The following is a 72089-nucleotide window of genomic DNA, read 5'->3' as shown; positions in this document are numbered from 1 at the left end:
TTGAGAGTTTTCTCAAATTTGAAAAGAGGATCATTTGATTTATTTATTTCATCTTCAATAATTTTCCGTTATCAAAAATATAAGAGAGGGAATAATATGACTTTCCCAAAATTGAGGAAAAATGAAGATTTAATAAATAGATCAAGTTTTGGTTTTTCCGGAGTTTATTTGCGTTTTATTTGGATAGGGAAAATGCGTGTTTTCAAAAATTGCATTTTAGGTCCGGAGTAAAGTTCATTTTGTTCGGCTCATTTTTAGGAGTCGGGGAAAATTTACTTTATTAATTTTGGAGCCCGTTTAGATTTTCTTTTCTATGTTTTTCTGCGCGCGAAACCGTTAAAAAAACTCGCAGGCCAGCCGGGCCAAAGGCCCAGCCAGCCGGCCGCCCCAGCCTTCCGCGCGCCGCGTGTGGCGCAGGAGCCAGCCAGGCCGCCGCCTCGCCTCTTGCTTTAGCTGGATCCTTTTAGGATTCTAGGCTAGTTTTTTTCCTTGTTCCGTTTTCCTTTTTCTTCTAGGACTCTTTTTCCTACTCTAATTCTTGTCCCCTACCCCAAGAAACCCTCTCCCCTCACCAATATAAATACACCAACACCCCCCCTCTAAACCCATCAAATAAAACCCCAAGCCCTCCACCGAACCCCACGCCGCGCCCTACACCGCCGCCGCGCCACCCCACCACCGCGCCGCCACCCTTGTGCCCTAGCGCCGCCGCCGCACCTTGCCCACACCGTCGCCCTACACCGCCACTGCCGGAGCCCCTCGCTGGAGACCTCGTCGAGGTTGCCCCGCGTCTCTTTTCCTCGGATCGTTTTCTTCTAATCGTTCCGATTCTTTTCTTCTCTTCCGATTCGTTTTCTAGATCGGTTTTTCGTTTCGGTTTTCTTCTCCGAAACCCTAGATTGGATTCGTTTTCTTTTCTGATTTAGTTGCCTTTGGACCGTTCGCCGGACCGTTCTTCCTAACGAACGTGATCACCGGATTCTTCTAGGTTAACGAACGTCCGTTTGTTTAACCGTTCTTCTTTTCCTTCTGTCAGATTTATTCCGCGATCGCGATCTCAGATCCGATCTTCGTTCTAGTTTATCTTCTCGCCCGTTTATCGGAATCAGGTGATTCAAGCGCCTAGAGTTTCGTCTCGAAACCGCCGTTCCGTCTAATCAACTTAAACAAGTTTTTGCCCTGGTAAAATTTGACCTAGTTTCAACTTGCTAGAACCGAGTTGTTTTCTTTTGCCGTTTGTTTTTCCGTCGTTTGTTCGGTTCGTTCTTTCTTTGCAAACCGGAGTTCTTAAGTTGAACCTTCTGGTTCGTTCTCTCGTTCGAGTTTTACTTGTGCATTAGATGAGTACTTATTGTGTGGTTACTATTGTTTGCTTATGATAGATTGACCGGAGTGTGACGAGTAGATCTATCAAGAGTTTTGAGTGCGAATCATCTTCATCAACATTGCAGGCAAGTTCACACTTTGATCATACCTCTTCTGCAACCCATGTTTTATTGCATTAGATCAATCCTCTCACATTGCATGATTAGGATCTAATTAAACTGTGGGATGGGAAGTAGATGAGGTAGTACCTATTACCTGTATTATTATGAAACCTTTGGGAGTTACTTCTACGTTTGCTTATGATGCCATGCTATGCTAGTAGACGTGGATTGGGTGAGTGATATCCATGACAGATGTGAGTTGATAATTTTAATGGTTTATCTAAGGTGGCAACTTAAACACACATCTGGGTGGATTGAGGCACCTGATGTCTATCAGGACTTGCCTGTTTTTTTTCGGACCGCCACCCAGGCTCAAAGGGATCATAAGATCTTTCATGCTAGAAACTTCCGTGTGTAGCCACATGCTACTATGGGCTCTGGCATAGTTGACTAAGTTGTGCGAACTCTTATAGGGTGGACTAGCAGATGTAGGGGTTGTAGGTGGTACGGTCTACCACACATGTAAGGTGCTAGTGCTTCTGAAAGACTATGTCTCGGTCATCCATTTCTCAAACACCATGTAGTGCGAGAAAACAAACGGAGGCGATCGAGTCATGTGGGGAAAAGTGCGCAAACCTCTGCAGAGTGTACAAACTAATCATGATTAGCCGTGTCCCCGGTTATGGACAACTTGAGTATCTAGTACTTGAATATCATTGTGAATCTCAACATGTTACTTCTAATTAAAGTTGTTGGGTTTTAATTATTTTTAATTGGGATTGAGAATGCTGTCAACCATTCTCAATGTTTCACAACCACCATGATAGTATTTAATCTTATTCCTTTGCAGTAGGGAAAAATTGGCTTTACGCAAAAACCTTATAACCATAGAGCTTTTCCACCAGCCAAATATGCATGTAGTGATAGCCATTGTTCATCATTCTCTATGGTGTGAATTTGCCAGTACATTCAATGTACTGACCCGTTTTCGGGCTGCAACGTCTCATGTTGCAGGTTTCTTACGACGAGTAAGTGATACGTTAGGGTTACGATTTCTACACTCAACTTTGCCGTTGGTGTTGATGGGAATCCACAACCTTGTTGCTTCCGCTATATGGATTGAGGTAATAGTATTTACGTTACTTTATACATGTGATTTACCTCTGTTATAAATCCTTCGACTACTGTGTGTGTCAGCATACCGATCCAGGGATGACACGTAAGCACAGAGACTTGATCCATTCGGGTCGGGTCGCTACAAATTTGTTCACCCACCGTAATATTTATGCTATCTTGAGAGAAGCCACTAGTGAATCCTATGGCCCCCGGGTCTATTCTCCATCATACAAGTTTCCAATCTATTTTATTTTGCAATCTTTACTTTCAATCTATATCATAAAAATACCAAAAATATTTATCTTATTATCATTATCTCTATCAGATCTCACTCTTGCAAGTGGTCGTGAAGGGATTGACAACCCCTTTATCGCGTTGGTTGCGAGGTTCTTATTTGTTTGTGTAGGTACGAGGTGACTCACGCGTGGTCTCCTACTAGATTGATACCTTGGTTCTCAAAAACTGAGGGAAATACTTACGCTGCTTTGCTGCATCACCATTTCCTCTTCAAGGGAAAACCAACGCATGCTCAAGAGATAGCAAGAAGGATTTCTGGCGCCGTTGCCGGGGAGATCTATGCCAAGTCAAGACATACGAAGTACCCATCACAACTCTTGTCCTTCGCATTACATTATTTGCCATTTGCCTCTCGTTTTCCTCTCCCCACTTCACCCTTGCCGTTTTATTCGCCCTCTTTTCCTTTCGCCCTCTCTTTCCGTTCGCTTTTTCTTCGCTTGTTTGCTTGTGTGTTCGATTGCTTGCTTGTCACTATGGCTCACGATAATACTAAATTGTGTGACTTTGCCAATATCAACAATAATTATTTTATTAGCACTACGATTGCTCCTCTTACCGATGCTGAATCTTGTGAAATTAATACCGCTTTGCTGAATCTTGTCATGGAAGATCCGTTGTCTGGCCTTCCTAGTGAAGATGCTGCTACCCATCTAAACAACTTTTTTGATTTGTGTGATATGCAAAAGAAGAAAAATGTGGATAATGATATTGTTAAACTTAAGCTATTTCCGTTTTCGCTTAGAGATCGTGCTAATGCTTGGTTGTCGTCTTTGCCTAAAAATAGTATTGATTCATGGAATAAGTGCAAAGATGCTTTTATCTCTAAGTATTTTCCTCCCGCTAAGATTATCTCTCTTAGAAACGATATTATGAATTTTAAGCAACTTGATCATGAGCATGTTGCATAATCTTGGGAGAGGATGAAATTAATGATACGTAATTGCCCTACACATGGTTTGAATTTATGGATGATTATACAAAAAATTTATGCCGGATTGAATTTTGCTTCTAGAAATCTTTTAGATTCGGCCGCGGGAGGCACTTTTATGGAAATCACTTTAGGAGAAGCTACTAAGCTCCTAGACAATATTATGGCTAATTATTCTCAATGGCACACTAAAAGATCTACTAGTAAAAAAGTTCATGCAATTGAAGAGATTAATGTTTTGAGTGGAAAGATAGATGAACTTATGAAATTGTTTGCTAAGAAGAGTGCTCCTACTGATCCCAATGATATGCCTTTGTCTACTTTGATTGAGATTAATATTGAATATATGGATGTGAATTTTGTTGGTAGGAACAATTTTGGTAACAACGCGTATAGAGGTAATTTCAATTCTAGGCCGTTTCCTAGTAATTCCTCTAATAATTATGGTAATTCCTACAACAATTCTTATGGAAATTATAATAATATGCCCTCTGATTTTGAATCTAGTATTAAAGAATTTATTAGTTCGCAAAAGAGTTTCAATGCTTTGATTGAACGAAAATTGCTTAAGATTGATGAGTTGGCTAGGAACGTGGATAGAATTTCTCTTGATGTTGATTCTTTGAAACTTAGATCTATTCGACCAAAGCATGATATCAATGAGCCTCTCAAAGCTATGAGAATTTCCATTGATGAGTGCAAAGAAAGAACCACTAGGATGCATGCTAAAAAAGATTGCTTTGTGAAAGTGTGTTCTTCTAGTTTCCATGATAATAAGGATGAAGATCTAAAAGTTATTGATGTGTCCCCTATTAAATCCTTATTTTGAAATATGAATCATGGTAATGATGGGACTGGAGATGAGTCAACTTTAGTTAGAAGGCGTCCCAATGATTCAGAGTTTTTAGATCTTGATGCAAAAATTAATAAAAGTGGGATTGGAGAGGTCAAAACTTTAGATAGCAACGAACCCACTATCTTGGATTTCAAGGAATTTAATTATGATAATTTCTCTTTGATAGATTGTATTTCCTTGTTGCAATCCGTGCTAAATTCTCCTCATGCTTATAGTCAAAATAAGCTTTTACTAAACATATTGTTGATGCTTTGATGCAATTTTACGAAGAAAAACTTGAGTTGAAAGTTTCTATCCCTCGAAAACTTTATGATGAGTGGGAACCTACAATAAAAATAAAAATTAAAGATCATGAATCCTATGCTTTGTGTGATTTGGATGCTAGTGTTTCCACGATCCCAAAAACTTTGTGTGATTTGCTAGGTTTCCGTGAATTTGATGATTGTTCTTCAAACTTGCACCTTGCGGATTCCACCATTAAGAAACCTATGGGAAAGATTAATGATGTTCTTATTGTTGAAAATAGGAATTATGTGCTCGTAGATTTCATTGTTCTTGATATAGATTCAATCCTTCATGTCCTATTATTCTTGGTAGACCTTTCCTTAGAACGATTGGTGCAATTATTGATATGAAGGAAGGGAATATTAGATTCCAATTTCTGTTAAGGAAATGCATGGAACACTTCCCTAGAAAGAAAATGAAATTTCCATATGAATCTACTATGAGATCCACTTATGGATTGCCTACGAAAGATGGCAATACCTAGATCTATCCTTGCTTTTATGCCTAGCTAGGGGCGTTAAATGATAGCGCTTGTTGGGAGGCAACCCAATTTTATTTTTATTCCATGCTTTTTGTTCCTGTTTAGTAATAAATAATTTATATAGCCTCTGTTTTGGTTGTGTTTTTTGTGTTTAATTAGTGTTTGTGCCAAGTAAAACCGTTGGGAAGACTTGGGGAAAGTCTTTTTGATCTTGCTGTAAAAAACAGAAACTTTAGCGCTCACGAGAATTGCCGCCATTTTTTACTGGAGAGTGCTATTTAGTTAATTCTTTTTGCAGATGATTAATAGATAAATTCCTCACATCCAGCAATTTATTTTAGAATTTTTGGGGTTTGATACGTCCATTTTGCATCATGCTTTTGTATTGATATTTATTGCATTATGGGCTGTTATTACACATTATGTCACAATACTTATGCCTATTCTCTCTTATTTTACAAGGTTTACATGAAGAGGGGGAATGCCGGCAACTGGAATTCTGGGCTGGAAAAGGAGCAAATATTAGAGACCTATTCTGCACATCTCCAAAAGTCCTGAAACTCCACGGGAGCACTTTTTAGAATATATAAAAAATATTGGTCGCAAGAAGTACCAGAGGGGGGCCACCCACCAGCCATGAGGGTGGGGGGCACGCCCTACCCCTTGGGTGCGCCCCCTGCCTCGTGGGCCCCCTAGTGGCCCTCCGATGCCCATCTTTGGCTATATGGAGTCTTTCGTCCGAGAAAAATCATAAGCAAGCTCACGGGACGAAACTCCGCCGCCACGAGGCGGAACCTTGGCGGAACCAATCTAGGGCTCCGGCGGAGCTGTTCTGCCGGGGAAACATCCCTCCGGGAGGGGGAAATCATCGCCATCGTCATCACCAACGATCCTCTCATCGGGAGGGGGTCAATCTCCATCAACATCTTCACCAGCACCATCTCATCTCAAACCCTAGTTCATCTCTTGTATCCAATCTTTGTATCCAAACCTCAGATTGGTACCTGTGGGTTGCTAGTAGTGTTGATTACTCCTTGTAGTTGATGCTAGTTGGTTTACTTGGTGGAAGATCATATGTTCAGATCCATTATGCATATTAATACCCCTCTGATTATGAACATAAATATGCTTTGTGAGTAGTTACGTTTGTTCCTGAGGACATGGGAGAAGTCTTGCTATTAGTAGTCATGTGAATTTGGTATTCGTTCGATATTTTGATGAGATGTATGTTGTCATCCCTCTAGTGGTGTCATGTGAACATCGACTACATGACACTTCACTATTGTTTGGGCCCAGAGGGAGGCATTGGGAAGTAATAAGTAGATGATGGGTTGCTAGAGTGACAGAAGCTTAAACCCTAGTTTATGCGTTGCTTCGTAAGGGGCTGATTTGGATCCCTATGTTTCATGCTATAGTTAGGTTTACCTTAATACTTCTATTGTAGTTGCGGATGCTTGCAATGTGGGTTAATCATAAGTGGGATGCTTGTCCAAGTAAGGACAGTACCCAAGCACCAGTCCACCCACATATCAAATTATCAAAGTACCGAACGCGAATCATATGAACGTGATGAAAACTAGCTTGACGATAATTCCCATGTGTCCTCGGGAGCGCTTTCCTTCATATAAGAGTTTGTCCAGGCTTGTCCTTTGCTACAAAAAGGATTGGGCCATCTTACTGCACCTTATTTACTTTTATTACTTGCTACTCATTACAAATTACCTTATCACAAAACTATCTGTTACCGATAATTTCAGTGCTTGCAGAGAATACCTTACTGAAAACTGCTTATCATTTCCTTCTGCTCCTCGTTGGGTTCGACACTCTTACTTGTCGAAAAGCTACGATAGATCCCCTACACTTGTGGGTCATCAGGGTTCCAGAAGTATTCAAAACCTATAGATTACTACAGACTGTTTCGTCCATCGGTAACTTTACTTGGAGCTATATTTTTATTCGCCACGTGATATGTGTTTTGCTTGGAGGATCTTGTATGATTTGAGTCTTTGCTTTTTAGTTTACCACAATCATCCTGGTTGTACACACCTTTTGCGAGAGACACACATGAATTGGAATTTATTAGAATACTCTATGTGCTTCACTTATATCTTTTGAGTTGGATAATTTTTGCTCTAGTGCTTCGCTTATATCTTTTAGAGCACGACGGTGGTTCTATTTTATAGAAATAATTGATCTCTCATGCTTCACTTATATCATTTTGAGAGTCCTTTAGAACAGCATGTAATTCAATTTGGTTATAAATTTTTAAATGCTAAGAGAAGTTGGATGCTTGATAGATGGTTTTGAGATATAAAGGTGGTAATATTAGAGGTGTGCTAGTTGAGTAATTGTGAAATTGATGAATACTTGTGTTGAAGTTGGCAAGTCTCGTAGCATGCACGTATGGTAAACGTTATGTGACAAATTTGAAGCATGGGGTGTTCTTTGATTGCTTTCCTTATGAGTGGCGGTCGGGGACGAGCGATGGTCTTTTCCTACCAATCTATCCCCTTAGGAGCATGCGCGTAGTGCTTGGTTTTGATGACTTGTAGATTTTTTCAATAAGTATGTGAGTTCTTTATGACTAATGTTGAGTCCATGGATTATACGCACTCTCACCCTTCCATCATTGCTAGCCTCTTCGGTACCGTGCATTGCCCTTTCTCACCTTGAGAGTTGGTGCAAACTTCGCCGGTGCATCCAAACCCCGTGATATGATACACTCTATCACACATAAGCCTCCTTATATCTTCCTCAAAACAGCCACCATACCTACCTATTATGGCATTTCCATAGCCATTCCGAGATATATTGCCATGCAACTTTCCACCATTCCGTTATTATGCCACGCTTCATTATTGTCATATTGCTTGCATGATCATGTAGTTGACATTGTATTTGTGGCAAAGCCGCCGTTCATAATTCTTCATACATGTCACTCATGCATCATTGCACATCCTGGTACACCGCCAGAGGCATTCACATAGAGTCATATTTTGTTCTAAGTATTGAGTTGTAAGTAAATTAAAGTGTGATGATCATCATTATTAGAGCATTGTCCCAAGTGAGGAAAGGATGATGGAGACTATGATTCCCCCACAAGTTCCATTTATTATGACATGCATCATCATTGTCATATTGCTTTAAATGATCATGTAGTTGACATCGTATTTGTGGCAAAGCCACCGTTCATAATTTTTTCATACATGTCACTCTTGATTCATCGCAATCCCGGTACACCGCCGGAGGCATTCACATAGAGTCATATTTTGTTCTAAGTATCGAGTTGTAATTCTTGAGTTATAAGAAAAATAAAAGTGTGGTGATCATCATTAGAGCATTTTCCCATGTGAGGAAAGGATGATGGAGACTATGATTCCCCCACAAGTCGGGATGAGACTCCGGATGGAAAAAAAGAGGCCAAAAAAAAGAAGGCCAAAATAAAAAAAAATAGAGAATGAGAGAAAAAGAGAGAAGGGACAATATTACTATCCTTTTTCCACAATTGTGCTTCAAAGTAGCACCATGATCTTCATGATAGAGAGTCTTATTTTGTCACTTTCATATACTAGTGGAAATTTTTCATTATAGAACTTGGCTTGTATATTCCAATGATGGGCTTCCTCAAATGCCCTGGGTCTTCGGGAGCAAGCGAGTTGGATGCACACCCACTTAGTTTCTTTGATGAGCTTTCTGCACCCGTTGCATGGCAATCCCTACTCCTTGCATTGACATCAATCGGTGGGCATCTCCATAGCCCATTGATTAGCCGCGTCAATGTGAGACTTTCTCCCTTTTTGTCTTCTCACACAACCTCAATCATCATATTCTATTCCACCCATAGTGTTATGTCCATGGCTCGGCTCATATATTGCGTAAAAGTTGAAAGAGTTTGAAAAGGCTAAGTACGAAACAATTGATTGGCTTGTCATCGGGGTTGTGCATGATGAGAGCATTTTGTGTGATGAAAATGAAGCATGGCCAAACTATATGACTTTGTAAGGATAAGTTTTCTTTGGCTATGGTATTTTGATAAGACATAATTGCTTGATTAGCTTACTTGGAGTATTACTATTTTTTGTCAACAATAAACTTTTATATTGAATCTTTCGGATCTGAACATTCATGCCACAATAGAGAAAAATACATTGAAGAATATTCTAGAAAGCATTCCACATCAAAAATTCTGTTTTTATCATTTACCTACTCGAGGACGAGTAGGAATTAAGCTTGGGGATGCTGATACGTCTCCAATGTATCTATAATTTTTGATTGTTCCATGTTATTATATTATCTGTTTTGGATGTTAATGGGCTTTATTTTACACTTTTATATTATTTTTGGGACTAACCTATTAACAGGAGGCCCAACCCAAATTGTTGTTTTTTGCCTATTTTAGTGTTTCGCAGAAAAAGAATATCAAACGGAGTCCAAACGGAATGAAACCTTCGGGAGCGTGATTTTTGGAACAAACGTGATCCAGAGGACTTGGAGTGGATGTCAAGAAATCAACGAGGCGGCCACGAGGCAGGGGGCACGCCTACCCCCCCAGGGCGCGCCCTCGCCCTCGTGGGCCCCTCGTGGCTCAACCGACCTACTTCTTCCTCCTATATATATTCACATACCCCGAAAACATCCAGGAGCACCGCGAAACCCTATTTCCATCGCCGCAACCTTCTGTACCCAAGAGATCCCATCTTGGGGCCTTTTCCGGAGCTCCGCCAGAGGGGGCATTGATCACGGAGGGCCTCTACATCAACTCCATGGCCCCTCTGATGATGTGTGAGTAGTTTACCTCAGACCTTCGGGTCCATAGTTATTAGCTAGATGGCTTCTTCTCTCTCTTTGGATCTCAATACAAAGTTCTCCTCGATTCTCTTGGAGATCTATTCGATGTAACTCTTTTTGTGGTGTGTTTGTCGAGATCCAATGAATTGTGGGTTTATGATCAAGTCTATCTATGAAAAATATTTGAATCTTCTCTGGATTCTTTTATGTATGATTGGTTATCTTTGCAAGTCTCTTCGAATTATCCGTTTGGTTTGGCCTACTAGATTGATCTTTCTTGCAATGGGAGAAGTGCTTAGCTTTGGTTTCAATCTTGCGGTGCTCGATCCCAGTGACTGATACGTCTCCGTTGTATCTACTTTTCCAAACACTTTTGCCCTTGTTTTGGAGTCTAACTTGCATGGTTTGAATGGAACTAACCCGGACTGACGCAGTTTTCAGCAGAATTGCCATGGTGTTATTTATGTGCGGAAACAAAAGTTCTCGGAATGACCTGAAACTCCACGGAGATTATTTTTGGAAACAATAAAAAATACTGGCAAAGAATCAAGGCCAGGGGGCCCACACCCTAGCCACGAGGGTGGGGGCGCCCCTGCCCCTGGGCGCGCCCCCATGCCTTGTGGGCCCCTTGGAGCTCCACATACGTCCATCTTGACTCTATATATTCATGTTCGGGGAGAAAAAAATATAGAAGAAGGATTCATCATGTTTTACGATATGGAGCCACCGCCAAGCCCTAAATTCTCTCGGGAGGGCTGATTTGGAGTCCGTTCGGGGCTTCGGAGAGGGGAATCCGTCGCCATCGTCATCATCAACCTTCCTCCATCACCAATTTCATGATGCTCACTGCCGTGGGTGAGTAATTCCATCGTAGGCTTGCTGGACGGTGATGGGTTGGATGAGATTTATCATGTAATTGAGTTAGTTTTGTTAGGGTTTGATCCCTAGTATCCACTTTGTTCTGAGATTGATGTTGCTATGACTTTGCTATGCTTAATGCTTGTCACTAGGGCCCGAGTGCCATGATTTCAGATTTGAACCTATTATGTTTTCATGAATATATGAGAGTTCTTGATCCTATCTTGCAAGTCTATAGTCACCTACTATGTGTTATGATCCGGAAACCCCGAAGTGATAATAATCGGGACCACTCCCGGTGATGACCGTAGTTTGAGGAGTTCATGTATTCACTATGTGTTAATGCTTTGGTCCGGTACTCTATTAAAAGGAGGCCTTAATATCCCTTAGTTTCCACTAGGACCCCGCTGCCACGGGAGGGTAGGACTAAAGATGTCATGCAAGTTCTTTTCCATAAGCACGTATGACTATATTCGGAATACATGCCTACATTACATTGATGAATTGGAGCTAGTTCTGTGTCACCCTAGGTTATGACTGTTACATGATGAACCACATCCGGCATAATTCTCCATCACTGATCCATTGCCTACAAGCTTTCCATATATTGTTCTTCGCTTATTTACTTTTCCGTTGCTATTGTTATCACCACTACAAAATACCAAAAATATTACTTTTGCTATCGTTACCACTACTATCATATTACTTTGCTACTAAACACTTTGCTGCAGATATTAAATTATCCAGGTATTCCTTGGCTCCCCTTGTGTTGAATCAATAAATTTGGGTTGAATACTCTACCCTCGAAAATTGTTGCGATCCCCTATACCTGTGGGTTATCAAGACTATTTTCTGGCGCCGTTGCCGGGGAGCATAGCTCTATTGTTTGAGTCACTTGGGATTTATATCTGCTTATCATTATGAAGAACTTGAGAGATCCAAAAACCAAGGTTTATCCCTCAACTACGAGGGGAGGTAAGGAACTGCCATCTAGCTCTGCACTTGATTCACCTTATGTTTTGAGTAAGCTTGCGACACCTAAACCTGCTTCTGCTATTAATTCTGATATGTCGCATATTATTGATGATGCCACTTCTGCTATGCATGATACTTATGATGAAACTACTTCTATGCTTGATACTACTGTGCCACTTGGTGAATTTCTTGATGAACAACTTGTTAGGTCTAGAGAGAATGAAATTATTGAAACTGGTAATATTGATGAAAGTAATGATGAAGGCTCTCCTAATAAATATGAATTGCGTGTTGTGCCTGAGGGCTATGTTATGGATGAAGAAACTAAAAGAGACTTTCTTGCTTGCAATGATAGAAGTGGTCTTAAGAAATTATAAGCTAAGCTTAAACAAAAAACTCTAAATGCTAGAATGAAATATGATCCTGCTTATGCTACTTCACCTATCTTTGTTACTGATAAGGATTAAGAATTCTCTATTGATCCTGATATAATTACTTTGGTTGAATCTGATCCTTTTTATGGCTATGAATCTGAAACTGTTGTGGCACATCTTACTAAATTAAATGATATAGCCACCCTATTCACTAATGATGAGAGAACTCGCTACTTTTATATCCTTAAAATATTTTCGTTCTCATTAAAGGGTGATGCTAAGATATGGTTTAATTCTCTTGATCCTGGTTGTGTGTGTAGTCCCCACGATATGATTTATTACTTCTCTGCTAAATATTTCCCTGCTCCTAAGAAACAAGCTGCCTTAAGTGATATATATAATTTTGTGCAAATTGAAGAAGAGAGTCTCCCACAAGCTTGGGGGAGGCTTCTCCAATTACTTAATGCTTTGCATGATCATCCTCTTAAGAAAAATGAAATACTTGATATCTTTTATAATGGACTAACCGATGCTTCCAGAGATTACCTGGATAGTTGTGCTGGTTCTGTTTTCAGGGAAAGAATGTCGGATGAGGCTAAAATTCTATTATAATATTTTTTTTAAATGAAAATAATTGGACACTTCCTGAGCCAGCTCCTGAGCCTATTCCTAAACCAACTTCGAAGAAAAGAGGTGTTCTATTTCTCAGTCCTGAAGATATGGAAGAGGCAAAGAAATCTATGAAAGAAAAGGGTGTTAAAGCTGAAGATGTTAAGAATTTACCTCCTATTGAAGAAATACATGGTCTTAATTTACCACCTGTTGAAGAAATATATGGTCTAAATCCATCACCTATTGAAGAAACACATGATCTTGATAACCCGACGCAGGTAGTAAAGGTAAATTCTCTCTATAGATATGATAAAGCTGAAATCCCTCCTACTAAGTTTGCTAGCCAATGTTTGGATGAGTTTGATAACTTTATGGTTAATCAAGAAGACTTCAATGCTTATTTTGGTAGACAATTGAAACAAAATGCTTATGTGATTGAACACTTGGGTGATTATATGTCTAGAGTTAAAGGTGAACTTAAACTCATTAGTAAACATGCTTCTATGGTTACCACTCAAGTAGAACAAGTACTTAAAGCTTAGAATGATTTGCTCAATGAATTAAATAGTAAGAATAATGGCTATGCTATTAGAGTTATGACTAGAGGTGGTAAGATGACTCAGGAACCTTTGTATCCTGACGGCCATCCTAAGAGAATTGAGCAAGATTCTTAGAGAAATAATATACATGCACCTAGTCCTTCTAAAAGGAAGAAAAAGAAAAATGATAGGACTTTGCATTCTTCTAGTGAACCTGTTATTGAAACACCTGAGAATCCAAATGATATCTCTATTTCTGACGTCGAAACACAATCTGGTAATGAACATGAAACTAGTGATAATGTTAATGATGATGTTCATGTTGATGCTCAACCTAGTAATGATAATGATATAGAAATTGAACCTGCTGTTGATCTTGATAACCCACAATCAAAGAATCAACGTTATGATAAAAGAGACTTTGTTGCTAGGAAACACAGTAAGGAAAGAGAACCATGGGTTCAGAAACCTATGCCTTTTCCTCCTAAGCCGTCCAAGAAAAAGGATGATGAGGATTTTGAGCGCTTTGCTGAAATGATTAGACCTATCTTTTTGCGTATGCGTTTGACTGATATGCTTAAAATGAATCCTTATGCTAAGTACATGAAAGATATTGTTACTAATAAAATAAAGATACCGGAAGCTGAAATTTCCACCATGCTTGCTAATTACACTTTTAGGGGTGGAATACCTAAGAACTAGGAGATCCAGGAGTACCAACTATACCATGCTCCATTAAAAGAAACTATGTTAAAACTGCTTTATGTGATCTTGGAGCCGGTGTTAGTGTTATGCCTTTCTCTTTATATCGTAGAGTTGATTTGAATAAGTTGACACCTACTGAAATATCTTTGCAAATGGCTGATAAATCAATTGCTATACATGTCGGTATTTGTGAGCATGTGCCTGTTGTGGTTGCAAACGTTACTATCTTAACGGACTTTGTTATTCTTGATATTCCCGAGGACGATAGTATGTCTATTATTCTTGGAAGACCCTTTTTGAATACTGCAGGGGCTGTTATTGATTGCACCAAAGGCAATGTCACTTTTCATGTTAATGGTAATGAGCATACGGTACACTTTCTAAGGAAACAACCTCAAGTCCACAGTATAAATTCTATTGGAAAAATTTCAATAATCACTATTGGAGGTTTTGAATTTCCTCTTCCTGCTGTCAAGAAGAAATAGGATATTCTTATTGTTGGGGATGTGCATATCCCCGTTGAGGTAACCTAGTGTTATTTGAAAATTCTCCGGTTCCATGTTACTCGGAATGAGTTTGTTAACAAGACTTGATCAAGCTTGTTAGTGGATTCCTTTTGATGAGCATGAGATGGATGAAGTTAGGAAACACAACTCTCTGTACCCTCTTTTTACTTTCTGTTATTTATATTAGATAAAGCAAAAATTGTAATTTCTGTCTGTTTTCTGATTATCCGTGCAATATAAAAATACCCCGAAAATAAAAGTTCTCCAAATGCCCTAAAATTTAAATATAATTTTTTCTGGAATATTTGAGAATATCTGGCACTGAGAACACAACAGGGGGAGCAAGCACCTGGCCACAATGGTCCACGGCATGCCCACCCCCTGGGCGCGCCCCCTGCCTCGTGGGCCCATGGTGGCTCCCCTCCACTTATTCATGCACCCACATGCTTCTTCTTCCTCCCAAAAAAATCACCATCCAGCTCAAGCACGAGTTCTAGCTCATTTTGCTGTGATTTTCGATCTTGCTCAAAGCACCTCTCACAAAACTGCTTTGGGGGATTGTTCCTTTGTATGTGACTCCTCCAATGGTCCAATTAGTTTTTGTTCTAGTGCTTTATTCATTGCATATTTTTGCTGCTTAGGTGACCCTGCTCTTGAGCTTGCATGTCAAATTTATGTGGTCAAAAGTAGTTTGATGCATGATATAGGCTCTAGGCACTTGTAGGTGTAGTTGCGATCAATTTTGTTGAGTTTGGTTCACTTTTATTTTGAAGTTACTAAAAATTTCAGAATTTTTCAGAAAATAATGAAGAGATTTTTGAGGGGCTCATCGAGCCGAAGCTCGAAGGATAAGCAAAGTGAGGAGGATAAGAGACCCAAGTATAATCTCCCCCGCACCGCGGAGGTCCCACCGTGTGAATGGCCTTGTGATGATTTCTTGAGAGCAGCCGGGATTTATGATGATTTCTATGAATTGGCTGAGAATGCAGGCCTCGCCGCCTTCCTCCATGACCAACGTGAACAGTATCTCTTACTCACCAATATCTTTGTGCAAAACTTTCATTTCCATGCTAGGAGCTCACCACCTACGGTGGAGTTTTATTTATATGATGAGCATAAGGAGATGTCACTTCGTGATTTTTGTCGGGTTTGTTTGATCCCTTTCGAGGGCATCATAGAGGAACCACATCGTGACGATGTGGATGGGTTTATTGATACCATCACTGTAGGGGAAACGAGGAAGGTTTCCGACGCACGAACTACTAGCATACACTTTCCTATTCTACGTTACTTTGCTATATTTGCTAGTAGATGCTTAATTGGGCGCAGAAATTGTGGAAACCTGAGTGCCCCTGATATTGTTATTTTGTGCCATGCCTTATTTCGTGATGATACATTTAGCATGGGTGCTATTATTGCAAAGCGGTTAAATCTTAACCGTACTAAGGGCCCCGTCTTTGGAGGCATCTTCGCCTCGCACCTAGCTGCACATTTTAACATACCTATTAGGCATTATGAGAAGGAAGAAAAATTGCTGCCTCCTGTTTATTTAGATTATAAGAGTATGGTAGCACATGATTTTATTGTTAAGAATAGGGAAAAGGCTCTTAAGTACAAATTAATATTTGGTAAAAATCATCCTGAGATTATTACCTTGCCTGCTCCTTCCTTGTTTGATTTATCTACAGGCAAGTACCTTGTTCCGTTGGAGGCCATTCATTCCTACCAGAACCCTACAACAGCCACAGAGCCAGAGCCGGAATCACAATTTGATCCTCCACGACAGTCTGATTATCAGTGGGACCCGGAGGTGATTGCCAACCAGTGGCAATCTGAGGCTTCATTGCAATACAACCCCAACTATTACTTTGGATATCCGCCAGGCCAGCCGTGGCCATAGACCAAGTTAGGCCAAAATCCTAAGCTTGGGGGAGTACGTATTTCCCACCAACATTACATTCATGTTTACACTCTCATTGCTAGCTGTAGGTGCTCATACTTTTTCATTGTATTCTCCATACTAGTTTATTTCCTTTTTATGCTTTCTTCTTGTGTGTTCGATAAACCTTAAGAAAAACCAAAAAAATATTAGTTGTAGCTTTTAGCTAGTTTTAATTTCCATGCTTGCAGTAGTAATTAAAAATAAAACCCAAAAAGATTTCCTGTTCTTCTTTTGCTTGTTGGGAGCTTTCCCGTGTAAATAGTTCTATTTATTTTCTTTTCTTTGGGGGTCGATAGGAGAAGACCATGATTAAATTGTTGAAGTGAATCCTAAATGCATTATTGTTGATTTAACCAAGAGTCCATATTGCCTTGTCTTCTCCTGTTTACTGAATGCTTGCATATTCCAGCTTAGTCCAATGCACGTGCACTGTTATTATTATTCATATCATTCGGTCGTGCAAGTGAAAGGCAATTATGACGATATATGATGGACTGATTGAGATGAGAGAAGCTGGTATGAACTCGACCTCTCTTGTTTTTGTAAATATGATTAGTTCATCGTTCCTGATTCAGCCTATTATGAATGAACATGTCTGCAATGACAATTAGATATTATAGTTGTGTATGCCATGCTTAATTAGCTAGGAGCTTATAATGGTTTACCTTGCGTGCCAACATGCTATTAAAATGGTTGTGATGTGGTATGATAGGGTGGTATCCTCTTTTGAACGATTCGAGTGGCTTGACTTGGCACATGTTCACGCATGTAGTTGAAACAAAATCAACATAGCCTCTACGATATTTATGTTCATGGTGCATTATATCCTACTCATGCTTGCATTCGGTGTTGATTAATTTTAATGCATGTTCATGACTGTTGTCGCTCTCTAGCTGGTCGCTTCCCAGTCTTTTTCTAGCCTTCACCTGTACTAAGTGGGAATACTGCTTGTGCATCCAATCCCATAATCCCCAAAGTTGTTCCATATGAGTCCACCATAGCTACCTATATACGGTATCTACATGCCATTCCAAGTAAATTTGTATGTGCCAAACTCTAAACCTTTAAATAAACATTCTGTTTTGTATGCTCGAATAGCTCATGTATCAACTAGGGATGTCCGTATCTTCCATGTTAGGCGGGTTATTCTCAAGAGGAGTGGACTCCGCTCCTCACTCACGAGAAAATGGCTGGTCACCGGGATGCCCAGTCCCATGCTTTTTGCAAATCAAATCAAAATAATTGCAAACAAAACCCCCACTGGGACTATTGTTAGTTGGAGGCACTCATTGTTTCGAGCAAGCCATGGATTGACGCTTGTTGGTGGAGGGGGAGTATAAACTTTACCATTCTGTTTGGGAACCGCCTATAATGTGTGTAGCATGGAAGATATCGCCATCTCTTGGTTGTTATGTTGACAATCAAAGTATACCGCTCAAAATATTATTCACCTCTATTTCAAAATCGAGCTTTGGCACCTCTACAAATCCCTGCTTCCCTCTGTGAAGGGCCTGTCTATTTACTTTTATGTTGAGTCATCATCCTCTTATTAAAAAGCACCAATTGGAGAGCACCGCTGTCATTTGCATTCATTACTATTAGTTTACATTGAGTATGACTTGACTGGATCTCTTTCACCATGAATTACAATGTCTAGTCAGTCCTTGATCTTTAAAGGTGCTCTGCATTTATGTTTTGTGGTCTCAGAAAGGTCTAGCGAGATACCATCCTGTTATATCATATCATGATTGTTTTGACAAAGTGTTGTCATCTGAGATTTATTATTATTGCTCGCTAGTTGATTATGCCATTGATATGAGTAAACATGAGACCTAAGCGTTATTGTGAATATGGTTAGTTCATAATATTTTTTGAAAGCTTGAATGCTGGCTTTACATATTTACAACAACAAGAGCAAACAGAGTTTGTAAAAGTTTTTCTTTATCACTTTCAGTTTATCAACTGAATTGCTTGAGGACAAGCAAAGGTTTAAGCTTGGGGGAGTTGATACGTCTCTGTCGTATCTACTTTTCCAAACACTTTTGCCCTTGTTTTGGACTCTAACTTGCATGATTTGAATGGAACTAACCTGGACTGGCGCTGTTTTCAGCAGAATTGCCATGGTGTTATTTATGTGCAGAAACAAAAGTTCTCGGAATGACCTGAAACTCCACGGAGATTATTTTTGGAAATAATAAAAAATACTGGCAAAGAATCAAGGCTAGGGGGGCCACACCCTATCCACGAGGGTGGGGGCGCCCCTGCCCCCCTGGGCGCGCCCCCTGCCTCGTGGCCCCCCTGGAGCTCCACCGACGTCCATCTTGACTCCATATATTCGTGTTCGGGGAGAATAAAATATAGAAGAAGGATTCATCACTTTTTATGTTACGGAGCCGCCGCCAATCCCTAAACTCTCTTGGGAGGGCTGATCTGGAGTCCGTTCGGGGCTCCGAATAGGGGAATCCGTCGCCATCGTCATCATCAACCTTCCTCCATCACCAATTTCATGATGCTAACCGTCGTGCGTGAGTAATTCCATCGTAGGCTTGCCGGACAGTGATGGGTTGGATGAGATTTATCATGTAATCGAGTTAGTTTTGTTAGGGTTTGAACCCTATTATCCACTTTGTTCTGAGATTGATGTTGCTATGACTTTGCTATGCTTAATGCTTGTCACTAGGGCCCGAGTGCCATGATTTCAGATCTGAACCTATTATATTTTCATGAATATATGAGAGTTCTTGATCCTATCTTGCAAGTCTATAGTCACCTACTATGTGTTATGATCCGGCAACCCCGAAGTGATAATAATCGGGACCACTCCCGGTGATGACCGTAGTTTGAGGAGTTCATGTATTCACTGGGTGTTAATGCTTTGGTCCGGTATTCTATTAAAAGGAGGCCTTAATATCCCTTAGTTTCCACTAGGACCCCGCTTCCACGGGAGGGTAGGACAAAAGATGTCATGCAAGTTCTTTTCCATAAGCACGTATGACTATATTCGGAATACATGCCTACATTACATTGATGAATTGGAGCTAGTTCTATGTCACCCTAGGTTATGACTGTTACATGATGAACCACATCCGGCATAATTATCCATCACTGATCCATTGCCTGCGAGCTTTCCATATATTGTTCTTCGCTTATTTACTTTTCCGTTGCTATTGTTATCATCACTACAAAATACCAAAAATATTACTTTTGTTGCTGTTACCTTTTGCTACCGTTACCACTACTATCATATTACTTTGCTACTAAACACTTTGCTGCAGATATTAAGTTATCCAAGTGTGGTTGAATTGACAACTCAGCTGCTAATACTTGAGAATATTCTTTGGCTCCCCTTGTGTTGAATCAATAAATTTGGGTTGAATACTCTACCCTCGAAAACTGTTGTGATCCCCTATACTTGTGGGCTATCAGTGACAGAAAGGGAAACGACACGTATTGTATTGTTGCCATCAAGGATAAAAAGATGGGGTTTATATCATATTGCATGAGTTTATCCCTCTACATCATGTCATCTTGCTTAAAGCGTTACTCTGTTCTTATGAACTTAATACTCTAGATGCATGCTGGATAGCGGTCGATGTGTGGAGTAATAGTAGTAGATACAGCCAGGAGTCGGTCTACTTGTCACGGACATGATGCATATATACATGATCATACCTAGATATTCTCATAATTATTCGCTTTTCTATCAATTGCTCGATAGTAATTTGTTCACCCACCGTAATATTTATGCTATCTTGAGAGAAGCCACTAGTGAAACCTATGGCCCCCGGGTCTATTCTCCATCATACAAGTTTCCAATCTATTTTATTTTGCAATCTTTAATTTCAATCTATATCATAAAAATACCAGAAATATTTATCTTATTATCATTATCTCTATCATATCTCACTCTTGCAAGTGGCCGTGAAGGGATTGACAACCCCTTTATCGCGTTGGTTGTGAGGTTCTTATTGGTTTGTGTAGGTACGAGGTGACTCGCGCGTGGTCTCCTACTGGATTGATACCTTGGTTCTCAAAAACTGAGGGAAATACTTACGCAACTTTGCTGCATCACCCTTTCCTCTTCAAGGGAAAACCAACGCATGCTCAAGAGGTAGCAAATACTTTTATGGATTTCAGAACACTTGATATATGTCTTGCAATTGAATACTCGTGGTGACAGGTGGGTATCATATTGATTCACTTGATATATGTTTTGGCACTCAACTCGCGGATTCCCGAGGTGACATTGGGGTAATCTATGCATAAGGGTTGATGCACGCTATTGTCTTTGCTTCTCTGGTAGAAATCTTGGGGCACTGTTTGAAGTTCTTTGTGATTGATTGAATATTATGAATCTGAATTTTCTTTGGTGTTATTTTAGTACGAACTCTTGTTTAGATCAATCATAAAGAATAGCTTCATGTTATTTTAGTACGAACTCTAGGATAGATTGATCGGAAAGAATAGCTTTGAGGTGGTTTCGTACCCTACAAACAATTCCGTCTTATGTTCTCCGCTAGATAGGAACTTTCGAGTGATTCTTCGTTGCACGTTGAGGGACGGTTATATGCTCCAATTATATTAGCACCGTTGAGAGATTGCACTAGTGAAAGTACGGACCCTAGGCCTCATTTTTAAGCATTGCAATACCATTTTTGTGCCCGTTTATTATTTGCTACGTTGCTGTTTTTATTTATTCAGATTACAAAAATACATTTCTACCATCAATATTACACTTTTATCATCATCTCTTCGCTGAACTAGTGCACCTATACAATTTGCCATTGTATTGGGTGTGTTGGGGACACAAGAGATTTCCTGTATTTGGTTGCAGGGTCGTTTGAGAGAGACCATCTTCATCCTACACCTCTCACGGATTGATAAACCTTAGGTCATCCACTTGAGGGAAAATTGCTAATGTCTTACAAAACTCTGTGCTTGGAGGCCCAACATGTGTCTACAAGAATAAAGTTGTGTAGTAGACATTATTCTGCCGAAGCGGTACTACCGCTTGGGGGAGCAGTACTACCACTCTACTACCGCTGAAGCAGATTGGGCAACAAAAGCACCAAAAAAAGCGGAAGTGGTTGCGGTACTGGTCAATGGAGTAACCATGTGAAGGAAATATGCCCTAGAGGCAATAATAAAGTTGTTATTTATATTTCCTTATTTCATGATAAATGTTTATTATTCATGCTAGAATTGTATTAACCGGAAACTTAGTACATGTGTGAATACATAGACAAACAGAGTGTCACTAGTATGCCTCTACATTGACTAGATAATTAATCAAAGATTGTTAAGTTTCCTAACCATAGACATGAGTTGTCATTTCATTAACGGGATCACATCATTAGAGAATGATGTGATTGACATGACCCATCCGTTAGCTTAGCACGATGATCGTTTAGTTTGTTGCTATTGCTTTCTTCATGACTTATACATGTTCCTATGACTATGAGATTATGCAACTCCCGACTACCGGAGGAACACTTAGTGTGCTATCAAACGTCACAACATAACTGGGTGATGATAAAGATGCTCTACAGGTGTCTCCGATGGTGTTTGTTGAGTTGGCATAGATCGAGATTAGGATTTGTCACTCCGATTGTTGGAGAGGTATCTCTAGGCCCTCTCGGTAATGCACATCACTATAAGCCTTGCAAGCAATGTGACTAATGAGTTAGTTGCGGGATGATGCATTATAGAACGAGTAAAGAGACTTGCCGGTAATGAGATTGAACTAGGTATTGAGATACCGATGATCGAATCTCGGGCAAGTAACATATCGATGACAAAGGGAACAACGCATGTTGTTATGCGGTTTGACCGATAAAGATCTTCATAGAATATGTGGGAGCCAATATGAGCATCCAGGTTCCGCTATTGGTTATTGACCGGAGATGAGTCTTGGTCATGTCTACATAGTTCTCGAACCCTTAGGGTCCGCATGCTTAACATTCGATGACGATCGGTATTATGAGTTTATGTGTTTTGATGTATCGAAGGTAGTTCAGAGTCCCGGATGTGATCACGGACATGATGAGGAGTCTCGAAATGGTTGAGACATAAATATTGATATATTGGACGATGTTATTCGGACACCGGGTGAGTTCCTGGGGTCACCGGATAAATATCGGAGTGCCGGGGGGTTATCGAAACCCCCGGGGAACTAATGGGCCAACATGGGCCTTGTGTGAGAGAGAGAGGAGAGGGCCCTAGGGCTGCCCCCCCCCCTTGAGGAGTCTGAATTGGACTAGGAGGGGGCGGTGCCCCCTCGATTTCCCTCTCCCTTTCTCCCTCTCCTTCCTTCCCCCTCTCTTCCCTTGTTGGGAACCTACTAGGAATAGGATTCCTAGTAGGAATCCTACTTGGGGCGCGCCCCATGAGGGCCAGCCGGCCTCCCCCATGCTCCTTTATATACGGGGGCAGGGGCACCCTAGAACACACAAGTTGACAGTTGTCTTCGCTGTGTGCGGTGCCCCCCTCCACAGATTTCCACCTCGGTCATATCGTTGTAGTGCTTAGGCGAAGCCATGCGTCAGTAACTTCATCATCACCGTCAACACGCCGTCGTGCTGATGTAACTCTCCCTCGGCCTCGGATGGATCAAGAGTACGAGGGACGTCACCGAGCTGAACGTGTGCAGATCGCGGAGGTGCGGTGTGTTTGGTACTTGATCGGTTGGATCGCGAAGACGTTCGACTACATCAACCGCGTTACTTAACGCTTCCGCTTTCGGTCTATGAGGGTATGTAGACACACTCTCTCCTCTCGTTGCTATGCATCTCCTAGATAGATCTTGCATGATCGTAGGAATTTTTTTGGAATACTGCGTTCCCCAATAGTGGCATCCGAGCCAGGTCTATGCGTAGATGTTATATGCACGAGTAGAACACAAAGGAGTTGGGGGCGTGGGTATGTACATATTGCTTGCCGTCACTAGTTGATTCTTGATTCGGCGGTATTGTTGGATGAAGCGGCCCAGACCGACATTACATGACCGTGTTCATGAGACTGGTTCTACCGTCGTGCTTCTCACACAGGTGGCTAGTGGGTGTCTGTTTCTCCAACTTTAGTTGAATTGGTTTCAATGAACATGGTTCTTTCTGAAGATCAAGAAACAATCACTATACTATGTTGTGGTTTTGATTAGTAGGTAAGAATGGTTCTTTCTAAGCCCGTAGCAGCCACATAAAACTTGCAACAACAAAGTAGAGGACGTCTAACTTGTTTTTGCAGGGCATGTTGTGATGTGATATGGTCAAGACGTGATTATATAAATTGTTGTATGAGATGATCATGTTTTGTAACATAGTTATCGGCAACTGGCAGGAGCCATATGGTTGTCGCTTTATTGTATGAAATGCAATCGTCATGTAATTGCTTTAATTTATCACTAAGCGGTAGCGATAGTCGTAGAAGCAATAGTTGGCGAGATGATAATGATGCTACAATGGAGATCAAGGTGTCAAGTCGGTGACGATGGTGATCATGACGGTGCTTTGGAGATGGAGATCAAAGGCACAAGATGATGATGGCCATGTCATATCACTTATTTGATTGCATGTGATGTTTATCTGGAACAATGGGTGCAAGCCAGTTTTGCACATGTAGAATACTCAGGTTAAACTTGACAAGCCTAGCATATGCAGATATGGCCTCGGAACACTGAGGCCGAAAGGTCGAGCGTGAATCATATAGTAGATATGATCAACATAGTGATGTTCACCATTGAAAACTACTCCATCTCATGTGATGATCGGACATGGTTTAGTTGATATGGATCACGTGATCACTTAGATGATTAGAGGGATGTCTATCTAAGTGGGAGTTCTTAAGTAATATGATCAATTGAACTTTAATTTATCATGAACTTAGTACCTGATAGTATTTTGCATGTCTATGTTGTGGTAGATAAATGGCCCGTGATGTTGTTCCGTTGAATTTTAATGCATTCCTAGAGAAAGCTAAGTTGAAAGATGATGGTAGCAACTACACGGACTGGGTTCGTAACTTGAGGATTACCCTCGTTGTTGCACAGAAGAATTACGTCCTGGAAGCACCGCTAGGTGCCAAACCCGCTATAGGAGCAACGCCAGATGTTATGAACACCTGGCAGAGCAAAGCTGATGACTACTCGATAGTTCAGTGTGCCATGCTTTGTGGCTTAGAACCGGGACTTCAACGACGTTTTGAACATCATGGAGCGTATGAGATGTTCCAGGAGTTGATGTTAATATTTCAAGCAAATGCCCAGATTGAGAGATATGAAGTCTCCAATAAGTTCTACAGCTGCAATATGGAGGAGAATAGTTCTGTCAGTGAACACATACTTAGAATGTCTGGGTACCACAATCACTTGACTTAGCTGGGAGTTAATCTTCTGGTTGATAGTGTCATTGATAGAGTTCTTCAATCACTACCACCAAGCTACAAAGCTTCGTGATGAACAATAATATGCAAGGGATGGATAAGACAATTCCCGAGCTCTTCGCAATGCTAAAGGCTGCGGAGGTAGAAATCAAGAAGGAGCTTCAAGTGTTGATGGTAAACAAGACCACCAGTTTCAAGAAGAAGGGCAAAGGGAAGAAGGGGGACTTCAAGAAGAACGGCAAGCAAGTTGCTGCTCAAGTGAAGAAGCCCAAGTCTGGACCTAAGCCTGAGACTGAGTGCTTCTACCGCAAAGGGACTGGTCACTGGAAGCGGAACTGCCCCAAGTATTTGGCGGATAAGAAGGATGGCAAAGTGAAAGGTATATTTGGTATACATGTTTTTGATGTGTACCTTACTAATGTTCGCAGTAGCGCCTGAGTATTTGATACTGGTTCTGTTGCTAATATTTGCAACTCGAAACAGGGGCAACGGATTAAGCGAAGACTGGCTAAGGACGAGGTGACGATGTGCGTGGGAAATGGTTCCAAAGTTGATGTGATCTCCATCGGCACGCTACCTCTACATCTACCTTCGGGATTAGTTTTAGACCTGAATAATTGTTATTTGGTGCCAGCGTTAAGCATGAACATTATATCTAGATCTTGTTTGATTCAAGATGGTTATTCATTTAAATCAGAGATAATGGTTGTTATATTTATATGACTAATATCTTTTATGGTCATGCACCCTTGATGAGTGGTCTATTTTTACTAAGTCTTGATAGTAGTGATACACATATTCATAGTATTGAAGCCAAAAGATATAAGTTTAATAATGATAGTGCAACTTATTTGTGGCACTACTGTTTAGGTCATATTGGTGTAAAGCGCATGAAGAAACTCCATGCTGATGGGCTTTTGGAATCACTTTGTTATGAATCACTTGATGCTTGCGAACCATGCCTCATGGGCAAGATGACTAAAACTCTGTTCTCCGGAACAATGGAACGAGCAATAGACTTATTGGAAATAATACATACTGATGTATGCGGTCCGATAAGTGTTGATGCTCGTGGCGGGTATCGTTATTTTCTAACCTTCACAGATGATTTGAGCAGATATGGGTATATCTACTTGATGAAACATAAGTCTGAAACATTTGAAAGGTTCAAGGAATTTCAGAGTGAAGTGGAAAATCATCGTACCAAGAAAATTAAGTTTCTATGATCTGATCGTGGAGGAGAATATTTGAGTTACGAGTTTGGTCTTCATTTGAAACAACACGGAATAGTTTCGCAACTCACGCCACCTGGAACACCACAGCGTAATGGTGTGTCCGAGCGTCGTAATCGCGCTTTATTAGATACGGTGCAATCTATGATGTCTCTGACTAATTTACCGCTATCGTTTTGGGGTTATGCTTTAGAGACGGCTGCATTCACGTTAAATAGGGCACCATCAAAATATTTTGAGATGACACCTTATGAAATGTGGTTTGGCAAGAAACCCAAGTTGTCGTTTCTTAAAGTTTGGGGCTGCGATGCTTATGTGAAAAAGCTTCAACCTGATAAGCTCGAACCCAGATTGGAGAAATGTGTCTTCATAGGATACCCAAAGGAGACTGTTGGGTACACCTTCTATCGCAGATCAGAAGGCAAGACATTCGTTGCTAAGAATGGATCCTTTCTAAAGAAGGAGCTTCTCTCGAAAGAAGTGAGTTAGAGGAAAGTAGAACTTGATGATGTAAATGTTCCTGCTCCCTTATTGGGAATTAGTCCATCACAGAAATCAGTTCCAATGAATCCTACAACAATTAGCGAGGAAGATAATGATGATGATCATGAAACTTATGATCAAGTTACTGCCGAACCTCATAGGTCAACCAGAGTAAGATCCGCACCAGAGTGGTACGGTAATCCTGTTTTGGAAGTCATATTACTTGACCATGACGAACCTACGAACTATGAGGAAGCGATGATGAGCCCAGATTCCGCAAAATGGCTTGAGGCCATGAAATCTGAGATGGGATCCATGTATGAAAACAAAAGTGTGGACTTTGGTTGACTTGCCCGATGATCGGTAAGCCATAGAGAATAAATGGATCTTCAAGAAGAAGATTGACGCTGACGGTAATATTACTGTCTACAAAGCTTGACTTGTTGCGAAAGGTTTTCGACAAGTTTAAGGAGTTGACTACGATGAGACCTTCTCACCCGTAGCAATGCTTAAGTCCGTCTAAATCATGTTAGCAATTGCCACATTTTATGATTATGAAATTAGGCAAATGGATGTCAAAACTGCATTCCTTAATGGGTATCTTAAAGAAGAGTTGTATATGATGCAACCAGAGGATTTTGTCGATTCAAAAGGTGCTAAAAAAGTGTGTAAGCTCCAGCGATCCATTCATGGACTGGTGCAAGCATCTCGGAGTTGGAATATATGCTTTGATAGTGTGATCAAAGCATATGGTTTTATACAGACTTCTGGAGAAGCCTATATTTACAAGAAAGTGAGTGGGAGCTCTGTACCATTTCTGATATTATATGTGGATGACAAATTGTTGATTGGAAATGATACTGGATTTTTGAATAGCATAAAAGGATACTTGAATAAGAATTTTTCAATGAAAGACCTCGGTGAAGCTGCTTATATATTGGGCATCAGGATCTATAGAGATAGATCAAGATGCTTAATTGGACTTTCACAAAACACATACCTTGATAAAGTTTTGAAGAAGTACAAAATGGATCAAGCAAAGAAATGGTTCTTGCCTGTGTTACAAGGTGTGAAGTTGAGTCAGACTCAATGCCCGACCACTACAGAAGATAGAGAGAAAATGAAAGTCATTCCCTATGCTTCAGCCATAGGTTCTATCATGTATGCAATGTTGTGTACCAGACCTGATGTGTGCCTTGCTATTAGTTTAGCAGGGAGGTACCAAAGTAATCTGGGAGTGGATCACTGGACAACGGTCAGGAACATCCTAAAATACCTGAAAAGGACTAAGAATATGTTTCTCGTTTATGGAGGTGACAAAGAGATCGTCGTAAACGGTTACGTCGATGCAAGCTTTGACACTAATTCGGATGACTCTAAGTCACAAACCGATACGTATTTTTATTGAATGGTGGAGTTGTTAGTTGGTGTAGTTCTAAGCAAAGCATCATGGCGGGATCTACGTGTGAAGAGGAATACATAGCTGCTTCGGAAGTAGCAAATGAAGGAGTCTGGATGAAGGAGTTCATATCCGATCTAGGTGTCATACCTAGTGCATCGGATCCAATGAAAATCTTTTGTGACAATACTGGTGCAATTGCCTTGGCAAAGGAATCCAGATTTCACAGGAGAACCAAGCACATCAAGAGACGCTTCAATTCCATCCACGATCAAGTGAAGGAGGGAGGCATAGAGATTTTCAAGATACATATGGATCTGAATGTTGCAGACCCGTTGACTAAGCCTCTCTCACAAGAAAAACATGATCAACACCAAGACTACATGGGTGTTAGAATCATTATTGTGTAATCTAGATTATTGACTCTAGTGCAAGTGGGAGGCTGAAGGAAATATGCCCTAGAGGTAATAATAAAGTTGTTATTTATATTTCCTTATATCATGATAAATGTTTATTATTCATGCTAGAATTGTATTAACCGAAAACTTAGTACATGTGTGAATACATAGACAAACAGAGTGTCACTAGTATGCCTCTACATTGACTAGCTCGTTAATCAAAGATGGTTAAGTTTCCTAACCATAGACATGAGTTGTCATTTTATTAACGGGATCACATCATTAGAGAATGATGTGATTGACATGCCCCATCCGTTAGCTTAGCGCGATGATCGTTTAGTTTGTTGCTATTGCTTTCTTCATGACTTATACATTTTCATATGACTATGAGATTATGAAACTCCAAAATACCGGAGCAACACTTAGTGTGCTATCAAACGTCACAACGTAACTGGGTGATTATAAAGATGCTCTACAGGTGTCTCAAATGGTGTTTGTTGAGTTGGCATAGATCGAAATTTGGATTTGTCACTCCGATTGTCGGAGAGGTATCTCTGGGCCCTCTCGGTAATGCACATCACTATAAGCCTTGCAAGCAATGTGACTAATGAGTTAGTTGCGGGATGATTCATTACGGAACGAGTAAAGAGACTTGTCGGTAACGAGATTGAACTAGGTATTGAGATACCGACGATCGAATCTCGGGCCAGTAACATACCGATGACAAAGGGAACAAAGCATGTTGTTATGCGGTTTGACCGATGAAGATCTTTGTAGAATATGTGGGAGCCAATATGAGCATCCAGGTTCCGCTATTGGTTATTGACCGGAGATGAGTCTCGGTCATTTCTACATAGTTCTCGAACCCGTAGGGTCCGCACGCTTAACGTTCGATGACGATCGGTATTATGAGTTTATGTGTTTTGATGTACCGAAGGTAGTTCGGAGTCCCGGATGTGATCACGGACATAACGAGGAGTCTCGAAATGGTCGAGACATAAAGATTGATATATTGGACGATGTTATTCGGACACCGGATGAGTTCCTGGGGTCACCGGATAAATATCGGAGTGCCGTGGGGGCTTATCGGAACCCCCGGGGAAGTAATGGGCCAACATGGGCCTTGTGAGAGAGAGATGAGAGGGCCCTAGGGCTGGCCGCGCCCCCCCTTGAGGAGTTCAAATTGGACTAGGAGGGGCGGTGCCCCCTCTCTTTCCCTCTCCCTCTCTCCCTCTCATTCCTTCCCCCTCTCTTTCCTTGTTGGAAACCTACTAGGAATAGGATTCCTAGTAGGAATCCTACTTGGGGTGCGCCCCATGAGGGCCGGCCGGCCTCCCTGAGGGAGTCCTGGATTAGGGGGTCCTCGGACAGCCAGTTTATATACTTTGGCCGGACTGTTGGACTATGAAGATACAGGATTGAAGACTTCGTCCCGTGTCCGGGTGGGACTCTCCTTTGCATGGAAGGCAAGCTTGGCAATTCGGATATGTAGATCTCCTCCCTTGTAACCGACTCTGTGTAACCCTAGACCCCTCCGGTGTCTATATAAACCAGAGGGTTTAGTCCATAGGACAACAACAATCATAATCATAGGCTAGCTTCTAGGGTTTAGCCTCTACGATCTCGTGGTAGATCAACTCTTGTAATACTCATATCATCAAGATCAATCAAGTAGGAAGTAGGGTATTACCTCCATCGAGAGGGCCCGAACCTGGGTAAACATTGTGTCCCCCACCTCCTGTTACCATCAGCCTTAGATGCACAGTTCGGGACCCCCTACCCGAGATCCGTCGGTTTTGACACCAACACTCCCCCTTGCTCCTTTATATACGGGGGCAGGGGGCACCCTAGAACACACAGGTTGACAGTTTTCTTAGCCGTGTGCGGTGCCCCCTCCACAGATTGCCACCTCGGTCATATCGTTGTAGTGCTTAGGCGAAGCACTGCATCGGTAACTTCATCATCACCATCATCACGCCGTCATGCTGACTTAAATCTCCCTCGGCCTCAACTGGATCAAGAGTACGAGGGACGTCACCGAGTTGAATGTGTGCAGATCGCGGAGATGCCATGCGTTCGGTACTTGATCAGTTGGATCGCGAAGACGTTCGACTACATCAACCGCGTTACTTAATGCTTCCGCTTTCGATCTACGAGGGTACATAGACATACTCTCCCCTCTCGTTGCTATGCATCTCCTAGATAGATCTTGAGTGATCGTAGGATTTTTTTTGAAATATTGTGTTCCCCAACACCATGTCCCGAAGCGATAGTACTACCGTGGCCCAAAGCAGTACTACCGCCCGGATGTTGTAAAATTTGCCAATGAATGCTAGTAAGACCAAAACTGCAATAACTTTTGCAAATGAACACTAATTTCGATGATCGGGCTTGATAGAAAGCTAACAACAAGAGCTGTCAAATCACGACTAGAAATCTTCAGAAGTAGTAACAGAAATATGCCAACGATATAGAGGTGTGAAACCTCCATTTGTGAAGATCCGGCATAAACTCCAACATTGAAAACATAAAAGATGGTGCATACAAAATCCATTTTCGATGTACTTGAGCTCGTCATGAAGATGACCACAAGCTCTAAAACTCATGTGATAATAAACCAAACAAATAACTAAGAAAGATGATGTCAATGATGCAATGGTTTGAGCTCTCTACGAATGACATGATCAAGCTACTCACTCCAGAGCCCCCCTTGATAGTAAGACAATCAATCCTATAATCCAGTCTCCCAACTAACACCATGAGATCGGTAAAATAGAAAACCTACCAAGGACAAACCTTTGCCTTGCGGATGATCCACTTGAGCTAGATGATGGCGATCTTGACTTCCTCAAGTTGAACCACCTTTCTTGATTGTGTTGGCTCGATGAAGACTAGTAGAATGTTCCCCATACTCCACTATGGGTGGGCCGCTCTTCACCACATCTTCACATGTCCATTGTCACGACAATGGAAGGCAAGCTTCAAGCAAGAGATCACTTCATGATGCTCCACTTGAACTTGCACACCGCAATCTTGATGACGGTCACCACTTGATGTCATCCGCCATGGGTTATATGATATATTCCTTTTCATGCACGTCCATGGAAACATACTTAACCCCATAGAGAAACCTCATATAGATCGTGGGTTAGTACACAAAGTGTAATGTACAATACTTACCATACCATGAGATCGCTTGATCCCACTTGGCATAATTTCTATGTTTTTTGTGTTGATCAACTTGAATCCACTCTTTGTACTTAATCTTGATCAACTTTGTATCTTATCTTCTTTATTTATAAAGATGTTGTCTTGAAGATAAACATGAGTGTTCACACAATCTTCTTCTTCGAGACATGCTTGCAATAGGCTTAACTCTCACATGGCCAAAATTGGATTACTCCATGAATAACTCCTTGGTCAACACATAATCTCCTCCTTATAGCCTTGAAACCAACAAATGGTCTTCAAGCAAAGCCTATGAACAAACCCTTCGAATATAACTCAAGGCAACCATTAGCCCATAGGGATTGTCATCAACTACCAAAACCAAACATGGAGGCACCATGCTCTTTCAATATGCCAGATACTTAGGGCGCTCTATAAATTATGACGAACCTGATAGGTATGTTGACTCTGCTAGAGTGTTTTTTCTCAAAATTGCCATATTGACAATTATTATGACACTTGGACCAATATGGCGATTCTGATAGAGTTACTCTTAGGTCTCCATCACGCGCGGTGTCGCACGAGCTCCTTGTTCCCATTTTGTAGAACATGTTATTTTGTCACTTTTTTAAGAACATCACAATTTTTTCTACTACGTGTTGTTTGTATTAGTACTCGATAGCAGTGGCGCCCTTCAGGTTTGTATGGCGAACCTCATTCCTTTTGGCAAACGCCACACACCTTGTTGTAATCAGAGATCCACGTCCTGAAAGCAAAATTGAGTCTTATGCCGCATGGTACCCGACTAAAGCGGCGCCCTTCAGGGCTGCAAACTAGTCCAGTTCGAGCGAGTTGGATTAGGATAACCTCAACTTGTACTAAAATTTGAGCGAGCTGAAACAGAGCGAAGCTCAAGGTCGGGTTGTAGAAAGTGGTTGCTCAACTTGTAACAATCTCGAGTCGATCTCGAGCTGGTACAAGCTAAATAAGATGTTTTTTTAGTAATCTAGGATAAAATTTAAACAAAGTAGGCCACAACACAACATAATAAACCATTATATAGTTCAGTGTATCCTCTCTCAACTTTATACTAGTCCTTAGTAGCAAGAGAAGAAAACGAAGGCGAACTTGGTCACAATAACATGATATCTAAGACATAGCTGACCACATACCATATTTGGGGCTAATTTTTCTCTGCACTTAATTAAGCTTACATGTTTGGTACTAGGTAAAATGGAGAAAATTCGTACACAACATATATGTTAATATTTTTTTGACTATCTATATGGTAATATATCCCATTTTTGAATATATATCAAAACTATGTAATATAATAATATGATATCACACTATCGAGCTAAAATTGAGTGAGCTAATGTTGGCTCAAGATCAACACATTTCTCTATTGAGCTACATAAAGTGTTCATACTCAACTCATTTCTTTCGAGTCGAGCCCGATCTCGAGCGGCTCACGAGCCTCGAGCTTCTCTTGTAGCCCTAGTTTCCACTTGCCAAGGGTTCCGCCTTGTGGGCATTTCTAACTGATCCCCTATATATAAGGGAGGATTCGGCGGAGTAAACCCTTAGTGGAGTATTTTTACTACACTAAGATTTGGCCGGACCTAGCCAATCCTCTAAATTTAATGGAGTAAACTTACCTTTTTAGTTTAGGCATTTTGTCAAACATCTGCTATGCATGTCTGCAACAATGGTGACCATGCTAGAAAGCAGCAGCGGCAGCGTAGGGCAGTAGCAAAGCGGTGAGCGGTAGTGGGGTAGTAGCGGGGAGGGCGGCTCCAGCTCAGGGGAGGAAGGCGAGGAAGCAACGGTTGGAGGCGAGGCCTGCCAGCGACGAGGACGACGTCAACGGTCAGAGGAAGGGAGACGGATTAGCAGGTGGGAGGCGGGTTCACCAATGAGGTCGCCGCCGTCGACAAGGGAGTTTCACGCCAGTCGCCGGCTGGCCACAAGGAAGCCTTTGCGTGAAAAAACTTTATCCTCAACCGCCTCAAGACGGAGTATATTTAGGGGAGGGACAGGCGCCGGAGGATAACTTTTCCTCCACTAACCGTTTTAGGGGATCAGTTAGGTGCGCGTTAGAGGAGTAAAATTGACTTTTTACTTCTCTAACAACGGATAGAGTTCCCTATGGGATTCTATAGGAAATGCTAACATATTATTAAGGATGATCTTATGCCTATGTTTCATGATTTTTTTCAGTGGCTACCTAGAATTGTTTCATCTTAACTTTGTTATGATTGCGCTTTTGCCCAAGAAAGAAGAGGCGGTTCGCATCGAGCAGTTCAGGCTGATTTGTCTTCTCAATGTGAGCTTCAAAATATTCACGAAAGTGGGTACTAATAGACTAACACGGATCGCCCATTCGGTGGTGCAACCGAGTCAGACGACTTTTATGCTGGGAAGACATATCCTAGAAGGAGTCATTGTCCTCCATGAAACTCTACATGAAATCCATTTGAAGAAACTAGATGGGGTTATATTCAAAGTGGATTTTGAGAAGGCATATGATAAAGTTAAGTGGCCTTTCCTTCAACAGACAATGCGCATGAAGGGTTTTAATGAGACATGGCGGAACCAGGTGGGTTCTCTTGTCCAAAAAGGTAGTGTCGGATTAAAGGTTAACAATGATATCGGACAATATTTTTAGACCCATAAGAGCTTGAGACAAGGGGATTCGATGTCTCCTCTCCTGTTTAATATAGTGGTTGATATGTTGACCGTTCTGATCGATAGGGCCAAGGAGAACCGCCAAGTTGGTGGACTTGTCCCACATCTAGTTGATGGGGGAGTAACCATCATGCAGTATGCCGACAACACTATTCTTTTCATGGAGCATGACATTGTAAAGGCCCGGAATATGAAACTAGTGTTATTTCTTTTCGAACAATTGTCGGGACTAAAAATTAATTTACGCAAGAGCGAATTGTTCTGATTTGGTATGGCTAAAGAGGAACAAGATGCATATAGACAATTGTTCTAATGTGAATTAGGTTCTATGCCATTCAGTTACTTGGGCATACCGATTCATCATCGCAAACTTTTGAATAAAGAATGGAAATGCATTGAAGATCGAATTGAGAAAAAGCTTAGCTGCTGGATGGGCAAGCTAATGATGTATGAAGGTCGGTTAGTGCTTATTAATTCAATATTAACTAGTATGCCGATGTTCTTGTTATCTTTCTTCGAAGTACCCAAAGGGGTACGAAAGAGATTAGACTTTTTTCGATCTCGTCTTTTTGGCAGTTAGATGAGGCTAAAAAGAAGTATCGCATGGCTAGATGGGATATCATCTGCCGACCTAAGGACCAGGGAGGTCTCGGTATTAAGAACCTGGTAATTAAAAACAAATGTCTCATGAGTAAATGGTTGTTTAGGTTATCAATTGAGACGGAGGGTATATGGGCACAGATCTTACGCAACAAATACTTCCAATCTAAAACTCTTGCCCAAGTGACCGTGAGACCTAATGATTCGCCTTTCTGGAAAGGGCTTGTGAGAACGAAAGATTTGTTCTTCCATAGGGTCAAATTATTGGTCGGTAATGGAATGCAACAAAATTTTGGGAGGATACGTGGTTAGGGGAGACACCTCTAGCCATGCAGTATCCCACCTTATATAATATTGTACAACGTTAGAAGGATTACGTGGGCATAGTATTACAATCGATACCCTTCAATATCCAGTTTAGGCGATCTTTAGTTGGGGAGCGCTGGAACTCCTGGATGCACTTGGTATGGAGGTTGATGGAGGTTCAACTATCCGACCAACCTGATTCGTTTCACTGAAAGCTAGCTAGAAACGATGTGTTTATGGTCAAATCAATGTATGTGGATCTAACTAATTCTGGCTCAATCCCGAGATCGATACATATCTGGAAAGTTAAGGTTCACTTGCATATTAAAATTTTTATGTGGTTTGTCCACAAGCAAGTGATCCTCACCAAGGATAATTTACTAAAGCGACATTGGTTAGGCAGTGCACGATGTTGTTTTTTCTGTTCATGATGAAACAATACAGCACCTATTCATAGATTGCCCTCTGGTGAAATTACTTTGGTGAACGATTCATATAGCCTTTAACACTATTCCTCCAGTTAGCATTGAATCGTTATTTGGGACGTGGTTACCTGGAGTAGATCATATTACTGCGTCTCGTATTTGGATTGAAATATGCACACTTATTTGGGCTATAAGGAACTGCATGAACGACATGATTTTTAACAGACAACACGTCTTAAACTTCTTGCAGGTCATTTTCAGAGAAACAGCATGGATTCGTACGCGGTCCTTGCTCACTCCTACGGACTCCAGGAAGCCTTTGATTACTGGGTGCAACCAGTGGGAGATGGTAGCACGTTCTATATTCAACCGGTTTGGATGGCGGTCTCATAATAGAATAGGAGTCTAGGGATCTTGTCCTATTATACATACCGGATGTTGTATTGAGTTTTATTTTTTATTTTTTGCTCCGCTTGCGAGCTATAATGAATCTAAGACCTTGTGCTTTTTTCGAGACTTTTAATAAGATGGCTGAATGCATCGCTTAGATGCAGAGGCTGGGGGCAAGCCTCCTTTTAGAAAAAAACAACGGATAGGGTTCGGTTAGAACTACCCTGATTGAGTCTTAGAGACAACTTTAGCCAAAGAAAACATTAATCATTGATTGTCTCTACTCCTAATGAAGCAGTTGGTAGCCTCGTACGGTTTATTTTCGTCCCACCACTTTCAACCGTTTTATTTCGCTGTTTTTTTCGTCCACTCCCCCATCTCACCGGTTTAGTTTCGCATCACCCTCACACACAATGAAAAAATCCGAACGGATCAGAACTTTCCATACTGAGTACTGACGCAAGTGAAAGAATCAATCACGATCAATTTCTAAAGTTCAAATCTAAATTAATTACTGTAAATCACTCAATCACATTAATTAGTTAGGAAACAAATAGCCGATTTTAAGAAATCTCATTATTAAAGCATTTATATACCTACTTAGTTTGTAAGGGGATATTATCTCATTATTCTCTACTCCTAATAATGTCTCAGTACGTACATCGTTTCGTTCGCTCGTTCCCTCCCCTCTCCATCTCATTTTTTCGTAGATTTTTTTCGTCCCCTCCTCCCCACTTCATCGGTTTATTATCGCGTCACCCTCTCACACAATGAAAGAAATTTGAATAGATCAAAACTTTCCATACTGACGCAAGTTATTTAGTAATGTAGAATCAATCACGAGCAATCTCTAAAGATCAAATCTAAATTAATTAACCTTACCTTAAATCACTCAATCACATTAATTAGAAAACAAATATTTGATTTTCAGAAAAATCGCTCAATCACATTAACCTTACCTTAACTCATGGATGGTAATCAATCTTCAAACAAAGGAAACAATACATCGAGGGAGCAGTAAATAAACTCTCTTTCTTATGACATGTATATGATCTTTACTTCCCTCTCCGTTGTCGAGCGTTCTTGATTCTCGAGGCCGATGCTTGGGCTGCGTCACTGGGTCGCGAGGACGTCGAGGCCGGGTGCCGTGGCACTGTGTTGGCCGCGGCCGGTGAAGGGGCCGAAGAAGGGCGGCTTCCCTGGCTCTGGCCGTGGCCGTGGGAGTTGGTGCGTTGGAAGCGGCACTTGAAGGACCCGGCGTGGGTGGCCGGCGCGTAGACGCACTTGGTAGCCTCGTACGGTTTATTTTCGTCCCACTTCCGATGGTTTTTTGTACTCCTCCCATCTTTGCTGGGTTTTTTTCATAGATTTTTCTCGTCCCGTCCCCCCACTTCATCGGTTTATTTTCGCGTCACCCTCTCACACAACGAAAGAAATCTGAACAGATCAGAACTTTCCATACTGACGCAAGTTATTTAGTAATGTAGAATCAATCACAAACAATCTCTAAAGATCAAATCTAAATTAATTAACCTTACCTTAAATCACTCAATCACATTAATTTGAAAACAAATATTTGATTTTCAGAAAAAAAATCGCTCAATCACATTAACCTTACCTTAACTCACGGATGGTAATCAATCTCCAAACAAAGGAAACAATACATCGAGGGAGCAGTAAATAAACTCCCTTTCTTATGACTATATGATCTTTCCCTTCCCTCTCCATTGTCGAGCATTCTTGATTCTCGAGGCCGATGCTTGGGCTGCATCACTGGGTCGCGAGGACGTCGAGGCCGGGTGCCGCGGCACCGCGTTTGCCGCGGCCGGTGAAGGGGGCGAAGAAGGGCGGCTTCCCTAGCCCTGGCCGTGGCCCTGGGAGTTGGTGCGGTGGAAGCGGCACTTGAAGGACCCGGCGTGGGTGGCTGGCGCGCAGACGCACTTGGAAGTGGGCCCGTGGCCCGTGCCGGACGGCGCCGACGCCGACCCGGGCCACCTCCTCCGCGTATTCTTGGAGCTGTGGCTGGCCGATTTACGTGAAATTAATTCCCTCAATTGTGGTGGCAAATATAATACACATAATTCATATTGTTATGCACTAGCGCGCGTGTGTGTGAAATAGATGGATTATGGTCCCATATCCAATAAGATGGATGTGTGTGTGTGTTAGAGAGAGAGAGGGGGAGAGGAGGGGAGAGAGTGAGGAAGAGGGAGGAAGAGAGAGTGTGTGTGAGAATTTGATGGTGAGAAAAGGTCGCCAATGTCACTTGATATGTATAAGAATATTAATGTTGAACTCTTAAAGTTAATGTGGCCCCGTTGCAACGCACGGGTGTTCTTCTAGTATATCTATATATCCTCTTTTGAGCTTGTGCACTTCTAGATATCCTTGCGAATGTAAGATTCCACAAGGGGATGGATCCCTTCCTTCTAGTTATTGGCCGCAGTGCTGCAGATAGGATGAAGCGTGACAGCCCAACCACATGGACATTGTGTGTTGGTGCTAACAAATGAATCGTGTTAAAGTGTACAAGGAATAAATTAAGTATAGCCAAAGAAGCTCCACTTTCACCAACCCATTTGAACCGATCTTTGCCACAACACTATAGAAGAGTCATTTCCCCCTTAACACCAAACAAAAGCCGATCGCTTTGGGCGCACAAAACAAATACTAATTCAGAGCACTGATTAAAGATTGGCTAACCAGAAACAAGGAGGGGGCAGAAAGGAGAAAGGTAAATATATTCAGAAAAGACAGCTCAACTCGAGAGATATTGATGTTTCTTTTCTGACAAGCATCCGCGAATTGGCATGTCAGGCTCACAAAAAACTTCTCTGCCACCTGCTCAATCAAGAAAATGGAGAAAAACCATGGCAGAGAAGCACATTCAATTCACCATAGTTAAACCGAGGCAAATAGTATCACAACTAATATGAGACGAAGGAAGTACGTACCAAAGGAGTCTACAAATTTATTGGGCACAACCGAAATCAGATGCACCAGAACGCGTAAGCTTAATTACTTTCACCCAAATAGGCACAAATGACACGATAATTAACCACGCCTCCTCCAGTGATCCGTACGGTACGATTGACCACACCACCCCCACCAGTGATGATTGATCAAGCATCGTCAAGAAGTGTTTGATCTTCTTCTTGTAATTACATTACATTACGTTACGTTACAGATAGATAGCAATACTAATTGATGAGGCATGCAGGTGGTAAGAAGGAATGAAGCAGGGTTTAATGAAGGGGATCAGCCCCTGCACTGGGTGATGGCGCTGCATCCGCGGGAGTAGGGGTTGGCCTCGGCTCCGGGCTGGCAGTTGTAGTAGGAGGCGCCGCGCTGCGAGCACGGCACGTTGTCCCGCCGCAGCGCGTCGTAGCCGATGTACCCGGACCCGTCCTGCAGCACCCGCCGCTTGCCGGCCATCGCCGCCACCTCGCCCTCGCCCTCGCCGTCCACGCCGAAGTACTCCATGCACTCGCCCACCGTGCCCCGGCACGTCCGCCCGCCCCGCCGCATAACCACGGCCGCAGCCGCGCCGCCGAGGCCTAGCCCGCCGGCGCCCTTCAAGGCCGAGGCCGGAGACGGGGCCAGCGCCGCCGCCGCGGCGAGGGCCAGGAGGAACGCGACGCCGGCCGCCAGCAGCTTCGCCATTTGGCTGCTGGTGGTGGAGCGGAGCGGAGGGGCTGGCTAGCTGTGGACGGAGGAGCCAAGAAGACCGTGGCGATGTGTGGAGCTGTTGGGCGTGTGTGGGACTCGGGCGGGGTGGCGGGTTATATTGGCAATGGCGGGACGGCCGCAGTAGGTGAGAAGAGAAAGAAAGGGAGACGAGGGAGAGATGGCGCGTCGCGTCGCGTCGGTGTGGCACTGTGGCGTAACAGCGATCGTTGGTTGGTCCGGATCGAGATCAAGATTGCCGCCGTATGATCGGCCCAAGCACGTCACCGAATCCATCGTTTTGGAGCATCCCGGTAACTCGGCATGGATTGGATGGTTCGATTCGTCGCGGTGCGTGCACATTGGATCACGAGACGAGCCGATACATCTTGGCCTGGGTGTTGGACCAGGTGCCCGGGAGAAAGAAACTGAAAAAGAAGAATTGGAGTAATTCTCCCATCTCTATGCTGCTCACATGCCACGACAAGTTGCTACATCTTTGGGAGGCTAACCGCGTGCGACACGGGCGATTTACTTGCACCTGCTTTTCCGTGCTGCAAACCGTCACTAGCTAGCTTACTTTCTCAGTGTCATTTGGAGTGTTCGGCTGTATTTACTCGTGCGCATCAATGGCTAGCAGTACGACGTCGTAGATATGAACAGCGCACCGTCGTACAACTTGGGCACATCAATAATAAACGTGATGGGGGTGTCAGATGGACAAGCTAGAGAGCGCTTTCGATGCCTAGCTTCAGTGCTACTCCTTTCATGGACATGGAGTAGCAACATACTCTGTGGACGTACGCGTACCTGCGTGACAGCTTCGTTTAGTGCTCCTAGCTACTAAATGGTCCTGTCCCCGCAAAACAAAAACGAAATGGTCCTATATCTAAGCCACTAGACTAGCACTAGACAGTATGTGTGTGTTCCAGGTCAACAGCGAGAGGCCGTTAGCTTAACTGATTAACCATGTGGCGAATTCAATGCAGGTCCTTTTTCAACTTTAAGTGCAAACCAAGGTTCTCGCTTGGCCCAAAGTTAGAGCAGGTCTAGCTGCGAGCATCTACACTCGCAAACACCAAGGCCTCTTTTGGTTCATATGATAGGATTATCATAGGAATAGGAATCTTATAGGAAATGAGATGACATGTATCTCAAATTCTATGAGTAGAAATAGGAAACACGATGTCATTTAGTTGACATCAAAGAAATTTTTCCATTGAGTCTAGGCTTTTTTTTTATTTTCCTATGAAATGTGGAGGATAGGAACTAGGAATCCATTCCTATAAACCAAAGGGCTCTAAAGAAAAAAAATCCTATAAAAATCCTATCCTCTAGAATTCATATGAAATTCCTCTAAACCAAAGGAGGTCTTATCTAGACCCTCAAACGTCCGCGGACATGCCTAGACGCGTTTACGGACAGTGATCGGGTAGTCCTCATTACTTCTTCTCTGCATGCGGACACTTCATGTTTGACACCTTAAATTCATAGTACAAAATATGCAAAATAAAATGTATGCCCTACATAGATCACCTAAGCTAGCCTACACTACTCGTTTTCGTTGGATATGTCCATGATCTCTATGCCGGGCTCCGGGTAGATGACCGGTTGACGCAACTCCTCCTCCACCTCAAGATAGGCGAATATTTCGTCAATCTCCATGCAACGGTGGCCGAGGATGTGGCGGTTCACCTCCACCCCCGCCTCTGACTCGATGGAGCCGAGGATGGCCGCCTCCTCCGCCTAGGTCAGCTCGTACTCCGCCAGCGCCTTGGGCATGCCGAAGCCCGGAGCGGGAGGTACCAGGTCCGCCTCACCCGCGTCGTCGTGCTCCTACTTCGATTGCACGTCCTCCATGGCCGTGTCCACCTCCACATCCGCGTCCTCCTCCTCCTTCATGGCCACCTTCTGTTCCACCTCCACCTCCACCTCCGCCTCCTCCTCCTTCTCCAAACATTTTAAAGTCCGAGGGCAGTCTGTCTGCGATCTAGGCTTCACGCTTAGCCCGGCTCTCTGATTCCACATGGGATCCAACCGTCAGCCCGGTAGGTGTCCAGTGCTTCAACCTTTCGAAATGTTATGTTTACGTGTTCAGTACTTCGACCTTTCGAAATGTTATGTATTTTTTTCAAATCATTCATGCATTTTAAAATGTTTGTGTTGTTTTAAAAATTGTTTACTTATTAAAAACATTTTCATATAAGTTCATCCTTTTCTGAAAAAAAAGGTTCATGTAATTGTAAAACGTGTTCACATGCTTAATTGTTTCGTAATTAAAAAAATATTTATGCTCTTTAAAAAAGTCCATGTGATTTAAAAAGTATTTACGTATTTAAAAAACAATATTGATGCATTTTGATATATATATATATATATATAATTTTAAAGTGAGTAGGCTTACTAGGGATGATGTATGGGCTAGGTGAGCTTGGGAAGGGCGGCCATCATGTCCAGCTTGACGACATTAGTTCTAATGCTATTACACATTCATTTGCAATGACGTGGTTTAGTGGCATTTGTCCATGGCTTTAGAGTTTAGGCGGTGGCCGAGATCATCACCATGAAGATTAACCATGTTCAGGCACATTACGACCAAGTGGATATTGTGATTATGGAGGAGAAAAAGCGACAACAGAGATGAGACATTATGTTAAAATAGATAACATGGATCTGTTGAGGGGTCTTAAATCATGCTTATTGTGCTGGGAGCATATGTTTTTTCTCTTCCATTGCAACACACGCACATGTTTATACCTACTGCCTGCAAAGAAGATTACAGTTTTCCATCACTCTGGTTTTGTCTGTACGTATAAATTCAGGACCTGCATTTCCTACGCATGTGCGTACCGTAAATGCAACGCCCCTACACTGCCGTAGCTAACAAAGGCAATGATGTGTGAGGCACGCCATATACGTGGAGGCATCATCGTCCCCGGCCTTGGGAGTAATTCGGGTGGCCGGATCCATGGATGCGCGTGGGCGCGTATGCGCGATGAATGAATTGAAAATAGTGGCGACGGGCGGAATCGGAGCTAGTGGTTACACCGGCCGGCTGGCCGGCACGGATCAAACTAGTTGAATGCAATGCATATGCGAATGGCTGGTACACGCACGTACTACGTCGCGATCGACCGATGCAGGACGTGCCATCGGTCGGCAGGGCGAACAAGAGGCATGGCCGCCGGAGTGCGTCAGAAATTATTCGTTCGTCCGTTTCGTGTCGTGTGACGTACGCGCGCGCGGTAGCTGGGAACACACGCGCTGCAAGTCGTGCTACGCTGCCGTCACCTACGATCGATTGTTCGACGAAAGCTCCTGCTGCTGCTAGCACGTAACATCATCTTCTGTCCAGAACTATTCTGCTTAGTTTGTTCGATCGATCGTCACTGGAGCCGCCCTTCCGTTCACTTTAGTTAGACAATAATAATCGAGCTGCTTAATTTAATCGACTGTTCGAACCTGCGACTGAGAGCTATAGCTGCTATCTATGTGTCGCTGTGGACTAGCTGCTGACCTTATCGAGGGAGCGACTAGAATAGAAGAACAGCTTGTGATGCAAAAATAGAAAAAACGCATCTGGGCCATCGGATTGGAGATTCATGGCCCAGATTCTGAGGAAGCGATCTGCGCGCACAATTTGTAAAAAGCTCCCCCGCTGTAAGTAATTTGTTCCATATGTCCTCGTCGTTGAAACCCAGCCCGTACGCAGTTGCAGCGACCTAACCCCCTTCCCTGACCCCCAAGCGCGGCGGCGGCGGCCAGATCCCTCAACCAAGTTAGCCAAGTACGCGGGGCGGAGGTGATGTTCCACCTTTCCGATGGCTCTTGCCAGTTGTGTCGCCAGCAGCTCTGTTTGAGGCCGAGCAGATCTGATCTCGTGGAGTATTAAGATCCGCGTCGCAGTATGCTCATCGTTGCCTCCCGATCTCAGGCTCTGGCAGCGGCTGGTTAGTCGTTTCCTGTCAATCTCAGTACCTAGGATCATCTCGCATCCTCCTCCACCTCATCGGCTGCAAGCCGGAGGTGGGCTCCTCGTCTCCTTCCCAACCGGCCTGTGTGACGTGGTGCAAACATACAAGGCGTCACCACGGTGATTAATTCTTCTGGTAAATAAACAAATTGAGATGGGAGTATTAGCTAGTACATTTGTCCTTCATGGTTCCATCTCAATTTTATTAGCTAGTTGATTTATGCTGTATCTCTACATTATTTTCTTGTACTTGTTCATGTCATACTTGCTTACATGTGAATGATGCATTTTGGTAACTTTGGCCAATCAGGTCCAGTAACCTGGTGAATGATGTAGCACAGTCCAATTTGGCATTGTATTGGTTACAAAAAAGAATTACATTGTATAGCATCTGGCGGCCTTGGCTTTTGCTGGAGTGTGGATTTTTAGCACCAACCGGAGCTCGTTCAGATGTGTATCTGAGCTCTGGGGAATTTAGTTGACACGTTCGGTCTTATATGCATAGTTTTTTTGTTCGTTTTTGAAATAACCAGTCACCCATTTCGGAGTTACTTATTATGTTCAAGGTGGGTGAAAACCTAAAAGAGTGAAGTGGTTTTATCCACAACAAAACTCTATTCTGCTCAAGATCACATCAGTTGTGAAGTTCACCAGTTAGTATTTGACATCAAGGTTTTTGCAAAGTTATTGTATATATATTTAATGGTATAGATCAAATTTACACTAATAGCTCAGTTCTTGAGCTTGCACTCACACACCGGCATCCAGAAGATAGCTAGTTACAACCAACACAGCAGAAGAGACTTTTATAAAGACAGCTATTTCATTTCGTAGTCGTAGAGCAGAGACACTCGTAGACCACAGGCTGCAGGAATCTCGTCCATCGGCACATTGCTTGGTCTAGGATCCATCGCTCGGCCGCGAATGCATCTAGACGACCTTGTGGCGACTGGCCATGGAGGCGGCAGGTGCACGCACTGCCACCGGCGAGAGATCTTGCAATTTGATTGAAGTCTCTGCTATCACTAAAGCAAGTATGCATGTTCGTGATTTAGGATTAATTCTTCTTCCATGACATGGGCCTCTCTCTCATCTTGTTCACTTATATTTCCCACAGTGTTGTAGTTTCCTTGTTATAACAATTTATAATATAGTGCATGCCATCACTAATTTGCATCCGCATGATAGTCATAAAAATCCCTTTCTTGTTTGCCGTTGCTACTTATGCTTTTAGATAGTCGTTGAAACCTGTAATTTGCTGTTCAAGCATTCATTCTGTGTGGTTACCCGATCAAATTTTTTTCCAAGCCAAGTGTGTTTGCAAATAATGTTGCAAGATATTTCTCATATAACACGACCTAGTGGAGTACCCAAACAAACACTATTGAGCTCTTTTCAGTAAAAAAAAGTACTATAGTGATGATGTTATGGTAAGTGTAGAAATGACTATTTTGCAGCGTATAGACTTGTTTATGCTTCACAATGTCAAGAATAGACATGTTACGTGTTTATTATTATACTTGGTACATGGTTCACTTGTTTGTATTAGGGAGTGGCTCTGCTAATATTGTTTTTGTCGAACTCATGACCAGTTTTTGAGTGATTAAAATGTCCAGCAGCTTTGAGGGTTCAACACATGATCTTATCATAAGATATGCTCTTTTCTTATTTGTACATACGATAAGCTATCTGAAAATGGCAAGTTTTATAAAGGATGGATTTCTATTAGGACAATTATGTAAATAATTGTATTGCTTAATTCCGCCGGTTGTTACGAATCTCTAGAATGCACTAGAGTTATTTTCCTGTACAAGATAAATAATATTTGTATAATTTGTTCATTATTGCTAAGTTAGGATTATCCACAAAATAGTTGGCTTGTCTGTCATTTCCAACATAGAAACATACTTTAGGTTGCCTTTTGCGATTAATGTCATATCTTCTCTATTTATCCTTCCTTGTAGTGTGTGCAGCACACAGTCAGATGGTGGTTGTTTATGTATATTTATTTGAACAGCTCATGATTAATTTTTTAACTATGAATGTATGGCACATACATGGACTTGCGCTAACTAAATCATATTTGCTACGTCTGAACTCTCCCAGGACAACAAGCTCGACGAACAAGAAGCACTGTATCTGGAGGCAACTGTTGTGTGCCGTCAAGATAGCACCGTTCATGCAGTTCTTAATGGCAATGCTTGTTGAGCGATGATTATTATAGTCCTTCAGACTTACCCTTGCCCGTCATGTACCAAAGTTGATGCAGTTTTCGCTAGCAATACTTGATCCTGTGATATGAGTGTCTTCTGTGTTATGCCTGGGATGTTACAGTTTGACATGTACTAAAAACTGCGGCGCTGATAGTCCAGTTTGACATGCACTCAAGTATTTGTTTCTGGAATGGTTCATTTTAACATTTATGCTATTTCTTGTGCCTGGTATGGTCCAGCTTACACGTACTCACATATTAGTGTGTGATGGTCATGTTCAAGTTTCTTGCATAATTAGTTTACATATGAAGGGAGGGAGCAGGAATGAGCGTTGTGAAGATATGGCATAGGTACTACAGTATTTACTAAGAACAAAACGTTTGGACATGAAAAAAGTGAAGGTAGTTACTGCAAAAGTATCTTTTACATCTAACTAGTAGCAGGGGGGTTTTCATAAAATACACATTAAGTGGCCTAGGATCCCCCACTTGAATCTGTACCATCCACAATGGATCCGACGGCCCATATTGGTTTTTGTATTTTTGCATCACAAGCCATTCTTCTATTGTAGTCGCTCCCCCTTATCGAGCAGAGCTGCAGCAGATGCATCGTTTATGTCCAAATGGTCCTCTTTGTTTTTTTAACATAACAATATCTATCCAAATCTTATTCTCCTTTTTCTTCCTATGAATGCCAATGGAAAAAAGGTGTGCAGGGAAAGATCGAATGGTCGCCTTCAACCGTCAACATACGATAGTTGTGACACGGGATATTTAGGTCAAAGGAGATTTCAGACTTGAAGAAGATTATTGATAACTCAAGCTTCCTAATCTTATGCTACGATCAACTTGAGGAATTCAGAACTCTATCTGTTGAGGAAGCTAATGGCAGAGAGATTATTGTGGATAGACAATTTGCAATACAATGTATTGATCGGGGTGCTGGTGCACGCATATATATTACAAGGGAAGACCTCTACCTCAACTATACAAGACTAGGAGGTGGGCCACAAACCCCAAGTCCTTGAGGGCGAACTCATCACGAAGACGAGCAGTCAGCCGCTGAAGGAGGTCGGGGGCGGACGCCGTGAGGATGATGTCGTCGACATAGAGCAGCAGATATGCAGTGTCAACTCCCTGATGATACACGAAGAGTGAAGCATCAGAGCGAGCGGACCGAAATCCGAGAGACTGCGGGAAGGCTGCGATACGCTGGTACCAAGCCCGAGGCGCCTGCTTCAACCCGTAAAGAGAACGGGAGAGCAAGCACACGAAGTCGGGGTGCTCGGCATCGATGAAACCAGTGGGCTGCTCACAGAACACCTGCTCAGCGAGATGGCCGTGCAAGAAGGCGTTGAAGACATCCAACTAGTGCACAGGCCAGGCGCGCGAGACCGCCAGCTGAAGCACGACGCGAATCGTGCCCGGTTTCACAACCGGAGCGAAGGTGTCGGTGAAGTCCACGCCCGCACGCTGCCGAAAACCACGAACCACCCACCGAGCCTTGTAGCGCTCGAGAGAACCGTTCGGGCGAGTCTTGTGGCGAAACACCCACTTGCCAGAGATGATATTGGCACGAGGGGGTTGGGGAATAAGCTGCCACGTGCGGTTGCGCTGTAAGGCGTCGAACTCCTCCTACATCGCAGCTAGCCAGTGGGGATCCCGAAGTGCAGCGCGAGCGGAGGTGGGGACGGGTGATGGCGTCGACATCGAGGCGACACACACATACTCGTCAGCGGAGTAGCGCGTGCTGGGCCGAAGCACTCCTGCTCGGGCACGGGTAGTCACACCAAGTGGCGAGGCAGCAGGGCCGGCGGGTGCCGCGGCGGCGGGGGCACCCGGTGCGGCGGCGGGGGCCGCAGCGGCGGTGGCTGCAGGGGCCGCGGCGGCAGTAGCGGCGGCCGAGCCGTCGGCGGAAGAGGCGAAGGGCGAGGGTGACGTCGATCCCGTCGCAGGGTGGGCGGGCGGGGTGCCGGGCGCAACCTCGTATGAGGGAGACGGGGACCCGGGGGCCCGCTCGGACTCGACCTCGGGGGAGGGAGTCACGAAGCCAGGTGGTGGCGGCAGAGGGCGCCGTGCCGGGGGGGGGGGGCGCCGGGGGCTGCCGCCGCGCATCGCTCTACGAAGGGGGCGCATGGGCCAGCGCCGAAGGGGCCGAAGCTGGAGGAACCTGAGAAAAAGGGAACACCGTCTCGACAAAGTACACATGCCTCGAGGTGTACACACGATGAGTGACAGGATCATAGCACCGGTAACCTTTGGTGTTAGGAGGGTAGCCTAGGAAGATTCATGGGACAGATCGTGGTGCGAGTTTGTGTGGCGTGGTGGACGCGGTGCTAGGATAACAGAGACACCCGAAGATGCGGAGACCAACATAGGACGGTGGTGTGCCGAAGAGAAGGTGGTGAGGGGTGTAGTTCCACCGGGGGCGACACGGGCGAATGTTAACTAAGAGAGTGGCGGTAGCAAGGGCATCGGGCCAAAACCGAGCGGGCACGTTAGAGTGAAAGAGTAACGTGCGAACGCGATCATTACGAGTGCAGAGAATGCGCTCGGCGCGCCCGTTTTGCTGGGAAGTGTAGGGGCAAGTCAGACGGAAGGTGGTGCCGTGAGAGGCGAGAAGTGTGCGAAAAGCGACGTTGTCAAACTCTTTTCCGTTGTCAGTTTGAAGTGCGAGTATGGGGCGACCGAACTGGGTGGTGAAATAGGAATAAAAGGCGGTGAGTGTGGCTAAAGCATCGGATTTACGACGAAGAGGAAAAGTCCACACATAATGAGAATAATCATCTAAAATCACCAAGTAGTATAGATAGACCGTGTTACTCGCAACGGGAGATGTCCAAACATCACTATGAAGTAATTGAAACGGAAAAGTGGAAACCGAAGAAGACGCACTAAAGGGAAGACGAACGTGCTTGCCTAAGCGACAAGCCTCACAAGAGTGCTCGTCGAGCTTATCACATGAGAAAGAGAAACTCCTAAGAATTTGACGTAAGACAGTGTGGTTGGGGTGACCCAAGCGAGCGTGCCAAAGGTCAACACCGGCGGCAAGGGCGACAGATGTGGATGTGGAGGCGCCGGCGTGCACGGGGTAGAGCTCATCGGGACTTTCACATCGGTGAAGGACCATCCGGGTACGGGTGTCTTTCACAGAAAAGCCAACACCGTCAAATTCAACAGTAAGTGGGTTCTCACGAGTAAGACGACGAACGAAAACTAGGTTCGTGACTAGATCAGGTGAAACAAGAACATTAGACATAGTGATGGGTGTGGAAGTGGAGGGAAAGTTAGTGCTACCGATATGAGTAATAGGTAAGGAGGAGCCATTGCCGACGGTGATACGAGTGGGTGTGTGAACAGGAGTGGAGGAGGTTAGGTTACCGGGATGAGCTGCCATGTGCGCAGTAGCACCTGAGTCCATGTGCCAGTTGTCTCCATCGACAGAGCTACTCGGCGACGGCGCGGAGTGCTGGGCGGCGAGGAGGGTGGCGTCCCATGGCACAGGTACCGGCAGCGACGGAAGGCCCCCATAGAGCGGCGTCATGACGGTCGGGCCATAACCACCGAGGGGCGGCGACACAGGGAGGGCGCCGTAGCCGGCGCCAGTCGGTTGAAAGGGCGCGCCGATGAACGCCTGGTGGCTAGCGGGGAGAGCCTGCTAATAGTGCGGTGCCCCCCCAGTGTCCTGGGCCCGCTGCGGCTGCAGACGGCGGCGACCGCCGCCATGCCGGTTGCATCGGCCCCCTCCCCATTGCGGGTGCTGCGGGGGAGGCGCTGGTGGCGACAACGGGTAACACCCGGCGGGTGCGGGAGGACGCAACTGGATCGGCGCGGTCGGCGGAGTGGTTCCACCGCAGATGGTGAAGTAGCTCGGAGAGTCCATAAACGGCGGCGGCGGCGGCGCACGCGGGGAGGCGTGGCGCGACGGCGGCGATGGCGGTTGGGAGCGGCGGCGACAACGCGTGCGGGAAGACGCTGCGCGGCGGCGATGAGGAGCGGCGGCGGCGCGCGCGAGGAAGCACTGCGCGGCGGCGGTGGCTAGGGTTAGAGAAAGGCGCGGCAGCTGAAGAAGCGGCGGCGCGTGTGGAAAAGTAGGGGCGGCAGCTAGCGAAGCGCGGTGCGGGCTGACTAGGCGGTCAACGTGGCGAACGGCAACGCGGGCGTGCAACTGCAGCGCTACGAGAGGCGGGCGGCGTGCGTGTAGCGGCTTGGCGTGGAGCGGCGGGTCGGATCGGATAGCAGGCGACGATTGCAATGGAATACGACAACAAGGACGTACACAAGCAGGCACACAGGCTGATGGATCCTTACGGGAAGCTAGCTTCTACGTACTAGTCAACACCCAGCAGCCACTTCTTTGATCGATCCTTTCGGCCGAAACAACACACGCGGGGCGGTCGATGCTGGCGGGGCAAGGGATGCTAGCGGGGCGGGCGGGGCTAGCAGGCGAGAGGAGCAGCACGACGAGCGACTGGGCGAGAGGAGCGGCTTGGCGGGCGGCTAGGCGATGGGATCGGACGGGGCGGCCGGCGCGGTAGGGCGCGCGGGCGGCGGCGGCGACTCGGAGGAGACGCGCGGCGGCGGCGGAAGCGAGAGATAAAACCTAGAAAACTGATACCATGTGGATAGACAATTTGCAATACAATGTATTGATCGGGGTGCTGGTGCACGCATATATATTACAAGGGAAGACCTCTACCTTAATTATACAAGACTAGGAGGTGGGCCACAAATCCAATACACGCGCAATACACAATACATATTCAACAATTATCAAGAGTCACCTGGCAATCAGACTGAAAAATCAGAGGAAATACTGGAAGCAGTGAGCCACCATAAGAAAGCTTAAGATGAGGGAGGCTAACACTGTCGGAGTATGGGGTCCCGGCAAACCCTTAAGGTTCGAACACTGGGGTGCGCGCAAAGTCTTTCCCTCCAACCGATCTACGCTCTCGCTCGCTAGAATCTTGCGGATGAACTCTACCAACTCACAACACAGAAGGACACAAGATTTATACTGGTTCGGACCACCGTTGTGGTGTAATACCCTACTCTAGTGTGGTGATGGTGGATTGCCTCTTGGGCTGACGATGAACAATACATGGGGAGAACGGCCTCCTGAGGTTGAGGTGTTCTTGTGCTTATGAACTTGTGTGTGTCTGGGCCTGATGAGTCTGTGCCCCTACTATGGTGGCTAGTCCTATTTATAGAGGCCCTGATCCTCTTCCCAAATATCGAGCCGAAAGGGAGCCAACAATGGCGGACTAATTTGAAGGGGGACAACTAGTACAAGCTATCCTGACAAAAGTAGTCTTCGCCTGCACAAAGTTCTGGTGGCGACGCTGCTCTGGGCTCCACGGTGACCTCCGTCTTGCAGTCCATGGTCTTGGTCTTGTTGCACCGAAATGACAACCTTTGCCTGAAGCCTTGGTACTTCGTGGCTGCGCTTGCCCTCTTTGCACCAAAGAGGAAATAAGGACGCTGTGCGCGCTGGCGCCCGCCTGGTGTCGATCGTCACGGCTCACGTCACGAGAGCCTCGTGAGGTTCGCCTCGCCTTGATATCTCTGCTCCTCGTGAGCCTGCCTAGCTAGGACACTCCAGAGGAGGTCTTGCATCGTCCGCCTCGCGAGGCTTGGCCCTCGCGAGGGTCTTGGGTGCTTTGTTGGTGAAGATAGGCCGTATGGCCTGCTGGCTCAGCCACGCCGCAGGCAGCAAGTCTGGGGACCCCCGTTCCCAGAATGCCGACAGTAGCCCCCGGGTCCAAGGTGCGTGCGGGCTTGGCTTCGCGGCGAAGCCAAGGGTCAAGTTCGGAGCACCGCGGGCCCCCAAAGCCTGCGGCCTCGGTTGACGCATGTCAGTTGATTGGACGTGGGCGCCTCTGTTTCCCCATGCCGTTTCGGCAACTGCTTGACCTGACAAAAGGCTGGCGCGGGCGGCACTTGCCTTCCTTGCTTCTTCCTCGCCTCGCTCCAGATCCCCTTTCTTGCTCTTCACCGCCGCTACCCACAGATCTGCCCCAACCTCGCTCTGCATCTGTCGCCCATGGCGCCGCGCAAGGTCAAGACTTCCTCGTCCCCGGCTTGGTATGAGCCCGCTCTTGAGGCGCCTACTGTCACGGAGAAGAGCCTTGCCTCCGTGCGCCTGCTGACGGCGAGCGAGAGCAACGAGTTGGGGAAGACGGAGCTCCGGCTTGCCTCCGACGAGTCAGAGCCTGAGGGGAGAACCTTCTTTCCCTTCTTCTCGAGCAGCGTTGCTGTCGGGTTGGTTCCTCCCTTCTCTGATTTCTTTTACGAAGTCCTCGACCACTATGGGCTGCAAGCGTTGCACCTCCATCCCAACTCTGTCCTCCTCCTGTCCATCTTTGCCTACTACTGTGAGGCATACCTGGGTGCAGTGGTAGAGCTTCAAAGAAAAAGTTGGGCGGACCAAGCTAATGAAGAGCATGATTTTTTTAGGCATCAGTGACTACTTGTTCTCATGGAACTTTCATCTTATGTGTAAACAAGCAAGTGACAACCCGCTGATCCACCAAGAAAAAATGTATCTTTATCTTCTATTTCCACATATAAATTGATAATGAAAATGCATTAATTATGCTCAGTTGAATCAATTGATATCAGAAACCCACTGCTCCGAAGATATTTACTCCCTTCGTCTCATAATACAACACGTTTTTTCACTCTAGTGTAATGAGAAAAAACGTCTAACATTACGAGACGGAAGGAGTAGAAATTATCCAGTGCATGAACATCCAGCTCTACTCAGCGTCGGCTGCGCCCCACGCAGTCCTGATTGGTTCGTAGTGGATTGCAGAGGTCAGCGGAGGCTGGAGTCGAAGGCTTCTGGGCGGCACTGCGGCAGGATCCCGACGGCAGGACTGGCCGGTGCGGAGGCCGGAACCTGGAGGGGAGGGACGATGGTGCCACGGCGAGGTCGCATGGAGGTAGGTGGAACCGTGCAGCAGGCAGCAGGAAGATAGCAGCATGCATTTATCAGTAAGGAGGTTGTCTGAACTCTGAACTACGTGCAGAAGGGCCACAAGATCTGCGCTTGCGTGAGATGCACGTGGCGGAGGCTTTAGTCCCGGCCGGCTGGCGGCCGCTATTCGTGCTGTGTGCGCTCCTGCCGTCGGCCCGTCGTTGGATCGATCCATTGATCGTAATAGCCTTGGTCTCCTGGCTGAGTAGGCTATGTATAGGTATAAAAAATTTGTGAAAACCTAGGCGGGCCACGGCCTGGTTTGGCCCCAATAAAGCTCCGCCCCTGCCTGGGCGTGATGCCGTCCGTGGCGCTCCTGCGCCATTTCTTCTTCCTCCGCGTCAACGAGGGCCACATCTCTGGATGCGCTAACTTCGTGGCGTCCGGCAAGGCGAACTTGATCTCGAGCACCGGAAAGAGGGCCGACAACATTCGATCCAAGTGGGTCATGGTGGACGCCAAGCTCGCCCATCCGTGCCCGGTGTTGCCGACGGAGACGCCTCGGCAAGGCAAGGAGTGGCCCAGGGTGGAGCTTGTCGACGAACGGGCGTCGTCAGTGTTGGAGCAGATGATGGCTGACCTGAAGCCGGGCAATGCAAGGCGGCTAAAATAACGGGAGCGATGCTCCTGAGGGAGTTCTTGACGCTGCGGGTCGCCCCACTCCAACCGCGCGTGCGTCCCTTCTGGCAGCTTGAAGGAGGGGAGAACAAGGCCCGTCTGAGGCCGGGGGACCTGCCTGACGACGAACTGGACGCCGTCCTGCGCCTCATAGTTGGAGACAACCAGGAGCACCCGCCTAGCGCCTTCATTCCCCTGTTCCAACGCAGGGACCGGGAGGAATTCGTCGCCTCCAGGCCGACTTTTGATGCACGCGGGCTGGTGCCGACGGTGCTTTCGGGAGCTCCTTCGGCGCCAAAGCCGGTGGAGGTGTCTTCTGGCGAGTCCCGCAGAGAGGGGGGGGGGGAGGAGGAGGACTCTGAGGAGACCCCAAAAGAGGTGGAAGAGACCTCCCCTCCGAGCAAGGCCGAGATTCTCCGCGCCCTTCCTGATGATGCTGAGGCCGACGCCTACCAAGGAGGGAAAGAGCAACCCCTCGTTTCGACGAAGGGTAGGTGATCGCTGGTGGATCATGGTGCCGCCTCCACTCCAACACCTCCCGGGGCTGGATCCGGTTCCGCCTCCGCACCGCATGGCGCCACCGGAGCCCGAGCGCCTGCTCCTCAGGTCCCGATGCTGTCGGGCCTCAAGCTTCACAAGCAAAGGGTGGAGTACCTTGCGGTGGACCGGTAGGTGTCTCAAACTTCGCTTGGTCCGTGCATGTGCCTGTTCTTTTCTGACGCTCGCCTTTGGTTGATTAGGCCGACATCTTCGGCGAAGAAGAGGAAGGATGGTAAGGTAGCTGCGCCTCCCCCTGCAGAGCAAGGAGGCAACATCGCCCGTGCCTCCCCAGCCCGGTCGTCTTCGCGGGGCCAAGAGGATCCCCGTCGCATGGAGTCAGCCCCCATGGCCCCACTGGCTCCGGGGGTGCCGGTACTTGGCGCGGCTGATGAGGTCCCAGCTGCTTCGGAGCCCGCGGTCTCCCAAGCCCTGGTGACGGCGCCACTTCCTCCTACTGCTGCGCCTCCACTCCTTGGTTCCTCTGCTCCAGCTGCCGTCTTGGAGCGTGCCTTTTCAGAGATGACCCAACCGCAGGAGGATCTCCTGAGCGCTGACCCGTGCCTAGTGGCCGGGCGTCTGGAGTTGGCCTTCGGCTGGCTTCACCCTGACCTGGCGGTACTCGCGGCGCTGGGCCAGGCTATTGCGGCTTCCGAGAGGGAGAAGCAAGTGGCTGTCGGCGCTGCGGCCGATCGTGAGGAGGCGCTGAAAGAGGCCCAGGCCGTCCGTGACCGCTGCCAAGAGCTGGAGGACGAGTTGCGGAGCCCGCGCGATAAGCACGCCGAAGAGGCGCGCCGCCGCGAAGCAGAGGAGAAGGAGATGAAGGCCCGGGAGGAAGCTGTCAAGAACCGTGATGCTGAGCTGGCAGATCTGGGGAAGAGGCAGGTTACCGAGCGCAACCGGTTGGAGGAGCTGGAGCAAAAGATGGGGCGAAGGAGGCCAATCTCAATGCCAAGGCGCGGGTCTTGGCCGAAGACCGTGTGGCCTTCGCCGATCTCGAGAAGAGATCTCGAGAGGCGCTGAAGACGCTCCACGAGCGTGGCCTGGAGAAGCCGCTGGATACCGACGAGGACGGCCCCGCCCAGCTGCTTCCTCTCGTGGTGAAGGCGCTTGAGGAGGTCGTTGAGGGCCTCGGTCCCATGTCGGAGGCGGAAGCTCGCGTTCTGTCTTCAGCCGCTCTTACTCGCGTCCTCAGCCATCTGCACCTCCGCGACCCCAACGCCCAGTTTGACGAGCTACTGGAGCCTGTGGCTGAAGATCTCTACGAGACCGCCGCCGCAACCGTTCAAGGTCAAGTGGAGGCTTTGCTGGGAAGTTCCGCGGCTTTGTCTCCGATCCTCTGTCTGGTGATGCCGCGGATCCTGCGGCTGGTGGCGAAGGTGAAGACATCGTCGCCCACAGTGGAGCTCCTTCCGCAGGCGACGGCGACATCCACGGGTGACCCGCGGCTATTCTCCTTGTTTTGTTCCTGCGACATACATCAGGCCTCGTGGAGGCATTTAGACTTTTTCATTTGGTATTGTGAGAACAGTATGCTTGTAATATTTGCTTTGAGATTCTGTGTTTTCCTTCCTTATTTGCCTTGTTCTGCGTCGGCAGAGCCCGGCCCTGTGCATACCCCAACCGCCGTTGGGCCGACCGGAGACCGGGACGGACCAAGGAGTGAGGGGCTACATGACCAGTTAGGCTCCTGAGTCGCGATGCTCAGGAGTCCCCCTTGACGTGCGAACAACATATAGGGAGAGTTCTTGAGGATAGATTAATATTCTACGTCGGCAGAGCCCGGCCCCGCGGATACCTCAACCGCCATTGGGCCGACCGGAGACCAGGACGGACCAAGGAGTGAGGGGCTACGTGACCAGTTAGGATCCTGAGTCGCGATGCTCAGGAGTCCCCCTTGACGTTCAAACAATTTCCATACCTGCCCTCGCCAAGGCCTCGGGAGGGGCGCGCGACGCCCAGGTCCGGGGGACCTGGTTAGGCGGCGTGCGCTTGGGCGTGACCCAAGCGCATCCCCCATGCCCAGCCCCCTCGCACGACTCTCCTGAGGGGAGACATCGTGGTGAGGCTGGGCGCTGGGCTCCTTGAGGTTGGTACGACCATGGGGTTGCCCTCAGTTGTTTATCACCAGCGCGGAGCGTAGTGCTTCTGCTTGTGCACGAGCATAGCCGCTCCTTGGCAGTGTCGACAGCCAGCGTGGATCATGGAGCTTCCACTTGGGCGTGGGATGGGGGCCCCCCTCCGGGAGGAGCCCCCGGGGCATGTACAGCCCCGCCCTGACACGTGGCTTGCACGGCAGGGCTGCGAGGTGTATCTGGGCACTCGTGAGCCAGCGCGGGACTCACGAGGCCCTACCTCAAGGCGGGTTGCGCCTGGTCTTGTGTCTTGGTGAATGTATGTCCCTGCAAGGCGGTTAGATGCAAGCACTCTATGTCCTCAGGTCCCGGACCTCGAGCGAGCTCACCCGCCGCTGGTATGACAGGTCGCGATGCCGTGGTCAAGGCGAGAGGTGAGGGCTGGAGAGCTAGTAAGAGCTCCTGAGTCGCGATGCTCGGGAGCCCCCCTTTTAACGTGCAAGCAAATTGCATGGGGCGAACAGACCCGTGGCAGGCGGTGATCAAACAGGTGATAGCAGTTGGCAGGTTAAGCATGAAGAGCAGATTGCCCGAGATAAATACAGGAAGGTACATGCCACTGGGTCTGGCCCGAGCGGCGTGGGGGTGATGCAGCCCGAGGGGCGCCCCCTGTGAGGTAAGCTTAGGAACATAAGCAAAAGGAATACATGCCACAGGGACGGACCCACGTGGCCTGGGAATAGTGCAGCCCGAGGGGCGCTCCCAGTTTAAATGAACTTGGAAGATGTCACCTGGGTCTGTAGATGAAGTAGAGCTGGTGCAGCTGAAGCCACGCGTCGAAGGAATGACTCCTCATGAGCCACCGAGACCCTGAGCCTCGGGAGGCTCTAGGGGTTTAGGAGGTTCCCTGAAGGCTGCCGCCATCTCCTCCCGAACGGCGTGGAACCTGGCCTCCTGAGCCGCCTGGACTTGCCGTACATGGCGCTGATGGGCCGACGCCACGTTCGGCAAGTCGAGGGGCATGCGAACGAAGCTATGTGATGGACCCTCACAGCGGCCCGCGCGCGATGGCCAGAAGCGCTCCTGAGATGCGGCCCTGTTGAGCCCTGGGATGTCGATGCAGGTGCGCAGCTCAGCACCCTCGCCTGGGTGGTGAGCCACACTCTGTGAGCGGCGGTCGCCACACATGGCTCTTGCATCTTGTAGCTCTTGGGTGGTCTTGGTGATGAACTCCTGGATGGTGGGCATTCCTTGCCCCATGCTCTCCTGAGGAACACGTGCCGCCAAGCACGCTTCCAAGTGGTGCCCAAGCGCCTCCCTCGTGAGATTGGCAAGGTCTGAGGCTCTCTAGAAAAGAGCCCCCGAGCCTTGCCTGAGGAGGGCGCTGGGCACGCTTTCCTATGCGGTGGAGGGAGGCGCCCCTGGAGCGGGCGCCGATCCTGACGAGGCTCCTGATGCGGCGCCATCTTCTTGGGGTCCTTCACGGTGCGGTAGCTTCTTCTTGGGGATGGTCTCCGAAGGGCCTTCACTTCTGCTGTCAGGGTTGTCGACTGCCATGGCTTGGAAGGCGCGCTCAAGGGAGCACACCGCATCCCTTTCTTCACACGGGACCGTGATGATCCCCTCGCTTCCTAGCATCTCGAGGACGTTGTAGCCGTGGTGAGTGACTGCCATGAACTTGGCCAGGGATGAATACCCAAGGATGGCATTGTACGGCAGGCGGATGTGTGCGACATCGAAGTCGATGAGCTCGGTGCAGCAATTCTTGCGCTCCCCGAAGGTGACAGGCAGGCGGACTTGCCCTATTGGTGTGGTGGAACCGTCAGTCACTCCTAAGAAAGGCTTGATGTAACACCCCGGATGTAACTTTCCCAATTTCTACTCCAACTCTTGCCGTTTCCGGTGTTAAGTTATTATATATTCTCGTGTTCGGGTCTTTGTCTTCGTGTGTTGTTATCGTTGTCATGCATCTCATATCATGTCATCATGTGCATTGCATTTGCATACGTGTTCGTCTCATGCATTTGAGCATTTTCCCCGTTGTCCGTTTTGCTTTCCGGCGCTTCGTTCTCCTCCGGTGGTCATTTCTAGCTTTCTTTCGTGTGTGGGGATTAAAAATTCCGGATTGGACCGAGACTTGCCAAGCGGCCTTGGTTTACTACCGGTAGACCGCCTGTCAAGTTTCGTACCATTTGGATTTCGTTTGATACTCCAACGGTTAACCGAGGGACCGAAAAGGCCTCGTGTGTGTCGCAGCCCAACACCCCTCCAATTTGGCCCAAAACCCACCTAACTCTGCTCCATCATCTAGAGTGCTCGATCACGATCACGTGGCCGAAAACCGCACCTCATTTGGACTCTCCTAGCTTCCTCTATGCCTATATATAGACCCCCCGAATTCCGGATCTTTCTCCCCCCGAAACCCTTAAACCCCCCCCGACGCGCCGGACATTGTCCGCCCGCGCCGGACGCTCCGCGCCGCCGCCCCCGCACCAGTCGCGCGCTGCCATGTGGCCTCGCCGCCGCCTCCCACCGCGCGGCCCGGGAGGCCCAGGGAGGGCCCCCGCGGCCCGGAGCCGCCGCCGCCTTGCCGCGCCCGGCCCCGCCGCCTCGTTCGCTTCGCCGTCGCCGCCTCCTCCCGCCCGGCGACCGGATCCGCCGCGCGCCACCGCGACGCCGACCGGACCCCGCCGACCCCGCCGCCTCTTCCTCGCCACCGAAGCCGCCCCGCTCCGGCAGCCCCTCGCCGGCGCCGTCCCAGGCCGCCGCGACCGCCGACTCCCTCCACGCCGAGCGCCGCCCCCGCGGCCACCCTCGCCGCCCCGGCCGTCTTCTCCCTCTCCGTCGAGCTCCGGTGTGAACAGTAACTCCGGCCATCGTTCCTCGATTTCCGTGCCCCGATCCATATCTGTGAACAGTAAACCCTAATCCGGAGGTTGATTTTTTTCTCTAAGTCCCAGAAATTCCGATCCAAGTGCTCATGTTCGCAGCTCCGTAACTTTGCATCCGTAGCTCAGATTCATGCATATAGCATATCAAAATGTTCATCTTAGAGAGTACATCATTTTATTCCATTGCATCATTTTCATTTGAGCTCATCTTGATGCCCGAAATGCTGTTAGAAGAGGGCTACTTGAGATATTTGTCAGATCTGCTACTCCATTTAGGTTTTTGTCATTTTTGCCATGATTATTGTGTGCATGTTATGCCCTGATGCTCTACATGTGTTTTGTTAAGGGTTTTGTCATCTTTCCAGAGGTGCAACCCGTGTATTTTTGTGATGTGTGTAGTGTCTTGTGCAAGCTTGCAAAGTTGTGCACTTGCTAATTCTGTTTTCAGGGACTTAGCAATTCCACTAAGTCCTTGAGCTGTTTATCTCATGATGCCATATGTTCTTGTTGTTTCCTAGTGATCCATGCCTCTTTTGAGGATGATCAGTAAGGATGTTTTGTTAATATTATAGTGATCTATCCATCCATGTCTTTGTTTGCAATTATGGAGCACCCTAGCTTGAGTCAACCAAGCTCTACTTTTGCTACTTTGTGAATCTGGGCAGATTGTCAACTTGTTTGCAATTTTGCCGATGATGTTGTAGTTGATCCGTGCATGCTATGCTATTGTTCTTGCCATGTCTAGCTCGTATTTTGTGCCTTATTGATGGGTGTATGCTTGTCTTGCCATGACTTGCACCATAGTGAGTGCATCGAGGTCGTAAACATGCCTACTTGAGTTATATTTCAGCAAGTGTCAGTTTTTCACTAAGTCTGAAAACTGATTATGTTTTTGCTATGTTCACGTGCTTGCAATGGTATTTTCTGATCCCTTTTGGCTCAAGGTCACTAAGGGACTTTTGTTAAGCTCTTTGAGTAGCTCCATGCCATGTTTTACTTTGCCATGTTCAGATCCTGTAGCATATAGTTTGTTGCTCCGAAGAGGGCTACCTGATCTGAAATTCCAGACAAGTGTTAATTTCACTAAGTCTGAGATCTGTTTGTCATATGCATTTTTGCCATGCTTAGTTGAACCTGTTAATCGATGAATTGGCCGTAGCTCAGTGCTAGACTTTTGTTAAGCATCTTGTGTGCATCCCTGCCATGTATTTTGTTGTCATGTTTGGGTGCTGTAGCGTGTTCATCTCATTGCATTTAGATGGCTACTTGCTGTAAATCGCAGACCGGTGTCATTTTTGAATCGCTTGCCATTTCCAAACCGTAACTCCGATTCCGGCGTTCTTTATATCGTTTTCAAGCGATTTCATCTCATCTTTCCAGTGGCGCACTTGGATTTCCAAGTTGAGGCCAGGTTCATGCTTTTCCTGTCATATCTTGCATTTTGCATCCCGCATCGCATCCCGCATAGCATATCATCTTTGCATTGTGTTGTTTGAGTTTGCACATGGTTGATTGTGCCCTTGTTGCTTGTTTGTCTTATTTGGGTAGAGCCGGGAGACGAGTTCGCTAACAAGGAGCCCGTTGAGTTTGCTTTCGAGGATCCAGTCAACTCTGACCACTGTGCAGGCAAGATGATCATACCCTCGAAATCACTACTATCTTTGCTATGCTAGTTTGCTCGCTCTTTTGCTATGCCAATGCTACGATGCCTACCACTTGCTTTAAAGCCTCCCAAATTTCCATGTCAAACCTCTAACCCTCCATTGTCCTAGCAAACCGTTGATTGGCTATGTTACCGCTTTGCTCAGCCCCTCTTATAGCGTTGCTAGTTGCAGGTGAAGATTGGAGGCCGTTCCTTGTTGGAACATCTTTTAATTACTTGTTGGGATATCATTATATTATCTTGTTATCTTAACGCATCTATATACTTGGTAAAGGGTGGAAGGCTCGGCCTCTCGCCTAGTGTTTTGTTCCACTCTTGCCACCCTAGTTTCCGTCATATCGGTATTATGTTCCCGGATTTTGCGTTCCTTACGCGGTTGGGTTATAATGGGAACCCCTTGATAGTTCGCCTTGATTAAAGCTTTTCCAGCAATGCCCAACCTTGGTTTTACCATTTTCCACCTAGCCTTTTCTTTACCTTGGGTTCTGCAGACTCAAGGGTCATCATTATTTTAACCCCCCCGGGCTAGTGCTCCTCTGAGTGTTGGTCCAAACTGTCAGCCGCCGGTGGCTACCAGGGGCAACTCTGGGCTGGCCTACCGGAAGTTTAGACAATCTGAGTGTGCCCTGAGAAAGAGATATGTGCAGCTCCTATCGGGATTTGTCGGCACATTCGGGCGGTGTTTCTGGTCTTGTTTTAATCTGTCAAAGTGTCTTGAATTACCAAGATACCGAGTCTGATCGGGACGTCTTGGGAGGAGGTCTATTCCTTCGTTGACCATGAGATCTTGTCATGGGCTAAGTTGGGACTCCCCTGCAGGGTTTTGAACTTTCGAAAGCCGTGCCCGTGGTTATGGGCAGATGGGAATTTGTTAATGTCCGGTTGTAGATAACTTGAACCTTAACTTAATTAAAATGAATCAACTGAGTGTGTTACCGTGATGGCCTCTTCTCGGCGGAGTCCGGGAAGTGGACATGGTGTTGGAGTAATATTTGCGCAGGTTGCTCTCTAGTTTCTCGCTTGCGCTTTGCCTCCTCTTCTCGCTCTCTTTTGCGAATAAGTTAGCCACCATACTTGCTAGTCGCTCACTGCAGCTCCTCATATTTACCTTGTCATACCTATAAGCTTAAATAGTCTTGATCGCGAGGGTGCAAGATTGCTGAGTCCCTGTGGCTCACAGACTACTATTACACCAGATGCAAGGCCTGATGATTCCGCTCCAGGAGACACGTATGAGCTCAAGTGGGAGTTCGACGAAGACTCTCAACGTTACTATGTTTCCTTTCCCGATGATCAGTAGTGGTGCCCAGTTGGGGGTGAACGGGACCGTTGTCGCATGTTGGGTTCTCTTTTATTTTGGCGCCGTAGTCGGGCCATGAGTGTTTGGATGATGTAATGTTATTTATGTACTTGATTGACATGGCGAGTGTAAGCCAACTATGTTATCTCCCCTTTATTATTTATATTACATGGGATGTTGTGAAGATTGCCTAACTTGCGACATATGCCTTCAATGCGATTATGTCTCTAAGTCGTGCCTCGACACGTGGGAGCTATAGTCGCATCGAGGGTGTTACACTTGATTGGCTGGAGCTTCTCATAGGGCACTTGGAGGTTGCCGAATGTGTCGGCGGATAGGACGTTGAGCCCTACGCCACCGTCGATGAGAGTCTTGGTGACTTGCACATTGCTGATGACTGGGGAGCACAACATAGGGAGCGTGCCAGCGGTGGCTGCGCACTTGAGCTGGTCGGCCGAGTTGAAGGTGATGGCGCACTGGGACCACCGGAGCGGGCACGTGGCCTCGAGCTTGGGGAGCGCCGCGTTCACCTTGCGACCGAACTGTTTGAAGATGCGCTGAGAGGCTGGGGTCTGAGCGCCGCCCAAGATGCAAGCGACTGCGCGCGGCTCATGGAAGCCCCCAGCCCCCTCTGTCGGATTTCGGGTTCCGGCAGACCCTTGAGGTTCGAACACTGGGGTGCGCGCGGAGATTTCGCCTCCTACCTACCTGCACCCCTCCGCCATGCTAGGATCTAAAACTAAGGAAAGAACAACACAAGAGACACAAGGTTTATACTGGTTCGGGCCACCATTGTGGTGTAATACCCTACTCCAGTGTGTGGTGTGGTGGATTGCCTCTTGGGCTGATGATAATGAACAATACAAGGAAGAACAGCCTCGCGAGGGTCTGTTCTTGGCTGGGGCGATGAACTTCTCGGAGGAGTTCAGTCACCTTTCTCTCTCCCTCTCTCTCTGCTTCCTCCAACCGACCGAACCCCGATTTCGACCCTAGCTTGTTTCTGGGTTAGCCGATTCTCGATCCCCCCTACCCTGGGGGTGGTTAGTCCTATTTATAGAGGCCCTGGTCCTCTTCCCAAATATCGAGATGGAAGGGAGCCAACATTGGCGGGCTAATTTGAAGGGGGACAGCAAGTATCAGCTATCCTGACAAAAGTAGTCTTCGCCTGTGCAAAGCTCTGGTGATGACGCCGTCTTGGGCTCCACGGTGACCTCTGTCTCGTAGTCCTCCTGGTCTTGGTCTCATTGCACCGAAATGGCAACCTTTGCCTGATGCCTCGGTACTCCGCGGCTGCGCTTGCCCCCTTTGCACCAAAGAGGAAAGGAGGACGCTGCGCGGGCTGGCACCCGCCTGGCGCCCTGAGTCGTCATGGCTTGCGTCACGGGCACCTCGTGAGGTACCCCGCCTTGATCTCTCCGCCTCCTCGTGAGCCGGCCTGACGAGGCCGTGCCTAAGGAAGCTCCGCGTCGTCCGCCCCGCGAGGCTTGGCCCCTCGCGAGGGTCTTGGGTTTGTGTTGGTGAAGACGGGCCGTGTTGGGCCCCCCTTTGAGCCACGCCGCAGGCAGGCAAGTCTGGGGACCCCCGTTCCCAGAACGCCGACAGTAGCCCCCGGGCCCAAGGCGCGCCCGGACTTGGCCGTGCAGGGAGGCGGAAGGGAAAGAACGAAGCGCCGTGGGACCTAATAGCCTGTGGCCTTGGGCGCCGCGTGGCAGTTGATTGGACGTGGGCGTCTCCCCTTCCCCACGACGCCTCGGCAACTGCACGGATTGGACAAGTCCCTGCATGCAAAAACGGGTCATGATTACCTGCGATCGTGGAGGTCGGCGGTTGGCCTTCGCCGGCTATAAGTACGGAACGGCGCGCGCCCTTCCAGTCCATCCCTCCTTGCTTCTCCTTCATCCCGATCCTTGCTCCGTCTTGCCGCGATGGCTCCGATCCGCCGGTTCTCGTCGGCAGAGAAGGGAAAGGCTCCCCGAGAGGGGCCAGATCCACTCCCACCGAAGAAACGGCTCATCCCCCGTGGCCCGGACGAAGGGGCCCTTCAGGTGGTGTCGAGGCCTTGGGCCGAGCGGGCGCCGCCGGGGTTCCCGCTTCCATTGTACGCCCATGTCGAGGGCCCCGGAGGAGCTGATGCTGATCGCCACGGGCGGCGCCGCCGTCGGCACCGACGGGTCACGAAGGTGTGGGTCGTCCCCCCTGGGGTCCACACCGAGGGATCCTCCCTAGAGTTCGTGCTCCACGTCGCCATTCCTCTTCAGTCTTGGATCCGCCTGCCTCCCTTCTTCGCCTCCATCATCCCGCGGGGGGAGCCCCTGGAGCTCTGGCTGCAGCATGCCGGCTGCAGCACCCTCGTGACCGAGGCAGAGGTCGCGGTCGTCGCCCCGGGCGAGGTCTACATGACTCGGGGCTGGAGAGAGATCGCCCGGGTTTACAGGACAAGGGGCGTCTTCGCAATCCACTTGGACTATGACGGTGCTTCGATGATGCTCTTCAAGGTCTTCGATGCGAGCGGGCGCCGGCTGGAGTGCTGCCCCGGGGAAGGTGGCCTGGGCCCTGCTGCGACGAGGACTGGGCTCGCCACCCGCTCCCTTGGAGGCTCCTTAGGCGTGGAGACATCGGGGGTTCCAGCGACTCTGGCAAGCCCTTCGCGACTCCAGAGACGAGCGACGACAGCTACGAGCCCCCGAGCCGGCGCCGCTCCTGGAGCAGGGCGGGCTCGTCAGGCCGTCGCTGACTCTGATCTGGATGGGGTTGGCGTCGGTGCTTGACGGCCCACTGTTGATGATGGTGTCTTTTGCAGGGACGCGCGTAGTTTGCGTCTCTTCAGGATCTGTTCCCTGCGAGGAACCAAAAACACGCCCCGTGGGGGCTTGTAAGGTGCCTGTGATCCTGTTTTGTTAATATAACCCTTGTCGTAAATTTGCGCGAGTTGCTCATTCCGTCTTAGCTCAGTCCTCCCTTTCGAACCTCACGAGGGCTTGGTGCTCTGCACCGACAGGTCCCAGTCCCAAGGCGGCTTCAGCCGTCGCTGGTATGCCAGGTCGCGATGCCGTGGTCAAGGCCAGGAGGTGAGCGACCCGGAGTCCAGTAAGAGCCCCTGAGTCGCGATGCTCAGGAGGTCCCCTTTGGCGCCCAAGCAGCCGTCGTTCGGTGAGAAAGGAGAGCGGTGTCGCTAACATGGGATAGCATTAGGTGCGGGGATGGTGCCACGGTAGCTGGCGCTTCCGGGCGATGACTTATCTTGAGGATCAGGGGCCGCTCTCTGGTGTGTCGCCGGGTCCGTGCATCGGCAGGCGCGAGGTTGCTTGGCGAGGTCCTCATGTGTCTCTCCGCCCTCGCCTTTGCTCCCCTTTCTGCTCTACGTCCTCGGGTCCCTGCCCTCGAGCGAGTCTCAGCCGTCGCTGGTATGCCAGGTCGCGATGCCGTGGTCAAGGCCAGAGGGTGAGGGCTGAAGAGCCAGTAGGAGCCCTGAGTCGCGATGCTCAGGCACCCCCCCTTTAACGTGCAAGCGGTTCGCGCGGACGAGAGCGAAGGAGACACCGCAAGGGCCTCGCCTGACGTAGCTCCTTCGGGAGGTCCTACAGGTCTGTCATAGAAAAAGCAAAGGGTTGCCATGACAATTGACGGTCAGCCGTGGGTTGCTTCCGAGGGGTAGTGAGGCACTGAAGGCTTGACGAGGTGACGCTATGTGGGGCTGCCGCGGCCAGAGCTCAGCCATCCAGGTTTGTCGGTGTTGCAGGGACGGACCCATGCGCAAGCGTCGTGCCGTTTGGGAGCAGCTTCATTAGTTGGCGTCAGCTGAGCAGGCAACTGGGTAAAACACATTAGCCGCGAAGGAGTGGATTCGTTCAAATAGATGCTGGGAATGCAGAGATCACTGGGTCAGGCCCGAGCGACTTGGGGATCATGCAGCCCGAGGGGCGCCCCCAACAAGGTAAGCTAACGACATGGAATAAAAAGGGATGCACGCCGCTGGGACGGACCCACGCGGCCTGGGAATAATGCAGCCCTGGGGGCGCTCCCAGTTGGAAGTGAAACTAGAAAGATGTCACCTGATGATGTTGAGACGAAGGAGCATTGATGAAGCAGACTCGGTGGGCTGCGGAAGCTGATCCTCATGAGCCCCCAGGCCCAGGGGCCTCGGGAGGCTCCGGAGGCGCTGGCGGCTCCTCGCGGACCATCTCCATCTCCGCTAGGGCGGCAGAATGCCTGGCCTCTCGTGCCTCTGCGATGCCCCTCATGAGGCGCTAGTACATGTCAGCCGTGCTCGGCAAGCCGTAAGGCATGCGAACGTAGCGGTGGGGTGGACCTCCGCAGCGCCCCACTTGCGAGGGCCAGAGGCGCTCAAGGGAGGCGACTTGGTTGAGCCCTGGTACATCGATGCAGACGCGCAGCCCGCCATCCTCGCCTGGATGGGGGGCCACTGCTGGTAGGCGGCGGCCGCCTCTCATGACTCTTGACTCCTGTAGCTCCTGAATGGCCTTGCTGATGAACTCCTGAGGGTCTGGATCTCCTTGCCTTGCTTCTTCTCGAGGGAAACGTGCTTCAAAACACGCCTCCAGGTGGTGCCCAAGCGCCTCCCTCGTGACCCTAGCTAGGTCGGTGGCCCTCCAGGGGAGAGCCCCCGAGCCCTGCCTGAGGAGGGCGCCAGGCGCGCTTTCCTATGCGATGGACGGAGGTTCCCCCTGGGCAGGCGCGGGCCCAGAGGGGCCTGCCTCCTGAGGGGCCGTGCCGGACGATGTCTTCTTCTTCTTGGGGGCGGCCTCGGGAAGCCTCCTGCTTCCGCGATCCGGGTCTTCCAGTGATGCGTCCTGAAAGGCTCGTTCCAGGGAACACACCGCGTCCTTCTCTTCACATGGTACCGTGATGACTCCGTCGCTTCCTGGCATCTTGAGGACGTTGTAGCCGTGGTGAGTTACAGCCATGAACTTGGCCAGCGCTGGGTACCCAAGGATGGCATTGTACGGTAGGAGAATGTGGGCGATGTCGAAGTCGATGAGCTCGATGCGGTAGTTGTCGCGTGCCCCGAAGGTGACAGGGAGGCGGACCTGCCCAATCGGGACCGTGGAGCCGTCGGTGATACCGGAGAAGGGCTTGGTTGGCTGAAGCTGGCTGTAGGGCACTTGGAGGTTGTTGAATGTTTCCACGGACAGGACGTTGAGCCCTGCCCCGCCATCGATGAGGGTCTTGGTGACCACCACGTTGCCGATGATTGGGGAGCAAAGCACCGGGAGAACTCCGGCTGTAGCCGCACACTTGAGCTGATCTGCTGAGCTGAACGTGATGGCGCACATCGACCACCTGAGAGGGCGCGTGGCCTCGAGCCTGGGGAGGACTGCGTTCACTTCGCGGGCGAACTGCTTGAAGATGCATTGAGAGGTTGGGGCTTGAGCCCCACCTAGGATGCAGGCGATCGCGCGCGGCTCCTGGAAGCCCCCAGCCTCCTCGTCCTGGTGGCGGTCATCGTTTCTCCTTGGTTGCGGCGGCAGCGGTGGGAGGCCTGCGTTTCCTTGCGGGCGATCCTCGCAAGGCTGATCCCTCCAGTATCCCTCGTGAGGCTGATCCCTCCATCCTCTCTCGCGAGGTGGGTCTTGCCAGCGATCCTCGCGAGGTAGGTCGCGCCACCCATGGCGCGGGCCATGGTCTTCCCAGCGTCCTGCGTTCCTTCCTCCTCCTCGACCATTGCCTGGTCACCGCGGTCAGGGCGATGGCCGATCCTTCCTTCTCGCACAGCTCGGAGTTCTTGACATTCGTTGGTGTTGTGGGTGTGGAGGTCGTGGTACACACAGTACCGGCCGCCCTTGGAAGGTTCGGGCTGATCTCTGCCCCGCTTGGTGTCTGGTTCTGCCGCGAGCACGGCAGCCCCCTTGCGCTTCACATCCTTGGCCTTGAGCTTCTTCTCCTCTGGGTCTGCGGCAGGCAGCTCGAGGAGGGAGAGACGCCCTTCCTCAGCCCTGGCGCACTTGTTTGCCAGGTTGAACAGCTCCAAGGAAGTGCACAGGTCTTCATGCATCGCCAGCTCCTCCTTCATCTTGACGTTGCGCACGCCGTCGGAGAAGGCTGAGATGATGGCCTCTTCAGTCACCTTGGGAATCTTGAGGCGTGCATTGTTGAAGCGCTGGATGTACTTCTGCAGGGTCTCCCCGGGCTGTTGCTTGATGCGGCGCATGTCGCTTACGGCGGGTGGCAGGTCACGAGTGCCTTGGAAGTTGGCGATGAAGCGGGTGCACATCTCATCGCAGGAGGAGATTGTGCCTGGAGCCATGTTCAGGAGCCAGGTGCGGGCCCCTTCCTTGAGCGCCATGGGAAATCAGTTCGCCATGACCTTCTCGTCTCCGTTGGCAGCTTCAATGCCCAGCTCGTAGAGTTGGAGGAACTCCACAGGGTCGGCCGTGCCATCGTAGCGAGGAGGCAGGTCTGGCTTGAACTTGCCGGGCCACGCGACGCTGCGTAGTTCGGTGGTGTAGGCGCGGCAGCCTGCTGTGGCCACGGGAGGCCTTGGGTGACGGAGAGCTTGGTCTTGCATGTCCCCACGCACTGCAGCTGAGAGCAGCGCGGGGTCTTGACGCGCGGGAGCAGGAGCATGGTCGCGACGCGCTGGAGCAGGGAGCGTCTGGGCAGCTTCTTGCGGGCGAGGGACTTCCTGGCAGCTCTGCTCTTGTCACGCTGGCGCCTGACAGAGCGGGTTCCTCCCAGGGGCCACGCGCCTTGGATCCATGGCGTCTTCTTGAGGAGGAGGCGGCCGGGGCGCCGCCGGAGCCTCGTCGCCCGCGCGAGGCGGGGTGCAGTGCAGTGGAACGGACGGCGCAGGAGAGCCCCCCGCGGCGCGGACGAGCTCGGCGACGCAGTCGAGCCATTCTTCGTAGACGTCGTCGACGGGATGGTAGCGCAGGAGCTCGTTTGCCGCGATGAGCGCGGCCCGAGCCTCCATGGGCGCGCGAAGCGCGCTGGACGAAGATCCAGCCGGGGCGAGCGAGGGAGTGGCGGTGCGGCCGTCTTGCCGCACGGATGGATGCTGGGACGATGCTTGCCGCTCGTCCCCCGTCGGGCCGGTGGCGGCGTTGACGGCAGGTGACGGGGAATGGCGTGGATGCCCGCCAACAGGGGCCGTTTGGGCGACGCGGGAAGCGAGTGCGGCCCGGCGCTCGGCGCAGGCCCGACGAGTGTCAGACATGGGCGTGATGGTCGGAGGAGAACGGGGCGGTGGAAGACGAATTCCGGCGCACCCGTACCTGGCGCGCCAAATGTTGGATTTCGGGTTCCGGCAGACCCTTGAGGTTCGAACACTAGGGTGCGCGCGGAGATTTCGCCTCCTACCTACCTGGACCCCTCCGCCATGCTAGGATCTAAAACTAAGGAAAGAACAACACAAGAGACACAGGGTTTATACTGGTTCGGGCCACCGTTGTGGTGTAATACCCTACTCCAGTGTGTGGTGTGGTGGATTGCCTCTTGGGCTGATGATGATGAACAATACAAGGAAGAACAGCCTCGCGAGGGTCTGTTCTTGGCTGGGGCGATGAACTACTCGGAGAAGTTCAGTCACCTTTCTCTCTCTCTGCTTCCTCCAACCAACCGAACCCCGATTTTGACCCCAGCTTGTTTCTGGGTTGGCCGATTCTCGATCCCCCCTACCCTAGTGGTGGTTAGTCCTATTTATAGAGGCCCTGGTCCTCTTCCCAAATATCGGGCTGGAAGGGAGCCAACATTGGCGGGCTAATTTGAAGGGGGACAACAAGTATCAGCTATCCTGACAAAAGTAGTCTTCGCCTGTGCAAAGCTCTGGTGATGACGCCGTCTTGGGCTCCACGGTGACCTCCGTCTCATAGTCCTCCTGGTCTTGGTCTCGTTGCACCGAAATGGCAACCTTTGCTTGATGCCTCGGTACTCCGCGGCTGCGCTTGCCCCCTTTGCACCAAAGAGGAAAGGAGGACGCTGCGCGGGCTGGCACCCGCCTGGCGCCCTGAGTCGTCATGGCTTGCGTCACGGGCACCTCGTGAGGTACCCCTCCTTGATCTCTCCGCCTCCTCGTGGGCCGGCCTGACGAGGCCGTGCCTGAGGAAGCTCTGCGTCGTCCGCCCCGCGAGGCTTGGCCCCTCGCGAGGGTCTTGGGTTTGTGTTGGTGAAGACGGGCCGTGCTGGGCCCCCCTTTGAGCCACGCCGCAGGCCGCAGGCAGGCAAGTCTGGGGACCCCCGTTTCCAGAACGCCGACAGCCTCGTCCTGGTGGTGGTCATCGTTCCTCCTTGGCGGCGGCAACGGGGGAAGACCAGCTTTGCCCTGGGGGCGATCCTCACGAGGCGGGTCCCTCCAGCCGCCCTCGTGAGGTTGGTCCTGCCAGCGGTCCTCACGAGGCCGGTCACGCCACTCCTGGCACGGGCCACGGTCGACCCAGTGTCCGCCTCTGCGTCCTCCTCCACGGCCGTAGCCCCGGTCGTTGCGCTCGGGGCGTCGGCCGAAGCGTTCTTCCCGAATGGCTCTGAACTCTTGACAGTCGCTGGTGTTGTGGGTGTTCAGGTTGTGGAAGGCGCAGAATGGGCGGCCGTTCTTGGATGGCTCGGGCTGATCTCTGCCTCGCTTGGTGTCGGGCTCTGCTGCGAGCACCACTGCTTCCTTGCGCTTCATGTCCTTGGCCTTGGTCTTCTTTTCCTCCACTCCTGCAGCTGGCAGCTCAAGGAGAGAGAGGCACCCCTCCTCAGCTCTTGCGCACCTAGACGCCAGATTGAACAACTCCTGAGATGTGCAAAGTTCCTCATGGATTGCCAGCTCTTCCTTCATCTTGACGTCGTGGACGCCATCGGAAAACGCGGAGATGATGGCCTCGTCCGTGACCTTGGGGATCTTGAGGCGAGTGCTGTTGAAGCGCTAGATGTACTTGTGGAGGGTCTCTCCTGGCTACTGCTTGATGCGGCGCAGGTCGCCCGCGACCGGTGGGCGGTCACGAGTGCCCTAGAAGTTGGCGACGAAGCGGTTGCGCATCTCGTCCCAAGAGGAGATCGAGCCGTGCTGCAGGTTCAGGAGCCAGGAGCGAGCCCCATCCTTGAGAGCCATGGGAAACTAGTTTGCCATGACTTTTTCGTCGCCGTTGGCCGCTTCAATGCTCAAATCATAGAGCTGCAGGAACTCCGCGGGGTCGGCGGTGCCGTCGTACCGAGGTGGCAGATCTGGCTTGAACTTGCCCGGCCAGGCAACACTGCGCAGCTCAGGGGTGAAGGCGCGGCAGCCTGCCGTGGTTGCCGAGGCCCGCTTCAGGGGCGGAGCTTGGTCTTGGTGGGGTCTGCGCTGTGCCACCGCGAGCGTCGCGCGGTCTTGATGAGGTGGCGCTGGGAGCGCTGGTGCAACTTCTCGCGGCCGTGGGATTTCTTGGCAGCTCCTTTCTTCACGCGTGGGCGCCGGGCGCCGCGGTTCACGCAGTGGAGGTGCACGCCTTGGTGCCAAGGCACCGTCTTGGGGTCGAGGCGGTGGGGGCACACCACGAGCCCCGTCGCCCGTGGCCTGCTGAGGGGGAGGTAGAGAGTGGTACGGCGCCAGAGAGCCCCCCACAGCACGGACGAGCTCGGCGAAGCGGTCGAGCCACTCCTCATAGACGTCGTCGACGGGGCGGTAACGCAGGAGCTCATTCGCCGTGATGAGCGCGGCCCGTGCCTCCATGAGAGCGCGGTGCGCGTGAGACAAAGAGCCAGCAGGGGTGAGTGATGGAGTAGCGGTGCGGCCGTCCTGCCGCACCGAAGGATGTTGCGAGGACGCCTGCTGCTCGTTTCCCACCGGGCCGGTGGCAGCATTGGCAGCGGGGGACGGAGAACGATGAGGCGGCCTGCCGACGGGAGCCGTCTGAGCGACGCGGGCGGTGAGGGCGGCCCGACGCTCAGCTCGAGCGCGGCGAGCGTCTGACATGGATACGACGGAGCGACGGAGCGACGAACTGATGGAAGGGAAGCTACGGCACACCCCTATCTGGCGCGCCAAATGTCGGGGTATGGGGTCCTGGCAAACCCTTAAGGTTCAAACACTGGGGTGCGCGCA

General features: G+C 48.1%; 1 protein-coding gene across 1 annotated transcript; it reads right to left on the bottom strand.

The window, feature by feature from the left end:
• Positions 1–39149: 39149 nt before the first annotated feature.
• LOC125548242 (rapid alkalinization factor-like) lies at positions 39150–39965 on the bottom strand. Its single transcript, XM_048711900.1, has one exon. The coding sequence runs from the start codon at positions 39815–39817 to the stop codon at positions 39413–39415; it is 405 nt and encodes a 134-aa protein (XP_048567857.1). The 5' UTR covers positions 39818–39965; the 3' UTR covers positions 39150–39412.
• Between the last annotated feature and the right edge of the window lie 32124 nt (positions 39966–72089).

The sequence above is a fragment of the Triticum urartu genome, chromosome 3 (genome assembly GCF_003073215.2).
Source record: "Triticum urartu cultivar G1812 chromosome 3, Tu2.1, whole genome shotgun sequence".
Lineage (NCBI taxonomy): Eukaryota > Viridiplantae > Streptophyta > Magnoliopsida > Poales > Poaceae > Triticum > Triticum urartu.
This window is presented reverse-complemented; position numbering and strand designations above follow the sequence as displayed.

Coding starts and splice junctions, on each gene's coding strand:
- LOC125548242 (XM_048711900.1), bottom strand. CDS start 39,817: ATGGCGAAGCTGCTGGCGGCCGGCGTCGCGTTCCTCCTGGCCCTCGCC.